The sequence below is a fragment of the Puma concolor genome, chromosome A3, assembly GCF_028749965.1.
Source record: "Puma concolor isolate L17-30 chromosome A3, mPumCon1.1.hap2, whole genome shotgun sequence".
Taxonomy (NCBI): domain Eukaryota; kingdom Metazoa; phylum Chordata; class Mammalia; order Carnivora; family Felidae; genus Puma; species Puma concolor.
The window spans coordinates 9048642-9120511 of NC_141669.1; the positions used below are offsets into that span (position 1 = coordinate 9048642).

The window sequence follows — 71870 nt, forward strand, 5'->3', positions numbered from 1 at the left end:
TCTAATAGCATCACACAAATTAAATGCCGAGTCAAACAAGCTAGGTACAGAGGATTCCATTCCCGTATAGTTCTACTTACATAGAGTTCCAACACAGGCAGAGTTAATCTATGGTGAAAGAAGTCAAGAAGGGGGGGCGGGGGGTGGGTGGCATCCTAAGGAGGCAGGAGGAGAGTTTCTGGGTGCTGGTCATATGCCATTTTTTTTTCTGGGTGCTAGTTACACAGACACGTTCATTTTGGTATATTCACTGAGCTGTCCACTTAAAAACTTGTGCGCTTTTCATATACATGGTATAACTCCATAAAAGTTAAGTTTTTGAACATCACTATCTGCTAAACCCTACAGCACGGTCTGCACAACCTAATGAGTTCACAACTATAATCTTGAGAGACTTTCCAAGTTGATCTAGTTTATAACTATTTAACGGATGTAGAAACCGAGGCTCAGAGTATAAATTCACCTGAGATCCCATAATGAATAAATGATAGAGCTGAGCTTACAAATCTAGGAGAACTGACTGCACAGCAGGCTGCCTTTCTATTTATGGCATGTTGAAATTGTTTAGCAGTCGTTTTGAGAAGCTTACCGTTGAAATTAGTGATACGTGCAAAAATCCGGGTGGACTAATTTTTTTTAAATGTTTATTTATTTTTGAGAGGGAGAGAGAGATAGAGAAAGCAGGGGAGGGGCAGAGAGAGACAGAGAGAGGGAGAGAGAAAATCCCAAGCAGATTCCGGACTGTCAGCACGGAGCCCAATGCAGGGCTTGAACTCATGCACCATGAGTTTATGACCTGAGCCAAAAGCGAGAGCTGGACGCTTAATGGACTGAGCCACCGAGATGCCCTTGAATGGCCAATGTTCTTTTCCCTGTGCTACGCTGCCTCTTTGTAAGTAAGAGCTTACTGTGTGGACGGCAGCCTTTTCCAGTTTTGAGCCGTGCACGCTGCCTGCTCATTAAACAGAAAGATTTCTCCTTGTAACTTCCAGCCTCTGGCCCTTCCTTGTGTCCTTCGGGGTCACCTGGAGAAGCACGATTAATAGCTATTATTTACACAGGACCAGCCATGTGCCAGGGACTTTACATATTTTCCCTTTGAATTCTCATTAGCATCCCTCGAATGAGGGGCTGTATTTTTCCCATTTATGGATAAAAAAGATTGAGGGTCAGAAAGGCTCAAGTTAGGTACCATTTTCTCCCTTCCAGTCTTCAAGAAAATTGAGCATCAGAGACGTTAATAACTCACCCGAGGTCACACAGCAAATAGGTGGCAGGTTTGCAACGCAGGTCCAAGTTCGAAGCTCATGGTTTTTGAATCTCTCCAGTGCGCCCCCTCTCTTGCCTTGGTCAGTCTGTTAAATGCCGGACCAGCTGCCAGCATGTCCTGACCCCCCACTACCATCCAAAGTTTTTACTTCCCAGCGCATTCTCCCGTGGACACCTTCCTGCTACCTGGCTCCCATGGGAGCTGCCATATTCGTACGTGACCCTGTCCCTGGTCACAGCCAATTGGTTCATGGGGGTTCCTGCTCCAAGCGGCTCCTGGCTCCACCAGGGGCGAGGTCAGAGGTCTGCACAGAGGAAGGACCTTCTGAGAATTCAAATCAAACATCGAAATACATGAATGGAAGCTAGACTTGCTTCAGAGTGTTTGGTAGTGACCGGAAATGCCCGGGTGAGAGGTTTCAGCTCAAAGGAAGCATTTTATCACAGCAAGAGAGACCCAATGCCCAGGAGAGGAGGGAGCTCCGGCATTCTGATGTTGGCTCAAAGGCGGGCGTCCCCTTGGATGCCTGCTAGACGGGACAGTCCAGCCAGCCAGGCGATGGGCTGAGCTGCTTTGCGGCTTCCAGGCTTCCTTGAACGTGGAGCACGTGAGTCCTTTATCACAGCTGTCCTAGCCTGCTCAGGCTGCCACAGCGAAATGTCACCGCTGCGGGGCTTGAACAGCGGAAATGTACGTGCTCCCAGTTGCAGAGGCTGGGAAGTCCAGGGTCAAGGTGCCAGCAGGCTGGTTTCTGGCGCAAGCTCTCTTCTTGGCGTGCAGACAGCTGCCTGCCCGCTGTGTCCTCACACGGTGGGGACAGAGTCTGGTCTCTCTGGTCTCTTTTTTTTTAAATTATTTTTTTATTATTAAAAAAAAATTTTTTTTAACGTTTATTTATTTTTGAGACAGAGAGAGACAGAGCATGAACAGGGGAGAGGCAGAGAGAGAAGGAGACACAGAATCTGAAACAGGCTCCAGGCTCTGAGCTGTCAGCACAGAGCCTGACACGGGGCTCGAACCCACCGACCGCGAGATCATGACCTGAGCCGAAGTCAGACGCTTAACCGACCAAGCCACCCAGGCACCCCTCTCTGGTCTCTTCTCATAGACACCACTTCTAGCAGATCAAGGTGCCACCCTTATGACATCATTTAACCTGAACTGTCTCCTAAAGGGTCACATCACCAAATAAAGCCCACCCTGGGGGTTAGGCTTCCGCGTCTGAATTCTGGGTGGGGGGCTGGTGGGACGCATTTCAGTCTGGAACAACGATCCTGTGGTCTCTCTGTTTACCAGACAACTGAAGCAAATGTTTCACAAACACACTTCTGTTTTGTTATGCCTTATTTTATAGTATTTTTAAAATTTTTTTTTAATGTTTTTATTTATTTTTGAGAGCTCAAGAGAGCAAGCAGGGGAGGGACAGAGAGAGAGGGAGACACAGAAACCGAAGCAGGCTCCAGGCTCTGAGCTGTCAGCACAGAGTCCGACATGGGGCTCGAACCCATGAGCCGTGAGACCATGACCTGAGCTGAAGTCGGACGCTTAACCAACTGAGCCACGCGGTGCCCCTGTTCTATAGTATTTTTAAAGTTTATTTATTTTGAGAGAGAGAGAGAGAGAGAGAGAGAGAGCGAGACTGCGTGCGTGAGTGCATGAGCAGAGGAGGAACAGAGAGAGGGAGAGACAGAATCCCAAGCAAGCTCCGAGCTATCAGCACAGAGCCCGACTCGGGGCTCGACCTCACGAACCATGAGGTTATGACCTGAGCCGAAACCCAGAGTTGGATGCTTAACCAACGGAGGCACCCAGGTGCCCCTATTTTATACTATTTAAAAACATTCTCACCATGACCATGAAACTGAGTTCACGTTTACTTTGAAAAATACCGTGTTAGCTGGTGATGGCAATGACGATGACGAGAGTCACAGTCACACAGCGGTAGTGGTTAATAGCAGCTACGGGCATTTTTTGCAGAAGCGAAGAGCTTCAAAACAAATGCCTCCCTTGTGCACAGTAGGTCTGCTTTCATCTTATGGACGCCATTAATCTTGTAACTGACCAGGTTTCTCTCTTTGCCTTGGCCACTAGGAAACTTAGAGCAAAGATCGCTCATCTGTGATCCAGGATCACATGGAATGCGGTCATACAGACTGGTCTTTCCCCCGCCTTTCCTCTTCTTATTCATGGTTTCTCCCCTGTATTTATTTTTTATTTAAAAAAAAATTTTTTTAACGTTCGTTCACTTTTTTTGAGAGACACAGAGAGACAGAGCGTGAATGGGGGAAGGGCAGAGAGAGAGGGAGGCACAGAATCCGAAGCAGGCTCCAGGCTCCGAGCTGGCAGCACAGAGCCCGACGTGGGGTTCAAACTCACGGACCTTGAGATCATGACCTGAGCTGAAGTCGGACGCTTAGCCGACGGAGCCGCCCAGGTGCCCCTCTCCCCTTTATTGTGTATTTAGTTTTCTTGCTGTCCCACTTCTGTTGATAAATGCTTGACAATTTTTATGGTGTGGCACCAACCGTGGTTAAAAAAAAAGAAAGATAAATAACCAGACATTCCCTAATGTAATTATCACAGCAGGATATGATGAATGTGTTATGACTCTCATTTTATGTATAAGATGATGAATTTCAGAGAGGTTGGGTGCCTCTCTCTAGTGGTACAGCTTGTATGGGGGAAATCTTGGTCTCAAAAACGACTGATATTTGCCTGGAACTATCCAGGGCTCCCCACATCCTCCTTGACGGTATCTTCTAGCTTTGAGAGGGTACTATTCTTGGTCTACCTTTAGAGGGTGGGTGGCAGGTCTGGGTCCGTATTTGCAGTCATCACTGAGCCCCCCACCCCCAAGCAGCCCCTTCACACCCCACCTGTTCCCTCTCCTTGCATGCAGGGACCCTGGGGCTTGTGTGTTTCCTCCAGCAGCAACCATGGGACTTTGGAGGCTAAAAGAGTGTGGGAGCAACCTACCCGCAGGTTAGGGTAGGGGCTCACATCTCTACCGTTGTTACCTCGTCTGGAGCTACTTGGATCAAAGCAGAATCTTCTCTACTTCGCTTGATCCCTGAGCAGACGGTGGGCAGCTCCCGGGCGGGAGAGTATCTCCACCTCTGGGGTCTAGTACAGACCGGGGGCAGGTCAGTCTTCAGGGAGAGCATCAGTAAGCAAACAAGGACACCTCTCGTCGTACTAATGCCAATAATGTTGACAACTAACCTCATCGCATAATTGCCGAACGCCAGCTCTGAGAGCTTCCTGGATTGCTTTCGTCTAATTTTCATGTTAATGTGATGATGCAGGTCTTATTTTGATCTCCATTACCAAGTTGTTTTTTTTTTATGTGTTTTATTTTTTATCTTTGAGAGAGAGAGACAGACAGACTGTGAGCAGGTGAGGGGCAGAGAGAGAGAGGGAGACACAGACTCCGAAGCAGGCTCCAGGCTCTGAGCTGTCAGCCCAGAGGCCGACGCGGGGCTCGAACCCACGGACTGTGAGATCATGACCTGAGCCGAAGCCGGCCGCCCAACTGACTGAGCCACCCAGGCGCCCCTTGATCTCCATTTTAGACACGGGAGTACTCGGTCACAGACGGGTTACATAACCCACATGCTCCCTTCCACACGGCTAATGAGCGGCACCCAGAAGGTAAATGCTGGCACCCTCGCTGTAGAACCCGAGATCCTCACTGCTGTGGACACAGCCTCCTCTTTCCCCCCCCAGGCTCCTATCCTGGGTCTCAGGACTGGGCTCAGGGACCTCGGCTGTGAGTCTAGTAGAGTTTACGTTGACCCCTCCGATACTCCGGCATTTCTTCCTGGGTATTGTATAGATTGGATGCAGTTCTGAGAGCCTCTCAGTGCTCTGATTACATTGTTGGTTTATGCTGCTTTGGTTTCAGGTCATGAGGCAAGAAGGAAACCGTCTCGAACTCCCGCCAAGCCGTTCTGCCCAGCGAGCCTCTTCCCACAAGCGTTGGGCTCCGGGCGCGCCCGAGGCCCCCGCCAGCCGAGGCGCTTTCCTGCCTTCAAAGGCCCACCTTGAGTGCATGCCAGAATCCGGCAACAGATTCTGGTCCAACTCATGCAAACCGCAGAACTCCAGGGCGGTTGAGGCCACGGAACACTGAGTTGAGATCAAGTGGCTTAATACCAAAAGAAAACATCTTCAAAGTTTTGTCGGAGGGAAAGCCAAACAGAGATAATGTTGAAGTCTCCAGCTTGCTAGTTCCTTTCTATTTGGTCAGCGCTTGATAGGATATGACGTCTGAGTGCCCCTGCCCACAGCTTTATCGTCGAAGAGGTGAGCGCGTTTACGTGGACCAAGCGGACCCCAGAAGGGGGGCTTGGACCGCTGGGGATCGCCAGAGGCGTTTTTCCATTCCAGGTCCGCGGGGCGCTGATTTTGCATTGTTACTCTTTGTCCCTCCTCAACACTGCTCTGTAGATTCCAATCTTTGGGGCCACATTTTATAGAGTTGGGAAGTGGAGTTCGCGGGAGAAGGAAGGAAAATAGCATTTCACTGATGGTGGTAGAAAGTGGCAGGGCTGGAGCCCAGATGGCACGTCCTGGTTCCAAGTCTGGAGCTTTGGAACCACGTCTCAGGGTCCGACACATTCCCCCCTTTGCCGTCGGGGAGCCTCGCACCCCCACGGGGCTCCACGTGGCGTGGGAGCGTGGGGTCAGGAGGAGCATGCCCATCGTGGACAGCACGAGCAGAGTGCTGTCTTGGCTCCTGGTGCCGGGCCACCCTCTCTGGGCTTCTTTGTCACCAGCCTCTGTTCGTGCCCACGCAGCGTGAGCAGACGTGACGTGAGCGTATGCATTTCGGGGGCCTGGGGGGCAGAGTCCGGCATAGAGATCAGCGTGGGGGAAGTTTATCCATGAGCCCTCTTTAGATTAAGAGCAATTGGAAAAAAAAAGAATGAAAAAAGAAAGGAGCAATCAAAAGGAAGGACAGGAGCAGGGCAGGCAGATGGGGAAGTTCGACCGTGTTAAGCTGCAGAGGTTTGGGATTTGTGACCCAAAGCAGTTAGCTCTTACCTTAGTGAGGGCAGGAAGACGAAGAGGTTGAGGGACACTGGGCAGAAGTGGGGCGTGCAGGGTTGCGGTGTAATTGCACAGATGGGGGGGGCCCGGGGACGACCCCCGAGGGCTCTGTGCAGTGGAGAAGATAATGAGGAAGCCGAGGTGGAAACCGAGCCCCTTCTCTTGCTAACCGGGTGGTCTGGGGCCGGTGTCGGGATGACCGATGGCTCTAGTTGAGGGGAGATGGCTCCCTGAGCAGCGCAGGGGGCCGGGCTCTACCCGGACCGACACCAGCTTTCCGGGGCAGGACCGAAGCCACAGAGTCTCAGTCGTCGGGGAGGGGGTCGCGAAACACCCCCAGTGGGTCACAGGGAGCCCTCCTAGAAGCCACGCTACGCTAAGTGGGCGGCTGAAGGTTAAGCTAATGCTTTTCCCTCCTTAGTGTTCAGAGTCCCAGCTTCCGAAGAGGAGCTGGAGGAAGGAATCCAAACGGGTCACTTGGCAGAAACAGCTCGTCTTCCCGGGTGCCCGCAGCATGGGGGTGCGCAGTGTGGACTGGCGGGAGACGAGGCGGGCGCACGCACCTCGGGGGGGCTCTGAATGCCGTGCCAGTGCATCTGGACTTGGGCGTCCAGCCGGCCTGCGCTGCCTCAGAGCCAGAAAGGTGGCGCGGGGGTGGCCTGTGACCTGAGACAGGCACATTTATAGAGGGCAGTGCCTCCAAGGTGGAGGCAACAAGGACGTAAAGCAAAGAGCAGCAGGGTGGCTTCGGTGCTGTTGGACACGGGACACATCGCAGGTGAGGGATGGTCAGGGCTTAGCAGCTGATTTCGGGGGTGCGAGGAGGTGTGGGGACGACACGGCCAGCGACTGAGGGTGAGTCCAGGGTAATTAGGGTGGGAAATTCCGCAGCGTCCTCCGGGCCCTCCCTCAGGACAGAGGCCGTGCCTCTCCTGGCTCCGCATTGGCAACGCCTTGCCGAGCACAAGCTGGCGGAATGCAGCGAACTTCAGGAACGCCATCGGCCCCCGTCTCTTGCTTCCCACGGCCTCGACTGGACCAGGTGGCTCCTTCCCTCTGCCCGAGCCTCGCGACCTGACTGTGCCTGCCCGAGGTTCCCGGACTCCTGGACTCCAGATGCCGAGGACTCCTTGGCTTCTGTCCGAGCGCAGCTCCCAGCGGCCTGGGCAGGTGGCCTGGGGACGCGACGAACAGCGAGCGTCCGGTGTTATCGGTTGGGGACGCGGGCCAGGTCGCGGGGGGCCGGAGTTAGCGAAGCAAAATACAGGGCCCCCGGTTCCGTTTGAACTTCGGACACAAAAGGAGTGCGTGTCAGGCAGTGCACGGGACACACTCCCTTGCCAACATCTGAGTTTCAGAGCTCCCTGGGTGTCCTGGGTTTTCCTGGCAAGCCCGCCTGTGTCCCCTCCCCACCCCCCGGCCTAGTTTGCATGCACGGAGGGGACTTTGCACCTCCCGGTCCCCAGGGGTAGCTCTACCGATGGCGCAAAAGGAGGCAGCAGACCCCCACCCTGGCCAGCCCCCGTCCTCGCTGCCAGCGGCCGTGTGCCTTCATTGGCAGCTGGGCGGGTGGCTGGGCCGTCATCCATCACGCCGCCACCAAGGCGTGCTAACAGACCGCTGCGGTTCCAGCACATTGATGACGGTTACCATCCTAATGAAGATTTGTGGCCCTGCCCGAGGAGTCCGTTTGTTGTCTCCAGCAGATGGGACGACGCCCTTGGGAGCGGCTGACGGGAGGGGAGGTTCCGGGCACGGGGGTGGGGGGGAAGGACACAGTGGCGAGACGAGCACCTCCGCTCAGGATCCTGGTCGTGTCTTCCGCTGTATCAGGATGCCAGGCAGGGAAGGTTCCTCCAAGGAGTCAGCTGGAACCCCCTGTCCCCACTTTCTCTGTCTTCCCTGCTGGGTTAACGCTTCGATGTTAAGACAGGGCAATTCACACACTCCTTCCGTTGAGGGAGGGAGACCGTGCCAGGCTGAGAGCGCCAGCCCTGCCTTTGACCCACTAGGTGGCCTTGTGGAGGTCGTGCCTCCTCCTTGGGCCTGTCTCGCCCGCTCCAAATGTGGGCGTTGGACCGCACAGCCACCAAGGGCCCCTCGAAGCCAGAGACTAGATGGTGAAGTTCAATCCCATCGCACACTGGGGCAACTAAGGGCCCCGGACATTGAGCCCCAGGGCTTTCGGTGTAATCGAAGCATAGAACCCAACTGTTGGCTGTGGTCCAGGGTGAAATTTTGGTCCGAGCCCACGGCTTGCTCTGAGCAGCTCTTTACCATTCAGAACGGAGGTCATGATTCAACCCACGACGACATTATGGCTAAGGACATTTTGCTGAAGCCGCGTCCTGACTTCATAGCACAGCAGAAACCCAGATCCACAGGGAAGCAGCTGGAGCACGATGAAATTAGACAAGTTCTGCTCCGTGTGACCTTGGGCATGCCATTGAACTTAATGAGATCTCAGTATCTGCATTTGGAAACTGGAGTTGTCAATTTGTGAGCATTAAGGATCCACAAATGCAAAATGCCCAGGAGAATGTTTGCTTTGTGGGAGAGGCTGGCTCAGCAGGTGACAACAGGCCCCCCCGCCCAAAGGTGTCTCCCATTACTCTACCCCCATTCTCTGGGTTCGGGCCCTCTGGCCTCACTTCTGGGCTCACTGCTGTTCCGGGACCGTGCTCGCCCTGAGTGCTGTCCTATCTCAGGACCTTGCACTTGGGTTGCTTCAGCCCAGAGCAGCCCTCTCCCAGATATGTGCATGGCTCATTCCTCACTTCCTGTAGGTGCTCACGGCCACACCACATCGTCCAACCTCTCTAACGTGTCATTCCCTTGTCACAGTGCAACTTACTGTACGTTTCACATACTTATCTATTTGCCTGGTTACTTCCCCTTGGGTAAAGTGTAAGCTTCAGGAAGTTGGGGTTCTGGATGATTAGAAAATTTTTTTTAATGTTTATTTATTTCTGAGAGAGAGAGAGAGTGAGACAGAGCATGAGCGGGGGAGGGCCAGAGAGAGGGAGACACGGAATCCGAAGCAGTCTCCGGGCTGTCAGCACAGAGCCCGACGTGGGGCTCGAACCACCAACCGTGAGAACATGACCTGAGCCGAAGTCAGCCCCTTCGGCTGAGCCACAGTGAGCTCACGGACTGAGCCACCCAGGTGCCCCTGTAGATTTTTTTTTTTTAATGTTTATTTATTTTTGAGAGAGAGAGAGAGAGTGCACATGTGTGAGGAGGGGAGGGGCAGAGAGAGAGGGAGACAGAGCACCTGAATCTCATGAACCCTGAGATCATAACCTGAGCCAAAGTCAGATGCTTAACCAACTGAGCCACCAGGCGCTCCCTCGCTTATTTTTATCACTAATGAATCTCCACTTAAAACAGTGCCCGGCACACAGAAAGCACTGGCAAATATTTGTTGAATGAGTGAATGAATGAAGGAATGCACGAGTGATGGGAGGGAAACGCTCTCGAAGCAGCCGCATGGAGGCCAGCATTGGGAGGTGATGACTAGGAGGCAGGAGGCCACAAGAGTCATGCTCTGCAGGACCCTCAGAGCAGGGAGGGGGCAGTGGGGTGACAGGGGGTGGGATGGGTGGGTGGCTTTCTGGACACGGAGGTGATAGGATAAGCTGAAGTGTCACTTGGAGGGGTGACAGACAGGGACGTGTCACAGAGGACTCCAATTGTGGGTAAATGCAGGTTCTGAGCTGGAGATCACCTTGGGGGGCAGGTTTGCAATGGCCACATCCGGGGGCCTTTCTGACAGGGGATACTGGAAGGAAAGTGAACTGTACCTCCCTCGGAGGAGCCGGGTTCTGCTTCAACCTTCAAGGTGGGGCCACCATTCGACCTGAAGCCATGCGGTTCATCTTCCAGGGCTGCGGATGGTTCCATCACAAAGGGACGGGGAAGGTGTGATAGAGCCCATCTGAGGTCCGTGGGTCCGTGTGGCACCCCGGGCAAAGCTAAGCTTTAAAGTTAGACCAATTTGGGGGCTCCTGGGTGGCTTAGTCGGTTAAGCGTCCGACTTCGGCTCAGGTCGTGATCTCATGGTTTGTGAGTTCGAGCCCCGCGTCGGGCTCTGTGCTGACAGCTCGGAGCCTGGAGCCTGCTTCCAATTCTGTGTCTCCTTCTCTCTCTGCCCTTCCCCAACTTGTGCTCTGTCTCTCTATGTCTCTCAAAAAATAAATAAAATGTAAAGTTAGACCAATTTGGTTTCAGAGCTTACCCTTGTCACTTACTAGTTAAATTTCACTGGACTCAGTTTCCTCATTCTCTAAAATGAGACAGTAATTCTGACCTCATAAAAATGCGAAGTTCACGTGATGCCATGTCTCAAACCCTGTGCCAGGCACACAGTGTAGAACGAATAATTCGCTCATTTCCTTCCTCCTGTTCCTGGCTTTCCATAGGACACCCAGATCCTGATTTCTCTGCCCGCACTGGCCACTCACCCCTATGAAGATGGAGTTGCATGATACAAAGCTTATAATGCTCTTAACCCGTTCACACCTAAGAAACTTAGTATTTCCATGCCAACGTGCCCCACGGATTATGGTGGAAGGCCGCTGAATATGTAAGAGGAAAAGCTATTGCTTTGCTCGGTGTTGCTTGACTGGATTACATAGAAAGGGTAAGAATTCTACCCTTCTTTCTCTGCCATCACCTTTCTGTTAGATTTTTCTCACACCAGGTGTCCAAATCCCAGAGAGAACACTTCTTCTTCCCCGTCTGACATTTTCAAATGTGTTGATCCTTACCCAACGGAGTGATTCTCCTGGAGACGGTGCCACTCAAAGCTCCAACCTGAATGAAGAAGCCCCCAGAATTCTATTTATGTCGTAAGGAACATGTTCCACCTCAGAGCGTCAAAGACTTTGCGAGCACACCTGCCGCAAAGAGCACAGTACGGCTCCAGAGTGATTCGAATTTTCCTTCCACCAAAAAAATAATTTTGGCAGCTTGGGATCAATATCTTCCCTCCCATATGTTTCATAGTCTCTGTAAAGTATAATTGAAGACACCCTTCTCAACAGCACTTTTCGGTGTGAATGCATTCCGAAATCCTAAAAAGGTAATTTGAAAAGGAAGGAAACTAACGTTTGGCTTGTACCTAGCGCACAGCGAGATAGTGTTATTATGCACCTTGCATTTGCGATCTCATTTAAGCTGCACAGCTGTGAGAGAAACATAGTATCAGGCTTCTCGTGCAGAAAGGGAGGCTGAGGCTCTGTCAGCTTAGGTTACTGGCCTGAGGTCCCACCGTCCGCGGTGGCGGGATCAGGATCCGAAGCCCGTGTTGCCTGACTCCAAAGCTCGCCCTCTCTGAACGTGGCCTTGGACTCTCCACACCGTGTTCCGAATTCTCCACCCTTCCTACCTTCAGGCCTTTTGTTTTCACCGAGAACAGAAACTGAATCAGTGGAGGGACCCGAAACCTTGAGACCAGATTTTGGAAGAACGTTCTTGGCCCACACTTCCAGGCGGACCACGTGCAGTTCGTCTTCACTTAGATGGCATTGGTGTCCTTATTTCCTGGCATGGAAACGGAAGCCAAGTTGGACAGGGGAGCCCACGACCTTGGACTGAAAGAGATTTGACTCTATTCTAGGAAATGCCTGCCTTTCTCCGGGAGGTGAGAGGGAAGCGGTCCCCGCCAGGGGAGACGGATTCTTTCCGCTGTGGCTCTGACAAGCCATCCTGGCAAATGTCCCAGCCAAACTTTCTGGGCTGCTTTCGTGCTCCCCTGCATGATTCCTTGGTCGGGTAGGATTTGGCTCCATGGCTCCCTCCGCCCATCAATCTTCATTTTCGTTTGTTGCTATAAAGATACATCTTGAAACATTCAAGAGGCGAAGGAGGAGTTCATCCGTGTCACAGACAGCATGCTTCAAGGGTTGCTGTTTTGTCAACCTGGCCAACTTGAATGTCAAAGAACGTGCTCTGGGAGGAAGTGGTCTTGGAAACCTTCCTTGCTTTGCATTCTGTCCCTGTCCCCACCTCCAAATTTATCCAGAGCAGCAATGACCCATTTTATTGTTGTGGCCGTGACCACGAGGACAGGAATGCCTTCTGTGGCCCTGGGAGCTGGGTGATCCTTTGACCCCGTGGTATTCCCAGTTGGCACGGCCCCAGAGCGTGGCCACCGTGTGACATCTGCTTCCTGGAATTCAGTGGACTTCTGTCGGCGGCTGGGGTATTTCTGCGCGACTTGGCAAACGCACTGGCAGTTCCCTCAGCGTCCACACAGTGATGATGTTAATTTCCTTAGTGCCAGGACCTGTGTGACTTCTAACTCTCACGCATTGGTGAAACTGATGAGTGCCACCAGTTGTTGACTGTCCCCTAATATGTCCTGCGTTTCTGGTCGTGAGGAACTCCAGATAGAGGAAATGTTCTGACAACTGGAAACTTAGTTGCATGCGTAAGCGCTTCCTAGGAAGTGGAGAACTTCTCACTCAGGAGAATGGGAGCCCCTGTGTGCTGTGCTCCTGAAGTTCGGCTTCCAGGGAAATGTCTTCATGGGGGCCCCGAAGAACAGGGGATTAACACTAACTGAGTTCCTGCAGTCGAGCTCCTATGTTTGTGACCTCTGCTACGTACTTTATTTACACGATCTTACTTTCTCGCAAGCAAATTCCTATTCTACGGAAAAGGAAACTCGTGCTCAAGGAAGGCAAGGGGGTGATAGTGTTGAACTTCCAAATGGGACCGTACGCGGAAAGACTGAGCAAAACCCCTTGTCAGTCTGCTAAGATGTTTCCCAGCGGGGTGAATCCTGAGGCTAAGTCTCCATCGTTTAAGGGAGGACCTTTAATCGTGTTTTAGTTCACCAAGATTGTGCTCTATCCCTCGGGACAGACTCGCATTAACCAAACTCATAAGGCTGATATAAAACACACGCCCATTGCCAATATATTAAATTACTACGGGAGGCATAACTACCACAGTGGCCAAGATGCTTGCAGTGGCCCAAATGGCACCTTCTCTTTTTGTGGGCAAGTTGCACGGGAAAGCAAATTACAATTGGAAAGATCCTTCGTAGAAATGCATTCAGGGTGTGCATTATATGCTATGCAATTTAAGTGTCCTGTGGCCTTAGACTCTAGAAGCTTCTTCCATCAGATTTCAAACTAGAGCCAAACTTGCCCCAGAGCCTAGACAGGCTGAATCCCTAGACCTGGATCCCTCTCCCTTGGCTACTGCTGGCGTGGGCACAGCTTGGTGACTGTCCCTTTCTCTACTTCCAGGAATGACCAAGCTCCTCCAGCTTAACTTTGTCAATGGCTCCAGCCACAATAGCTTGGCTTACAAGACATTCTGGTTTTTTATTTTTTCCGCTAAATTTTAATATCCCAGCTTTGATCTGGTGTCTGTGGTGCTATTATTAACTCTCTGTTATTAACTCGATTTTTTCTAATTTCCAAGTTGTTGGCCACCCCCATAGCTGTTTCCCTGCAGAGATAATATCAAAGCTGTAGGATTTGGGGAAGGCTGAATTAGACAGCATAGGGGAACGAGTCCAGCATGAGGCAGCTGGTTCATTAATTCCATGCCTTTTTTTTTTGCAAGAGGGTTAAAACTGACCAAAATCAGCTACCCAGATCTCTCTCTCTCTCATTGACCTCAGAAGACAGTATTAAATCATCATTTCTTTTTGCCATTCATCCCAAACTGGGGAGCAGGGGCAAGTTTTTCTTTAAAAAAATTTTTTTTAATGTTTATTTATTTTGAAGGAGAGAGAGAGAGAGAGAGAGAGAGAGAGAGAGAGAGAGAGGCAGGCAGAGGGAGACACAGAATCCGAAGCAGGTTCCAGGCTCTAAGCTGTCAGCACAGAGCCCCATGTGGGGCTCGAACCCACAAACCATGAGATCGTGACCTGAGCCGAAGTCGGACACTTAACCGACTGAGCCACCCAAGGTGTCCTGCAAGTTTTTCTTTTAAAAAAGACTTTTAGCGGCATCTGGGTGGCCCAGTCAGTTAAGCATCCAACTCTCGATTTTGGCTCAGGTCATGATCTCATGTTTCCTGGGATTGAGCCCCGTATCAGGCTCTGTGCTGACAGTGTGGAGCCTGCTTGAGATTCTCTGTCTCCCTCTCTCTCTGCCCCTCCCCTACTTGCTCTGTCTCTGTCTCTCTCAAAATAAATAAATAAACTTAAACAAAAAGACGTTTTGCTCATAATAATGGTCTATCTTTTCCACGAATGTGACTTTGGTTACATACCATAGAATCTTTGAGCTGGAAGCCATCTTTCTCGAACTCCTGTCGTCAAAGTTGGCTCCAATGTCATCGGAAGAATAGAAACCACATCCCTGGGGAAGGAGAACTTGGTACTTCCTTCTGCACACACAGTAGTTTTGAGAAACCCTTTACGGCTGTCGGACTTCAATCTCCATGGTGGTAACTTAAGTTTGGCTTCAGTGGGGGCAAGAGCAAGAATGATGCCATCCAATCGTCCATACAAGGCGTCTTGGTATTGGCCAAGATGGACAGCCAAGTTTTCTGTGCATCCTGGACTGTACTTGTCTCCTTAAAGGGTGAGAAAATGATTTCGTGATTAAGAACTAACATTTCAAAGTGTTTTGTTTTTGATCATCACATTTGACCCCTGATGAGGGGGTTATTGATGTGGTTCCCATTTTGTAAGTTCAAAAACTGACAGCACATAAATCGTTTGGCCAAGCATTTGGCATATAGTGCATGTCTCTATTGACTTGAAATTCAGGACTGTTAGCAGGATTCCATGATTCTTCCTAGTTTCTATGCTTGAGTTCACCTCTGGCCCTTAGAATGAGTTACACATCACAATTAGGAAAGAAATAACCATATGCCACTGTGGAGGTCAACTTAAAAAAATTTTTTTTTAATGTTTATTTGTTTTTTGAGAGAGACAGAGACAGAATGCGAGTGGGTTAGGGACAGAGAGAGAGGGAGACACAGAATCCGAAGCAGGCCCCAGGTTCCGAGCTGTCAGCGCAGAGCCCGACGCGGGGCTCGAACTCACGAGCTGTGAGATCACGACCTGAGCCGAAGTCGGACGCTCAACTGACTGAGCCACCCAGGCGCCCCTGTGAAGGTCAACTTTATGTGTCAACTTGGCTAAGCCACAGTACTTAGATTTGGTGGAATATTATTCTAGAGGCTCCTGTGAAGATATTTTCTATATGAGACTAACGCTTAAATCAATAGACTTTGGGTAAAGCAGATTGCTCTTCATAATATGGTGGACCTCATCCAATCAGTTGAAGGACTTAATAGAAGACTACTGACCTTCTCCTGAGAGGAAGGAGCCCTGACAGAGACCACATTTTAGACTCAAGCCGCAACTCTTTTTTTGGGTCACCAGGCTGCCAGCCTACCCTGTAGATTTTGGACCTGACAAGCCTCCACACGAGCCAATTCCTTAAACGAAATCTGTTTATGCACGCCCTCTCGGTTCTACTTCTCTGGAGAACCCTGGCTAATATCGATTTTGGTGCCGTGGAGTGGGGTGTTGTTAACAGGTACCTCAGATTACTCAAGTGGCTCTAGACCTGGGTCGTGGGGAGAGCTGGAAGAGTTTTGGAGGTGCCTGGCAGGAAAAGCCAAGGTTACCTTGAAGAGACTCTTGACAGAAACAAGAATGTCAGTGGTGCTTCTGGTGAGGTCTCAGGTGGGAATGAGGAACATGTTATTGGAAACTGGAGGAAAGGTGGTCCTCGTTACGAAGGGGCAAAACGCTTGGCGGAACTGGGTGTGGTGTTTTGTGGAAGGTAGAACTTGTAGGTGATTCACTGGGATATTTAGCGGAGGCGATTCCTTTTTTTTTTTTTTAAGTTTATTTATTTATTTATTTATTTATTTATTTTGAGAGAGAGAAAGCACCAGCAGGGGAAGGGCAGAGAGAGAGAGAGAGGGGGAGAGAATCCCAGACAGGCTCCGTGTGGTCAGCGCAGAGCCCGAGGCAGGGCTCAAGCCCACAAACAATGGGATCATGACCTGAACTGAAATCGAGAGTTGGACGCTTGACCAACTGAGCCCCCAGACATCCCTAGCTGAGGAGATTCCTACGTAGAGCATTGTGGCTGCTGCCTGGCTTCCCCTTGCTGCCTGATAACAAAATGTGACAGGAGAGACATAAATTGAAGAAAGAATTGTTAGGCCAAAGGGAACCAGTACTCGAAGATCTGGAATGTTTCAGCCTATCTGTATGGCCCCAGATGAGAACGCTCGGTCTGGAGAGAACACCGAGCATGTGGCTGGACAACCATTCGGCTATCAAGTGACTACAGGTATGACTCATGGATCCAATTAGCTGTCTCAGCAGAAGGGCTTGGACTGAAGGGCTTGGCCAGCTCGGACGGAAGGGGATGGAGACAGGACATGATGAAGGAACGCTGCTGGGCTTCTGAGATTTTGCAGGACGAGCCAATAGGGCTCTCTGGCTGTGAACGTGTGTTGTCCTTCCAAAAAACACGGAACTCCTGCCCAGGGCCTCAGGGCAGGGCTGCCTCCCTGGGGGACCAGAGGGCAGAAAAGGGAGCCAAAGAGGCTTATGACCTCAAGCCTTTCATCTTCTTGACTTTTCCCCTTTGAATAGTAATGTCTGCCCTATGCCTGCCCCGCCGTTGTGTTTTGGGAGCAGATCCCTTGTCTGGCTTCACAGAAGAATTTTGCCTCGGGACGCGTCATACCTTGAGTCTCACCCATATGTGACCCAGTTGGTATTTCGATGAGATCGTGAGCTTGGAGTTGGTGCTGGAGTGGGTTAAGGTTGGGGGGCTGTTGGGATGGGGAGAGTGTGTTTTACATTTTAGGGGGCCCAAGGGTGGCATGTTATGGGCTGCACTGTGTCTTCCCAAATCTACATGCTGAGGTCTTAACCACCGCCCCCTCCCCCCGCCAGTTACCTCACAATGTGGCCACGGTTGGAGATCAGGCCTTCCCAAAGGTGATGAGGTAAAATGATGGTAAAGTGAGGCACAACGAGGTTGTATGGTGGGCCTAATCCAATAGGACCAGCGTCCTTGCAGGAAGAGATTAGAACCCAGACACATAGACTGAGAGGCGACCACGTGACGACACAGGGAGAAGGCAGCCATCTGCGAGCCAAGGAGGGAGGCCTCAGAAGAAACCAAACTTCCCAACATCTTGATCTTGAACGTCCAGCCTCCAGAACTGTGAGAAAATAGACCTCTGTTGTTGAAGTCCCCCAGTCTGTGGTATTTTGTTATGGCGGCCCTAGTAGACTAAAATGGTCACCAGTATCAATTAGATAATTTAGTGGCGGGGTGGGGGGGGGGGGCGCAAGCCACACCATGTTGTTGGCGTTAAGAAGATAGATCTTGGTTATTTCACTGATCTTGTTATTTTAAAATTGATATTGTGTAGACTCGACTTTGATTACATGTTCCTTCATCTCTGATTTTTTTTTTTCCATGTAAAATTACTTTCTCTTTAGTCTATTGCCTTAATAGCCTGGGGGGAAATATTTGCTCCTGAGGGTCATGGTTCAAATCTGCTTCATTTTGGTCAGACTATCTTTCTTTCCTTGTAAACAAAATTACACTGTGATTTTAAGTACAGAAACTCTTAGAAGGAAAAGTCTGCTTTGGATTCCAAGAAAGTTTCCTCTTATTATATTATTATATTTCATCTTTATTGTAGACTTCAGGACTCCTATTTTGCTTCCAGACACTCCCTGGAACCAAGCTCTCCCAAACCAGTGTCTTCCCCCAGAAAGAATCATAGGACCAAGGACAGTCCTTGGTCCCCCCCCTCCGGCTTCTCCCCAGGAGCACTCTAAAGAATCCCACTTTCATTTGCCCAGATTCCAACATTTAAGCACACATACATATGAAAAAAATAACGAAAATTCCCAATTGGCATCTCATCTTCTGGCTGTAGTTACCAACCTGAAAGAAGAGAAATAGCCGTGAAAAGGTGAAAGAGAATCCCGCCAATATTTGTCGATAGACTCAACATCGTTTCTGCGCAGTAATGACACGAGTTCATGAACATCTCCTCTTCTTAATTTACTTGCCTGGTTAACCAGAAGATCTCTCTTGTTTCACCTCAAAAAAAACTGTCAATCTTGAAAAGTTCCCATACTAAGAAAACTCCGTGTTCAATAAAATTGATTTTTTCAAATGATTGTTCTCTTGGCTTTATATTCCTGTTAGAACGATAAAAGGTTGTCCAGAAGAGTGTAGGAGATTGAAATGCTCAGGCAGGAAATGGGGGGTATTTCCATTTGCCTGGGATGTTATTTTTTCTATCTTTAAAGTAGAATGTTCCCCCAAACTCCTCTTTTCCCCTGCAAAGAAAAAAACATAAACAAAACTAGACCGTTATAGATCCTGGTTAAGTGGGTTTCAGGAGATTTTGAACTTTCGGGATTTTTGAGCGTCGGTATAGCTCTGGTTGATGGTACATTTGATGGACAGGTTGCAGGTGAATGACGGAGCCTGACTCTGTCACATACTCGCTGTGCATCGAGGCCAAGTCATTCCGACTCCGAGCCCTGATGGGGGAACCATAATATCTGCCTCACAAATTTTCATGTGCATCAAATGAGATAATGGATGTGAATTTACTCTTGAAACCATAACGGGGCTGTGCAGATGTTAGTCATTATTTTCAAACAGCATCTGTGACCTAGTTTTGATTGTGGTTTACTTTTGGAAGGAAGAGCATTGTAACTGCAGCTTGGCTCTTCTGGAACGAAACTAATTCAGGGACCTTAACTACCAGTGATCACATTACAGGCAGATACCCTGCTGTCGAGGTAGACTGACCCCAAGGATGATTGTTCCTTGCTAATTAATGATCAGAAGCATCTCCATCAGCGTACTAAATTCTGAAAATCCGTTTAAATAAAAATCATACTCGTCCGCAGAGCATCGCCTCCAGATGTGGTTGCTGTGCTCCGTTTAGAGAAGGAAAATACTCGTTGGAGGTTTTCCATGTTCAAATATTTCCATCGTTTGTAAGAACTTGCTTTTGTCACTCGTGCATCCTTTCTCAAGCAAATTTTTTGATCGTTCTTTCATCAGGTACATTTTCCTATTAGATGGTTTTATAGAAGGGACTGTTTTTTTATTGCCTAATTGCCATATGGAAGAGATTAATCATTAAAACAAAAATAAGAGGGGCGTCTGGGTGGCTCAGGCAATGTCTCTATTGCTTTCCTGGCCCAGGGAGGATTTGGCCTTTCTGGCTTGCCCATCGAGTTGACCTTTGCTTTCTGGGCATAGTTTAATCCCGACACCTTTTATCCGTCATCAGGAAAGTTAGTTTCGAGTCCTTTACGGTCACATCGTTTTTGCTGCCCTCCCCAGATCTTATCCTACAAATCATCACTGCCTTTTCTTCTCTTGGCCACCTGGTGTGGGTGAACCTTCATGAAGCAATCCTTCCCGTGGGGTTTGTCGGCTTGAAGAGGACCTTGTGTGGTGAAGAGAAAGGGAGGGGGCTGGGCTCCGGGGGACCCGGGTTTCTGCCCCGGATTAACTCCAGAGTGTTGCCAATGTGGCTGGCACGCTCTGGGCCTCGGTTGATTCCTCTGAAAAATAAGCCATTTGGAGGAGCTGTCCTCCAAGATTTTCCCCCAAATTTAGCTTTTCCGTAGTTCTTGGGCATGTAGGATGTGGAAAGAATACGTGCTTCAGAGCCCGGCCGACCTGAGCTCCCAACGACTTTGAGAGAAGTTACTAAAGTTCGTTGAGCCTCAGTGTTCTTGTCTGTAAGATAGTGTTGATCACGCTCACCTCAAAATTATAAGCATTAAATGTACAGAAAATACTTCTGTATGGAAAATGCCACAATACGGAAAAGAGACAACTACCGTTTCCCTTCTCCTCTTCCCGTCGCCTCCTAAAAAATTAAAGAAAAGCGACACATGGAAAGGAAATCGGAAGCTATCGGCATATTTTGCTGCAGAGAAGGAATGTGCCCGAGGACTGGCCCTTGCCCCTCGCACGCTTTTGGAGAACGCGGGGCTGGGATGAGGCTCGCAGAAGCTTCTGGTCCACTGACCCTCTAAGAGACGCTGGGTGGAGCATCATTTGAAGCTTCTCTAGTAACCGTTGCAGAAGGAACGGGGGACACATGATCCGACAGAGGACACGGGGAACGTGGGTAGTGTGAAGACAGAGAGACGTGGGGAACGTAGCGACAACTGTGACTCCTAAGGACGTTTTTGGTGACTCTTGCAAGACAGCGGAGCAGAGAGAGGATCAGAAAACTGAGGCGGCTCCAGGAAGGGGCACCTGTAGCCATTGCGCCTCGGTGGCTTTCTCTCCTCCAGCGGAAATCACGATTAGGTTCCAGGGTAACACGAGAAGGTCAGAACTGACAGCGGCCTTTGGAAATCTGGTCTCACCTAAAGTCCACGTTTTATTTCCTCCCCCATCACCCGATGGCGTAGTGCAGAACCGCTCTGTCTGCCTTCCTCTCGAGGGGAAGCCGGGACACAGGAGTTCAGGGGTGGCGCCTGGAGCGTAAGCCTGGGGATGAAATGAACGTAGCGGTGGGAAACGCAAGCATCTAAATTTAAGTAAAATGGAAAATTAAGCCCATTGTGCTAGTGCAGTTTGGCAGACGTGGGGCTTAGCAGCGTAGCTGTGAAATAAACGTCTCAGTGCTTTGAGGTGCCCGTGCACTCTCTATAAACCAACCATGCGACACGGTTACCAGAAAAGTAAACTCAGGAGTAAAATGCATTATCAGAGGATTTATGATTTTTGGAGCAGACAGAAGGAGAGACAGAATTCCAAGCAGGCTCCATGCCAGCAGCGCAGAAACCCCATGCGGGGCTCGAACTTACCAAGCGCGAGACCATGACCTGAGCCGAGATCGAGAGCTGGACACTTAACCGACTGCACCACCCCGGTGTCCCTACGGTATTGTTTTCACCGTCAAGGTTACAGATGAAATGGAAATGGGGGTCATACTGGCCTAGGAGGATCACTGGGGGTTTGCCCACGCCGGTCACTTTGGAATGCCTCTCCCAGGCTGGTGCTCAGGGGGGCGTTGTTCCTCCTTCAAGACCCTCGCGGACATCTAGACCTTCTGTGCACCAGCCCATGCTGTACGGTAATCCACAGCGGTCATTCACACACAGCCCCTGTTCAAGCCAGGACTCCGGGGGGCACAGACCATTTGTCGTTAGCCTTGCATCCCTGTGGCCATTCGGGAATACCATTAGAGCTCTCTACCTGTTTGTCGAATACCCTGATTAATGAGAAGATTTTCATAAGCATTTAATGATTCATCTACCTGTTTAACAGTACTGATGGAGCTTCTACGAGGGTCATGAGGTGACTGCACCAGATTAGATCATGCACAGACCCTATCTCAAGGCGCCTTGGTCCAGCCGAGATCCGTCATACAAAGAGCGGCTGGAGGAATTGGGGATACTTAACGAGGGTACAAAGGTCTTAGGAAGAGCTCGGCAGGGCTTGCAATATTAAAGGGCTGGAAGGGAGAGCGTGTGCAGCCTGGGGGATTCCAGAGAGAAAAGTCGGTGGGAGTTTGAGGGAGGGAGATTCCAAATAGCAGGAGGAGTCCCAGGGGTCGATGGAATGGTTTGCCCTGCAAATGGCAAACTGCGCCAGAGTGGCACTGTTTGTGGCCGACACCTGTGATGCCCGCCTGACCGGAGGGGATGTCTGCTAGGAAAGAAGATGCACAGCCAAGCCCTGGGGGAGTCTCCTCTGGTCCCAGAGAGTCTTGTGTTTTCCCTGGAAGAGTGGTTTCACAGAGTAGATGTTTGGTCCCAAGCTCTTACCTTTTTCTGCTAAAAATAAAGCCCAAAGGCAAAAGGCAACAAAAGGTCTACATGTTGAGGAACATTTCCAGGGGCTGCTCCAGTAAGACCCAAGAGAGAGTTCAATGGCCTGCCTGACATAGACTCACAGGGTCTCCTCGTTTGTCTCTGCTTCTCCCGTAGCCGTCAATCTAATGGGTGTGAAGCTTTACATATGGACAGAGCATCCTTCACAGGGACCATGTTGCTGTGCAAACTGCAGTGGGTTTGTCACCTCTCTGGGCTTTAACGAAACAGCCCTCGAGGGCCCTGCTAGCTCTCACACGCCAGCCTTTGTGTTTTATTCCAAAATGTCTTCTCTACCGACAGGGAGGCCGCTGACTGAGTCAAATAATGCCCTCGTCTGTGTATTCATGAAGATAAATGCAATCCCTTGCTCACCCATGTAAATCGGGCTCCGGAAATAAATGAGTAAGACGGTTTTGATGGCTATTAATTCTTCTTCTTCAGGTACCTGCAGAATTATGGAGAGTTTTACATTTGCTGGAAGGGAGAGAGGTCATCATTTATTCTTTCTCGCCAGCCAGATCTACGAATTCTTTTCCTCTTCTCCCTGGATTGTTTTTCTGGCATTTCCCAACTCCAGGAAACACATGAAATATGTTATTTGAGAAATTTCGCAGGCGCGTTTCAAAATTGGGTGGACACAATGTAGAAAAAGATATCTTTGTTGATTCGGAAAAATTAGTGGGACTTGGAGAAGCAGAAGTTATTTCGGATTTAAGGGTTTGAATGACATTCCTGCGCAACAACCCGGCCAGCTCCTTTCTGTTTTTAAAATTTTTTTTGGCAAAGGTTAAGATTTTGAGCACGTAGACTTTGAATGCAAAAGTCGTCTCTTATTTTTGTCCCAGTTCAGATTATTGACTCTGATAGGCCCAGAAGAGATGGAATTGATAAAAATAGCAAATTGCTGTTGTTTTTACATCTCGGAAAGGACAACATCTATGACTTCTGACAACTATTTCCTAGAAGGAGCTGGAACGCCCTAGAGCAGCCTTGCAAAGAGCTGCGCCAACACCGTCAGGTTAACTGATGGCCGTTCGTGGACTTTGGAACCTAAGTCTGCTTGATGTCTGTGGCACCACATAGACATCTACACCATCTTAACAGCAATTCGAAGTACGTTCACGTCCATCATCTACTTTTCATTATGAAGGTGGCACCTGTTAATTGCATCAAATTTGGAAATATACTCAACATGATGCCCATAAGGCCGAGCAGCAGAGACTTAAAAACAACAACAGATGCAGCCATGTCAGACTACTTTATGACTTTATATGACTTTTGAGGGCTTTGAGACCAAGCCACATTGCGGGGGCAGAGTAGGGGGTTCCCCACTGAGGGAATGTTCCGGTGCTTAATTATTCTGGGATGATGTAAATCTTGGAGCAGGGAAGGAGATGGGCCTTGCTCATGGCTTACAAATTAATTCTTCTAGGACAAACTCTCTGGGGTCAGAGGTCAGCCTGGCCCAGTTTCTGAAGCACAGAGCAGCCTGGTGCGGGATAGTGGTCGGTGACCTGCCGTTGTCTTGGAGGGTCAGATTGGCAGCCAGTCACCTGGGAGATGGCCCGGGAAGGTGGGTGTGGACCCGGGACTGCAGACATAAATGCTTTTGTCCACACCAGTTCCCCTCCATTGTCCCTAATGCTCTGTATCTTGTTGTGCATAGCAATCTGGGCTTGGGGGTGATTGTCGTAGACGTGGGGGTAATACCAGCAGTCGTAGTAATGACAATGACAATTAGACTCCCCTATAGAGTGTGTTACATTCTAGGCACTATTCTGAATACTGGGCGTGAACTCACTTTGTCCCCACGGCACCGTTATGAATTAGGTACTGGTATTTTCCCAGTTTGGCAGATTAGGGAACTGAGGCACAGGCAGGCCCCGGCAGGGAGGGTCCCGGAGGTGAGCGCTACACCGTAGAGGCTCTGCGGGGACCGGACCCCAGGGAGCGTGCCGCAGTACCAGGAGGGCTAAGTGATGCGCTTCCCCCGGAGAAGAGCGGGGAGAGGTGGCAGATACAGGGGTGGGGGAAAGGGCGCAGCCAGCTGCCGCGGAGGCTGCCCAACAAGGGTGCGGGTGTCAAAACAGAGGGACCTGGCCCACCCACGGTCAAGGCAGCATCGGAAGCAAGCAGCGGCCGCTTCAGGAAGTTGAGATTCTCGCTAAAGAGTTGGGGGCAGGGTCACGGGGTGTGGGTAATATATCAAGTGTATAAAACAGAATGAAAAATCTGGGGCGCTTGGGGGGCTCAGTCGATTAAGCATCTTGACTCTTGATTTCGGTGCAGGTCATGATCTCACGGTCCATGAGTTCGAGCCCCACATCGGGCTCTGCATTGACGGCATGGAGCCTGCTTGGGATTCTCTGCCTCCCTTTCTCTCTGCCCCATGAGTGCGCTCTCTCTCTCTCTCTCTCTCTCTCTCTCTCTCTCTCAAAAGTAAATAAACCTCAAAAAATAACAATATGTAAAAATCACCCATAGAGTCACCCCTGAAAGGTAACGACTGCACATTTTGATATATATACACGTTTGTGTGGACATGTGCATAAAATGTGTCTCCCCTCGATTTCATATTGTAAAAAGTTTTCAAACATATTGCACAGTTGAGAGAATTATGGACGAACGATGCTTTTTCATGTGGTTTTACACGCTGAGCCTGTTTCTCACTGAAATTTGTTATGAACATGGTTTTTAGCGGCTGTGGAATACTTTATTGGGGAGCTCTCCCACAGATGGTCTTAGCAAAGGGAAGAAAACTTCCCAAGCTCCTCTCCCCACTACTCTTGCCCACCCTGGGACCCCTGTGCCCCTGCGCTCTCCCCTCTCTGTTGTAACCAGGAAAGAACTTCCCAGAATAACGGTTGACCTGAGCAGGTGGGCAATACATATTTATGGACTAAATGAATTTAACCAATGCCTGTTTTGGCAACATTCACCATCCCCGGTTCTGTCCATCATCTACGTAAGCGTGGAAAGAAACGTACTGATTTGCATTTTTACACTGTTTCATAAGAATGATCTTTCAGGGGCCCCTGGGTGTCTCAGTAAGCGGAGCATTAAACTCTAGACTTTGGCTCAGGTCGTGAGATTAAGACCTACGCTGGGTCTTATCTCTTAAGATTCTCTCTCTCCCTCTGTACCCCCCTTTCTCCCTCTCTCTCTGTCTCCAAAAAAAAATTATCGTTAAGAAGTCGTTAACTATTAAATCAAGGGTTAGGAGCACTTTAGAGACTTCTTGCTGTGTTTGGCAAACCGTTTGTAGAATGCCTTTGGGAGAGTGCTACTGTCCTGTATCTTTGCAAGATTTAGTTTTATCAGCGTGGAAGCACTCATCAACTCAGCTAGCCATATTATTCAAGATGTCATGTGAACTTAGCTGCAAAGAGCAATGCACTGAGTTGGGAGTAAGTGTAGATACTCGGCTGGATTTTGAAAAGTGGTTCTCCTGAGTGATTTCTCTCCTCTCCATTGCAAACCTGCTTCAAAAAGAGATGCTACCTCTCTCCTCGGTGGATTCTCGGTCTGGGCTCACATGAACTTGCCTGAGTGGGGCCCAGGGATTCCGACCTAGAATTCCTTGTAACCACTCTAATCTCTTCGCCCGCAGCCTCTGCTTTGCTGGGTCCAGGACGAGGGTCATTCCAGCTCAGCAGTGAGTGAATACTCTTGACCATAAAACTCTCTGCCAACGAAAGACATTGTAAATATAGAGCAACGCAGTCTGGTGGTCATGGCTAAGGTGAGTAGGAATGTTGATATGATTCTGAGCAACATTCTCAGTGCCTCAGTGTACAAATGAACGGGATATTGAATCCCTGAAGATCAGAAGGCTTCTTAAATGCAATGATCTATTCTCAATCACCTAGCAGTGGGAGGCCAGGTATTAGACAACTGAACTCTAAATATGATTTCACACACTCACGTCACTGCTCAGGTGTCATACCTCTCTCTTTACCAAACTTTTTTTTTTTTTTTTTTTTTTAAATCTTTCCTCCAAAGCTCTCAAACCACACAATTCAGCTACTAACCGAGGCTCACCTTTTTGGATTTCCCCTGCTGTACTGTGGTCGAGGTGCTAATTAGCAGGGAGAGGGCCAAATGGCAGGCGGCCAGAAGGAAAAGAGACGTCAAAAGACCCGCACAAACCACAAATGGGACAGCCTGTGCCCTTGTAAAGTTGAGACACGCTTCTTAGGAGCGAAGCATAAAAGTCCCCCCACCGCCCCCCGCCGCTTCCGAACATGGTCAGGTTCGGCAGCGGGCTCCAGCCTCCTCACCTGGTAATTGGGGATTGGAATAACACCTCTCCTGCGGCTTGCCAAGAGGAGTAAATAAAATCAGATAAGGGGCAGCAGGCTAGGAAGCGATCCCCTGTTGAGCACCCCCATTGTGCCAGACTGTTGGCAACGTTTTCCATTTAATTCTCCCACCGGCTCCGTAAGGCTTGATGGATGGGCCAACCATGGCGGGGTCACCTGCTGAATGTCACATACGAAGTGGCCTGACCTCACTGCAAAGCCTTTGCTCTTGCTGCTGAGCCATGGTGAGGTGCGTGGCATTTTGTGGACACTCGGTCATGTCTGTTATTATTGGAGAGGACGGGAAAACGATGATCTCCTTGTTATGAATGAAAACAACAGATATTTAAAGCTGTTGGGAGCCTTTGTGCTCCGGGTTTCAACATGGGATTTACCTGTCCTATTTTAACCAGTTCGCATGAGCATTTGTTGTATAACCAGCACATGCTGTTCCTGCATATAACTTCGGTTACATAAATCTAAAGCCTGCTGACTGCTGGTGATCTTTAAAATCTAATGAGCTGAAGGATTCGTTTTGAGCCTTGGGGCAGGATGGCTGTAACCATTCCCCGAGCTCAGCTTTTAGGAGGATAAGTTTGCTGCATCTTTGCCATAATCCAACTGAAGCCTGGATTCCAAGCAACAGTGGATGAGATTTAAGTCTCTAAGAACGATATAAACTTAAATAAAACAAGGCTTAAGCGTAAAGTCCCTGCAAAGTCCCTGTGTCCACATTCCATCAGGATGACGTAATAGAAGTTTGGAAGCAGGCAGCCTCTCCCTTCGGGTCCCCTGACCGCTCCGCAAGATGGAAGTCAACGGGGTGGTGATCCGTGACTCTCAGAAGCCACAGATCACGGTGGGCTTTCTGAAGCCGGGCGTACTTGGCTGTTGGCGGGTTTCTCAACTACAAAGAAGATCTCTGTTAAAAAGAAAAAAAGCGAACTAGGAAGAGTTTTGGGTAATTGAAATCAAATTTTGTGTCAAAAGAGGAGTGAAGTAGGAGTTAGCTTTCTTCTCATTGGAGAAAAATCTCTATGTGGATAAAAACATCCTGACATTTAGTCTCGTCTATTTTGCTGGTGAGTCGAAATCAGAGCAGTGAGATCCAAGGAAGGGAAAAGATTTGGGAGCTTTCTCCACCCCCCCCCCCCATCTCCCATGGGATTCTTTCTTCTCCATTGGAGCCAAAACGCAGCAGATCATGGCCATGTGGCCCCCAAGCTGAGGACAGATGTCACCTCAGCCTCCTGTTGTTCATTCATATGAAGAGATACAGGGTGCGACCTACACTGGGTCACTCAGCCCCTCCGTGTCTCACATTTTTCATCTGCAGAATGGATAATAAAAGTATCTACCTCAATGGGTTGCGTGCAGATCAAATGGGTTTTAAACATTAATTCAATGTGTAAGTTTAAATTAAATGGGCAAATCTCTCAGAACGGACCCAGGCACATTGTAGGAGCGAAGGGTTTGCGATTCTTCTGTCGTGAAGACGAGAGCGTGGTCCTGGGTATGTGTGAAGTCTTTGGAATCCACCTGACCTGCCTCCAAAACCCATTCTACCATATGCCTGACCTTGGTTGGCCAAGTCGCCTGAAGTCTCTGAGTCTCTTTCTTTCTCAAATTTAAAAATGGAGGTGTCAATTCCTAACACTAGTAGCATTTTGAGGAAGAGGAAAGGATTGCATTTGATGATACGTGATGAGCCTGGTATCTGGCCCATGGCTAATTCTCTTACGAAGTATTTGTGGAAGAAAGTACCCCTGTGGCTGTAAGCACGTATTCCCACACACATCCAAATACAATCATGTTGGACCACTTTCCCTTTTTCGTTTTTAACTTCTGGATACTTTGTAGAGAACCCAACTTAACATCCCCAACCAGGGGAAAACCTAGGTTTCCTTTTTTGGCAAATGACCTCAGAAAAGAAGTGTATTAAGTCAGCTCAGGCTGCTATAAAAAACACCAGAGACGGAGGGGGCTTAAACAACAGACATTTATTTCCTCAGCTCTGGAGACTGGAAGTGCAAGGTCAAGGTGTGTCCGGGCTGCCTTCTGCTGAGGCGTCCCTTCCCGGCTGGCAGATGGCCATCTTCTCCTGTGTCCTCACACAGTCTTTTCTCACTGGTGAGCCTCCCCAGTGTCTTCCTCTTCTCAAATGGACACCAGTGTCATTGGATTAGGGCCACATCCTTATAACCTCATTTAACCTTAATTACCTAAGTTAAGGTCCTATCCCCAAATATAGTTCCCCTGGAGGTTAGGGCTGCAACATGTGAATTTTGGGGTTCAGTCCATAATAGGAAGCTTTTATATCACTTTTTCTTTCCTCATTCACGCTGACTCACTCATTCAGAGAAGCATCGTGTTGTATTTAGCCATTTGGAAGCCAAGGAGATCGGCCTCGGAAATCCCATCAACCTTTTGGTTGAGGATCTCTGTCTTTGGCCCTGGGAGGAAATACATTTCTGTTGTTCAAGCCACTTGGTCTGTGGTTCTCTCTTGTGGCAGCCCTCACAAATGAATCCACGCCCTTACTGAACTAATATGTACTTTTAAAAATTAAGCACTTACTGCGTTCCAACATTGCTTACGATTCTGAATGTGTAGGTCCTGCTTCAGATTTGACAAATTGGAATTTGAACCCCAAAGACCTGCCCTGCCTGTTCTTCCACGTCTAACCTCTGATCGTCACATCACGAGTCTCAAAAATCGGCCATCAGATACTTCTGCCTTTTAGTGGCCCTCACGGCACCTCATCGGATCTTCTACCTAATTTCTCTAGTTAGCAACGGAGTCTGGAATCGGGATCCAGTAGTAAAAAGAGGAGGCTGTGTTTGAGCTAGGGTGAGCCTCCCCTGGGACCTACGACCTGTTTTGCCAGAGACATTCCAGACTTTCTCTTGTTCTGAAACATGCAACTTTTTTGTTGAACTTATGGAACTGTTTTACTCCTGAAAATGTCCTATAATAATTGGTCCCGTTGGCATTGGGAAAGCTTATTGGATGCAACAGAACTGACTCTTTCACCAAAAACTAAACATGCACTCGGTTCACTTTTGCTTGAGGAATGAATATCTCACCCAGCTTAGACTTGTGTGAATCAGTCTTTTCTTGTATGGGTTTCTGTGGTTGAGCTCCTGGTGAATGTTTAGCTCATCTCCTTCCAGACCCTCCCTGACACCTCTAGGTTTACCGTACCCTTGGCTTGGATGTCAGGCGAGTCACTAGGTTTTTCTTACTCTGTGTAGGTCGCTGGGCTGGGTGAGGTTCAGGCGAGCTCATGACCATGAAAGCATTTTGAAATCTGAGATGTGGTACCGATTGTTACTATGATACTATCTGGAAGGGTACAGTTTGTTATTTTCCCTAAGAAGCCATTTCTTCACTTCTATCATTATCTATAAATATCTCCTATTTACACTGTAGCTTCTGACCGTGTCTTTATAACTAACTGTTAGATCAAAAAAGACTCCTGAGGCTGGATCTTATTTAATTATCCTTGATTTCCAGCAAGGCGGGCCTAGGCTAGGGGATAGAGAAGCTTCTTAACAATTTTTTTTTTTTTTCTGATACAGGGACTTCCAGGCCATGGTGGTGGATGGAGTGCAGGATTTCCATCTCTCGAGGGCCAACCCGAAGAACAAAATTGCAAAAGCCGAGAAAGAGTCCCAGCGGCAAAGTAATCAAGCATGAGAAGTTGCAAAATGTGATGTTGTATCCCGTCAGAGGCAGGGGTAAGGAAGGATACAAAGTTCTTGGCACATCTAAGTATTGCTCTGCCCCATGCCCTCATGTTATACACAAAGACAGGAATTTAGAAGACTATGTGCTTTCCCCATCAGTACCCCTAAACTTAGAGAAAGCGTGAGAAGGTCTTGAATAACATAAATCCCACCCCACGGGAGATGCTGGAGGCTTGTCTCCTCCAGAGGCTCTGAGCCAGAGACAGAGGAGTTTTCTGGGAGAAATCCTGTGGCGTGCTCAGACGGGGCAGCCGAATGCTTAGTTAGCACCTGCGTGTTATGGGAATCCCAAGCTGGAAAAAAAATGACCCAGAACTGGGGGGTCTGTCTTTTAAAACTTTTGGGGAGAACACATCAGAAGCAGGTGGAAAACTGCTCTGTGGGGCCTCTTCCACCCAGTGTTCGAAATCAGCTCATTTGGAATTTGTTGAGTCTTGGTTTACGGCTTAGTAGATGGTTAAGTTCTTGCGACCATCCTCCCTACGGAAGAGAACAAGTGTATTTTGCATCGTCTTCTCCTACTTTTGCTCAGTTGGGCGCTTTCCGTGTCTAGCTACTACCTGTCCTGGTTTCTACTTTCTCCCAACTTCAGAGGTTCACACTTGTGAATGTGTGCGTGTGGGACTGAAGGGAAGTTTCTGTCTGTTCTCTATTAGGACTCTCCTCCGTGACTCATTACCTTCAGCCGAAAAGTTCTTCTAAGCAGATTCAAGGGATTGTCAGAGAAAGTACAGTTTGAGGTTATTTTCAGTGTTTGGGTGTCTCCACGTCCAGTCGAAGGCCTCTGAAACCTGCCAGCAGTCCATCCCACTTCCTCTGCATTAGATCTATTTTTATTTATTTATTTTTATTAAAAAAAATTTTTTTTAACATTTATTTATTTTTGAGACAGAGAGAGACAGAGCATGAACAGGGGAGGGTCAGAGAGAGGGAGACACAGAATCTGAAACAGGCTTCAGGCTCTGAGCTGTCAGCACAGAGCCCGACGCGGGGCTCGAACTCATGGACCGCGAGATCATGACCTGAGCCGAAGTCAGCCGCTTAACCGACTGAGCCACCCAGGCGCCCCTAGATCTATTTTTATTGTGATTCTTGCTCTTATCACCGGAAGACTGGACAACTCTCTGGTGAAGGAGGAGGATTCTGGAAGATGAGAACTGTTTGTTCTCAGATTTCCCCCCTTGTTTTAGGGCCAAGTGCAACTCACCCAGCCTGTTTGTGATTGCCAGGGGCCTCCCCGGGGCCATCGGAATCTCAGGGTCAAAGACCTCCCCCGCTCCCCCACCCCCCATGCCAAGGATGCTGCCGCTTGGGGTTCAGAGTCTAGGCTGCTGGCTCAATCATCTCTCCTCACGCAGGAGTTCTTGTTTAGGGTCCAGGTTCAGTGTCTCTGGAATTGGTTTCAATAGGGGATTTCTTCTCTGTCTAGATTACATGTCCCTCGAGGGTATGATCTTGAACTTCTGTTATGGCGAGGAGTCAACTGACATCCGCTGGATGTTTCCTTTGCTTTAGACATGTTCAGTAGCTCCCCAAGTCCTCAGGACAGTGAGCGGAAATGATCACAGAGGGATGAAGAAACTTGCCCGTGGTCACACGGTTGTTAGAAGAAGCACCGGAAACCGAACCCCCCGGCTTGCGTTCTTTCCACCTTGTTGTCTGTTCTGCAGGCTGCCATTGAGGTTGACCGTCTCCACAAGTGTTCACCGGATGGTCCATGACGACGATGGTCACAGGGTAGAAAGGATGGAATTCTATGAATTTCTTGGTAAGTGAGGATGAATAGCTTTGCTCACCAAATCTCAGGATGTGTCACGGGGGACAAGCCCTTGGGCGCAGAGGACCGGAGAAAGGGGTGTCCTCTCTGCCAGGTAGAAATCTTCAAGAAGGAGGTCTCAGAAGGAATTTGGGGGGATAAGGTGGCTCTGCAGGCCAGATCTCAGAGCTTCAAAGTCAAAGATGCGTTACTTACAGGATAAAGTCCCTGTCAGTTAGTGCGACACATCCTGCTCACAATTGGACCGTTGTCTGTGGGTCCGGCCGCCGTTTCCACGACCCCCACCCTGCCCCACATGGACAGCCTGCTATTGACCGCTGCCCATGCTTCCCCTGCCTAGAATGTTCCTGTTCCCTCTGTATCTCTCCGCACTTTGAATGAGGTCTACTCTTCCTTTAAGTCTGAACTCTGCTGTTTCATCAAAAGCCTTTTCTGGGCACAGTCCTGATAGAAGCTTTTCAAGGGTACAGATGACACTCCGTTTCTTTGCCCTCGGGACTTAGCACTATGGATAATGCACAGGAGACCCTACACTGAGTGTTTCTTGTGAGGATGAATGGATAAATTCCTGAGAGGCCGTGTGGGGCTGAGATATCCTGCTGATCAGGAGACCTGAGCTCCCATCCTCACTCAGCCCCCTATAGGCTTTGTGCCCTCAGGCAAATGACTTACCTCCAATACTGAGATTTCCCGTCTATGAAATGATGTTAAAGCCTTGCTCACCAGGTTTATGAGATGAAAAAATAAGACAAGAAATGAACACTTTATACTGTGATGCAAGATTGGCTATGGGTTAAAAATCCCATCCACCCACACGAAATTAGAAACTGATAAATTACACTGCATTCAAATTAAGAGGTTCTGATCCCCAAAGGACACCATAAAGGAAGTGAAAAGACAAGCTACAAACTAGGGGGTCCTAAATGTGACGTCAGTAACTGCCCACCTCTAGGAGTAAGAACCCCTCGAGCCAATATAAAAAAATCTCCCCAGTAAATACGGACAAACGCACAAGCAGGCCTTTTGCAGAAGAGGAGACACATCGGATGAATAAACGTATGGAAAGGGAGATCGAGAGCACACTGAGATGGCTTTGGGATCCATTTGACTGGCAAAATTGACATTTCTGTGTTTTGCAAGGAATTTGGGTCAGTGGTGTTCCTGCTACTTTGCAGTGGAAACGCAGTCATTTTGAAAAGCAACTCGTGATTGAACAAATGGGGAGACTATAGATGCTGACGAGGATGTGGAGACACGGGAACCCTCTTGCACGGTTGGTGGGAATGCAAACTGCTGCAGCCGCTCTGGAAAACAGCGTGGAGGTTCCTCAAAAAATTAAAAATAGATCTACCCTATGACCCAGCAACAGCACTGCTAGGGATTTACCCAAGGGATACAGGAGTACTGATGCATAGGGGCACTTGTACCCTAATGTTTATAGCAGCACTTTCAACAATAGCCAAATTATGGAAAGCGCCTACATGTCCATCAACTGACGAATGGATACAGAAGATGTGGTTTATATACACAATGGAATACCACGTGGCGATGAGAAAGAATGAAATCTGGCCCTTTGTAGCAACGTGGGTGGAGCTGGAGAGTGTTATGCTAAGTGAAATAAGTCCTACAGAGAAAGACAACCTCTGGTGGGGGAGGGGAGACAGACGCTGGTATATGGGAGAAGCACAAGATAAATGTTAATTAGAAGTGTCTAGTTCTGGGCTTGGATGGTAGGGTCAGGGAGTTCTTTCTGCTTTTTTTTTTTTAATTTAATTTTATTTTTTTCAAATTTTTATTGAACTTCTATTTAGCTACCATAATATTGGTTTCAAGAGTACAATTTAGGGATTCGTCACTTACATATCACACCTAGTGCTCATTTTATTTATTTTTAAAAATATTTACTTATTTATTTTGAGAGAGAGAGAGAGAGCACGAGCACAGGCAGGGGAAGATCCGAAAGAGAGGGAGAGAGATTGAATCCCAAGCCGGCTCCGTGCTGTCAGCGCAGAACCGGACATGGGGCTCGAACTCAGGAACGGTGAGATCGTGACCTGAGCCGCCATCAAGAGTCAGATGCCTGACCGACCCAGGGGCCCCTCCAGGGCTCATTTTAAACAAATAAGCCCAGACAACGCAAGGTCATGCAAAGCTCCATGATGACGGGTCGGTGTGCCATCGCTGACTCAATTCAGTTCAGCTCAGTATATCTTTTCCTCAAATACCTTCGTTATGTTTTCTACTGTGTGTGCACGTGGGTCCATGTTCCAAGTGTTTGGGTGGTAGGAAGGGGAATAAGAAAGGTGGAGTGACTCTGGGTCAGTTTGTAATTGACCACAAACGTAGAATGATCACTGTAAACAACGTATGATCTCGGGAAGAGTCACTGCCCTTCCGTGCCTCAATTTCCCTGTCTCTGAAGAGAAGAATGGACCCAGTGGCCTGGAATTGCCGAGTTTCTGCGGCCCCTCCCTCCATCCCTCCTCACTGTGCTCACCTTTTCCTCCGCCTTCTCCTCGCTCCGGGATGTTCTCCCCAGTCACTCTCTCGGGGAGCCTGGGGACGACCAGCGGAGGGCCACGTGCTGAAATCTGGCCGCACATCCCTGCTGGCATCTAGCTTCCTGCTCTGTCCGTCCAATCGCGTTTGTTAATCACACAATTTAGTGCCCTGTAAACACGGCCACTGCTTCATTTCCCCGCAAGCGTCCTTGGCACCGGTGGCCGGGGAAGATTTGTTTCCAGTCATGAACCAAATATGAAGGTCACATGATTTCGTGATTTTTTTCCTTTCCAAAGAAATATGGGAGGCTTACGCAGGCCAACCTTCCAATTAATCCTGAGAACAGCTGCCTTCGAGGTGGGTGAGCCTGAATATTATTCACTCTCGCGGTCATTTATCAAAGAAAAGGAACTGTCTGCCGGCCTCCGATCGCTTTGATTCACTGGAGTCTGGAATGTGGTGCAGCTGGAAGATCCCTGTTTCACGGATACGATCCAGGTCGTTACTTGGACCTGCGTGGGCTCTCGAGTAGCCAGGACGGTGAACCTTCTGTGCCCGTGGTGCGGACTGCCCTGCGTATTCACACACGGTGCCTGAGTCGGCATCCACCTGCTGGTCACGGGGCTTTGGGACACCCAGGAATCCCCCAGTGGCCCTGCAGGTGCCTGTTTACGCCCGGTGGCTCTTACATCGCTTGCCTCCTTAGCTCCGGTGAGCAGGGGCTCTGTGCGTCGTAAGTGCCACCGGACAGACGGTGGGCGACCTCCCATAAGAAGAGCACAGGAGGAAAGCATCAGTGAGAACCTGTCGCATCAGAAACAAAACCAGCAGGGGCCCCTGGGTGGCTCAGTTGGTTGAGCGTCCGAACTTCGGCTCAGGTCATGGTCTCGCGGTTTGTTGAGTTCGAGCCCCAGGCCAGTCTCTCTGCTGTCAGCGTGGAGCCCCCTTCGGATCTTCCGTCCCCCTTTCTCTCTGCCACTCCCCCGCCCGCACGCTCTCAAAAATAAATAAACGTTTAAAAACAAAGCAAAACAAAACAAAACAGTATGTCTATTGCAAACAGCTGTATTCAGGATCCTAGGAGGATTTCACTTGCCCCTAAATCTATATAGGCAAGGAGATCTCTTTCAGTGCAGGTTCCCCCAAATTCCGCTTCGTCCTGTCTGATGGATGGATTCCCCGTGATCAGAATGGGCCGAAACACAGAAGTCCTCCATGGTCGCAGGAGATAAATCCATTAGGAATGGGGTGGTGAATTATGTTCCGGAACGGCAGGGACCGGGGAAATTAGGTGGTAGCATATTGAGGGAGCACAAAATGAAGCAGAGAGAGAGAGAGAGAGCGAGCGAGTGAGCGAGCGAGCCTGAAAGTGCTGAGCAGATCCTGAACAATGGTCAGGGCTCCAGGTAAGAGGGCAGCGCTCTTACATGGATGTGATTAACTTTTTGTGGGTGGGGCCATCTCATAGAATCTCTCTCTGGAAGGTGACGTAGGAATTTTCATCCCGTTCCCAGGCAGGGAAATGGAGAAACGTCTTCTGTGCTTGGAGGGGATACATCCAGGGTCACATTCCTCAGGGCGTGTGTCATTGGCTTCTGACCTAAGCAGACTGCTCGGTCCTTGACCGTCTTCCTGGGGTATCCAGCCCATGCCCTCAACTGTCACACACTTGCTTGGGTCCTCACGTCTCCGGTCTCAGCCCTGATCTCACTCCTGGGGGTTTGACTCACACATCCAACTCTCTCCTAGCTCTTACCTGCCTCGGATTTCATGTCTGAACTTAATCCACTTGCCCCAAAACCTGCTCTGATTTCGGGACTATCACCAATTCCCCTCACTGAGGCTGGAATTCTGATGTCATCGTGTATTAGCCCGGGCCTTCAGAATCTACAGAACAGGATGTGTACGTATAGAAAGAGATTTATTATGAGGAATCGACTCATGCAACTATGGGAGCTGAGGAGTTTCAAGATCTTCAGGTTTGATCAGCAGGCTCGAGCCCCAGGAAAAGCCAGTGTTTTGGTTTGAACCCAAAGGCAGGAAAAGGCGCAAACTCCAATTCGAAGGTGGGTCAGGCTGCAAAAATCCTCTCTTATGCAGGACTGTCAGCCTTTATGGTCTACTCAGACCTTCAACTGATTGTGTAAGGCCCACCCAGACTAGGGAGGACAACGTCCCTTACTCAGTCCACACACAAACAGTTAATCACATCCCAAACACCCTCACAGAACCACCCAGAATTGTGTTCGACCATATATCTGCGCACCTGGTGGCCCAGTCAGGGGCCACATAATAGGCTAACTTGTCATTTCGCTGCACAGGTGCTCAGTTTCAACTCAGCAGGCAAGTCATCTTCTTTCAGATGCTCCCATCCCTCCGCTCCGTGGCATGGCCATATTCTCGAGAGCGCTCGTGGTTCATTCTGCACCTTCAAGGGCTGATAAGCAACCTGCCGGACCTCTCTGCTCCCAGAGTCAAATAGGCCACTCACACATCTTTGCATTTTGACCCAGTGGTCTCTTGGCTGTGTCCCCAGCGTGCTCTCTTGCAAATGTGTGCACATGCCTCATTCTAGAAGATATGATTACGATGTGGGACCCTGTGTCTCTGTGCAGCTTGATGCATCTCCCAGCCAAGAATGGGCATGAGAAGCCGGGAAGACCCGAGTCTGAATCCTGACTATATTAATTTCTAGCTGTGTGATCTGGATGGAGCTACTTAATTTCTCCAAACAGCAGATTCCTTTATCTGGACAGCGGTGCTAAAACCCTTTCTTCCAGCGCAGGGGACTGTTAAAGAAGATGCTCAAACGGTGTCTGGGTCCTAGTACATGTCAAAAACTTTTGTCTGAACCAAGAAGTGGACTTATAACCTTTCTCTCCTAACATTTCATGAAGTCATCACATGCTGGATGTGCAGTCCTCAGGTATGATTTTCTCCCCATTTTAGTGGGGCTTTCCCCCAACGCACTCTATTTTCTACATAATTTTTGGAAGCATTCGAATATATGTTCAGTGTTAGTAGTCTCTTTCTCTCTCCCCTTTCTCTTATGGCTGATGACCTGGCCCGAGTCTTCACTTGGGAGTAAGGACCAGTGGTAAAGTTCTAAGCTACAGAAGTCTGCAATCTGCAGTCGCCAGGCACGACCTAGCGCCATTCTACTGTTGGCGTGACCCCCGTAAGACCAGAGGATGCTGCGCTCTGGGCCTCGAAGGCACCAACGTGAATCCCTACCCTGATTCTTCCCAGGAGAAGCGAAGCGTTGGAAATTATATTCAGCTGCAGGAGTTTTCAGCCTCACATTCGGAAAGAGCAGAAGTTGCTAGAGGCTATTTTCAGAGAACTCCTAATAAGTACAGAACCCAAATACAGACATGGTTGTTAACACCCTGGGAAATGCCAAATCCAAGCTGGATCGCAGCCAGCAGAGAAATGGAAAGTCCTAGATAGCTTATCTCAGAGCCAATCTGTATTATGCGGGAGGCGCAAGAGGCAATTGCACGGGAGGACACGAGCTCTCCTTCTAGGCTCTACATCAGCGCCTTGGACCGACAACATCAAGGTGCATCGGGCATTTTCTGAATCTGCGAGTAGGTCCCTTGTCCTGCTCTGGGTTCTATCCTGTGCTTCCAGCCTTCTTCTCCTTCAACCCACCCATTCTTCCTGACCCGTTTCATTCATTCCTGGGGCTTCCGGAACCTTCTCTCCCTCAACAAATGACTCCTTGTGATAGATCTCCAGGCTTGAGTTTTTAAACAAGTTTATTCTATTTATTTGTTTGTTTGTTTATTTATTTATTTAGAGAGAGAGAGAGAGAGGAGAGAGAGAGAGAGAGCACATGGGGGAGAGGCAGAGAGAGGCAGAGAGAGAATCCCAAGCAGGCTCCACGCTGTCTGCATAGCCTGACGCGGGGCTCGATCCCACGAACCGGGAGATCATGACGTGAGCTGAAATCAAGAGTTGGATGCTCAATCACCTGAGCCACCCAGGCCCCCCGGCCTTGACTTTTTGTCTGCATGTCAGGCACCTGTTTAAGCCCACGACAGACACCCAAACTCAGCATGCTTTTCTCCAGCTCTGTTACTCAGCGCTGGGACACAGGTTCTTTGACTACAAGCCAAGAGCTTTCTGCTCTCCACAAAGATGCCTTGGGTAGTTGACGTGGTGGCTAATTGAAGTTAAAGCACCCATTTAGAATGGTTTTGGGGGAAGGTGACAGAAAGTCTGACTGTGGCAATGATTAGAATTTGGATTCTGAAGATTTGGGTTCAAACCTCAAGATGCAACCTTCATACCTTTCAGGCAGCATGGCTTCAATAAATCATTTCCATTTGCAAACAGAGCAGGAGAAGACACAATTAGTATAATTAGGTTAATAGCCTATATACGTATTATCTATATACAGGTTAATTATATGTATATATTGTAATTATGATTATATATGACGTATAACATGTATCTTATATATGGATGTTGTATATTTATACATGTTACACGCAAACATGTATTATATGTATATATTATCTGTACATACAACCTACTAATATATAATTAGTGTAAGTAGGATAATAAAAGTTAGTTGTGATGTTGTGTTTACCTCGTGCTAGTCACTGATCTAAGTGCTTCTATATATTAGCTCATTTAATTCTCAAAACAATTCTGTTAAGGATCATACTATTATGGTTCAAACTTTTAAAAAATGTTTACATAGTTATTGTGAGAAACAGAGCGAGAGAGAGAGAGAGAGAGAGAGAGAGAGAGAGCAAGAGGGGGCGGGGGAGGGGCAGAGAGAGAGGGAGCCAGAGAATCCCAAGCAGGTTCCATGCTGACAGCGCAGAGCCCCATGGGGGGCTGAAACTCACGAACTGTGAGATCATGACGTGCCCCGAAATCAAGAGTCGGACGCTTAACCGACTGAGCCACCCGGGCCCCCCTCAAACTTTTCAGAGTAGGGAAGGGAGTCAGAGTTATGTGGTCCGTTTCCGCTCGTGTTTGCAGGGGGGTCGGCGTGAGGCACTGTGCACAATGCTTCTGCCTGGTGCCCGCCACGGCAGGTTGGTGTCCTTACCCTTTCCCTCCTCCTTCCCCTGCCCACCAAAATGCTGTCACCTTTACTTGACGTCTTCTGTAGCTTAAATATGTGCATTTTTAGTTTTGCAATGTAGACACGTTTGTATTAAACGGTGAATGAATACCTTTCTCCAAATGTCTCCCTACATGTCCGTGTCCCTAAAGCTTCCCACTTAACCCTCCCAGGAAGGTGAGCACCTCTCTAGGTCGAGACTCACCTGCGAAGGAGGTGATAAATCACAGGCACTGTCAACTTTTAACATGTGGTACTCTCTTTTTTCTGAAACCCTTTTCAGTGGCTGTGAGGGCACAGAGATGACCTTCAGAGGTCAGTGCTTCCAGGATACATTCCAGGGCTGAAATCCAGGTCCCCCATTGGGATGTGATGGCCTGGATGCATCAGGGGCAGAGGGATGGCCCTGATTTTCAGCTGACCCAGGCTCACTGGCCTGCGGGTACTCTCCAGCCCGGTCCTGGCACTGCTTAAACGGGCAACGCGTCCACACGGGGCCAACGTGATAGTCTTGGTTTTAAATACAAAATCATGGTGCCAACAGAAGAGGCTACCTAGCCAGTGTAGGTCAATGGCTCTATTGATTCTGTGAGTTGTATCAACCCTCTGGGTATGATCTATTAATAAGGATTTAAAAAGGAAGGGGTACTCACAGAGAAGGAAGCAGAGGTGTAGGCTTGATGGTAGAACTTACATAAGACGTGTTGCACCCCAAAGCGTAGGGAGAGACAGAGCAGCAGTCTTGCCTTGGGCCACGGATGAGGGTGTAGCAATGGGTAGCTGGGGTGCCCTGGAAACTGGGGAAGAGTGGCCCACGGGCATCATCTTCTGGCTGGTGGTGTAAGAAGGAACAAAAAGGTTGTATCTTGTGTTTTGGAAAGAAGAACAGGAAAATTCCAGTGGGGTAGTGTTTGAGATTCCAACTTCAATGGAATCAATGGGCAGAAACCAAGGGACCGAGATGCAAAAGTATAAAACAACATTTGTATCCTTTCCTTGCTGAATCCAATCTACCTTTGGTGGCTTTGTTTTGATGACCAGGAAAATAAGTGAACAGGAGACTTGAAAGAAGCCGAATGCTCCAAATTTTTCCATAAAAGGAAAACAGATGGGAGATCCAAGTGGTCTGGGGGTCTCAATGAAAATTTAGAAACGCATCAGGCGACCACTAATTTGGGGATAATAAAGTGTTCAAGATTTTTTTCTGCGTGCTTCAGAATGTAATTTCCCCTTTGGCACCTTTGAGAAAAATCCATTCAACATTAATAGACTTTTCAAAGCTTTTACTCTTCCTCTTTGGGATCAGGGATGTCTCTTGAATTCAAGGTGGCGTAGTAGAGTGGTTTCAAGCACAGGTTTTGTAACCATACCTCCAGAGTTCATGTTCTAGCTCCACCACTCATAGCTGTGTGATCTTGGGCAGGCATGGAACTTCTCTGTGCCTTGGTTCTGTCGTTTATGGAATCTGATCGTTGTAGTGTCTACTTGATAGGGTTGTTGAGAGGAGGAGACAAGGGGGCTACTGTAAAGCTTGGGACACGGTGCTGGGACACAGCGCGTGCTAGTCAGTGGGGCTGTTGAGTTACCATGTGGCACCTTGTTGGCGTTAACTGCAGTGTGGATTCTAACTCTGTGTGGGAAGTGATTATTTTGGATTTTCGACTCACACCGAGTGATGTTGTTTATAAATTATTACCATAGAATGAAGTCAAGAATGCATCTTCAACATTTCTTTTCTTTTTCTTTTTTTTTAAATTTAAATTCAAGTTAGTTAACATACGGTGTGGTCGTGGCTTCAGGAGTAGAAGCCAGTGATTTGTCTCCCACTTACGACACCCAGCGCTCATCCCAACAAGTGCCCTCCTTAATGCCCATCAACCATCTAGCCCATTCCCCCCCACCTCCCCGCCAGCAGCCCTCAGTTTGTTCTCTGTATTTAAGAGTCTCTTATGGTTTGCCTCCCGCTCTGTTTTTATCTTAGTTTTCCTTCCCTTTCCCTATGTTCATCTGTTGTGTTTCTCAGAGTCCACATAGAAGTGAAATCATATGATATCTGTCTTTCTCTGGCTGACTTTATTTCACTTAGCACAATACCCTCTAGTTCCATGTATGTTGTTGCCAATGGCAGGATTTCATTCTTTCTCATCGCTGAGTAGTATTTCACTGTGTGTCCATACCACAACTTCTTTATCCATTCGTCAGTCGATGGACGTTGGGCTCTTCCCATAATGTGGCTATTGTCGATAGTGCTGCTATAAATGTTGGGATACACGTGCCCCTTTGAATCAGCATTTTTGTATCCTTTGGATAAATTCCTAATAGTGCACCTTCAACATTTCTGTTGGCTCTAGGGAGCAAGGAGGTGGGAACTGACCCAATAATGAGCCGTGACGGCCCTCAAAATCCCTCCCCAAAGAGAAAGAGTATCTGGAGAGGATGTTGAGATAGAAAGCAGAAGTTTTTTGTTTTGTTTTGTTTTGTTTTGCTTTACGAAGGTAATCATGATAATCAAGACCTGGCATTTCATATGAAGAGCTTCACTTATGTAGCATGATGTTAATTCACTTGCATAAGAAAACCAAAGAAATCACGTTACAAGATGGATGCCCACCTTGTTGGCCAAGCTGAAGGCCCTCTGGAAGGGGAGGGGTTCGGTGGCCCATGAACTTGGACTGAGTCAAGGGTTGCTCTGCTGTGCCCGCTGACAAGGGGGCCCTCTGGAGCTGGAGCTCTGAGCTCACTGCTGATGGGAGACGTGGAGGAACACAGCCAGGTGTGGATGAGCAGAACTCAAGCCCCTGGTAGGAATGCAGCGGAGGGCTGCCGATGGCAGATGACGCAGGTAGAGAAGCAGCGGAGGCTGTGGGAGTATCTAGGGGACCTGCCTTTCTGACGTTCTATGTAGCAAGGCCACCAGGGCCTCTGAGTCCGTGGCACACTCTCTGAACCCTTGAGGCAGAGTGGACAAGCGTGCTGACCACTGTCAGGGTGCCTGGGCACTTCATGGCCACATGCGGGCAGGAGGCAGAGAAGGTCCTTCTCTCAATACGTGTTTCAGTAAACGCTTCCACAGTAGGTCACCCGGCAGGTCCCTGGAGGAAGTTTGGAGAATCTGGATAAGCCTGGGTCAGGGGAGTGCAGGACTGACTGAGAGCCAAACCTTCCTGAAGGAACCGATTTCCCCAGAGACTCAGGCGGCCCTGGATGTCCCAGCCAGTGGAGCTGATCAGAGGAAGGGAAGAGAAAGAATGGCGTTTCCTGGAGAGAGAGCTGCAAGAGACACAGCTGCCCTCTCAGGTACCGGAGCCGACTTAGGCAACTGGAATGTGGACACAGTGCCCAAGGGAAGTGGTGGCAAGGCCAGATAGATCACTGACCCCCACCGGGGGAGCCTCAGAATCAAAGCCCCTGTTCTGTCTCTGGCCTCCAATTGGTGAGGGCTGGGTACAAACAGGGTTCCTTCCTGATTCCTGGAACCCACGGGACCAGCGTGGGGTGGCCCATTGCTGCAAACACTGCCCTGCCCAGGCCTTCTGTGTGTGTAGACGCCCTTGCATTCGCTCTGCGTGTGGCACGAAAGGAGAAATAGGACAGCCAGTGGCCAACAGCATCCAGAATGGAGGGTTGGAGACACCTCGTCGTTCTTTCCTTTCTATAGAAAGAACACACCTCCTCTTTGTGAAGGTCTGTAGAGTTTATCAGCGTTGAGCCCAGAAGGGACAAAGATGATCTCTGTAGGTGGCCCCCACCTCTTGTCCCAAGTCTCTCAAAAAATACTGAGAAGTGAAAAGGTCCGGAGTAACTTTTGGATGCGTTTTGTGTGCTCCCTCCCATGAATCTACCTCAGGAGGCCTCAGTCAATGTTTGCTTTCAGGGCTTTCTTTGGCTGGGTATTTCCCTTGCCACCATGGTCACAGAGATTGGCCTGGTAGAACCTAGGGAAAGGGGACATCCTAGGCCAAATCAGGAAATGAAAGTCAAATTGTCTATCTTCGATTCAGTTGATGCCCAAGCTTATGTGACCATGTGACCCTGAAACTTTTCTCACCGAAGAGCTGTGCACACTTGGGTTCCTCTGCACCCGGAGAGCGGAGAGTGCCTGAGGTCATACAAAACGAGCATCGTGGCCAGCGCTCAGCACAGCCAGGTGCTCTCTGTGTTTGGGTGCTAAGGGAGGAGTCTGCACCTGAAGGTGGGGCCCCGGCTGGGGACAGATGAGAGGAAAGACACCAAGAAAACAAGGGACGAGCCAATGGTCAGGAACTGAGTGGTGGTGAAGGGACCATTCACTTTCGGGAAAACAAGGGCTTTCTATTGTCTTGAGTTATTATCAGTTTGTTCTGGTTCCGACTTCTAAGTGACATTTTGACCCAGAATTTGACTTAGAATTGGAAGGCACCCCAGACTGTCTGACTGTAGAAACACTTCATTCTTGACAGGCAAGGAAATGGTGGCCCAGAGAATGCTTATAACTGGTTGAGGCTTACAAAGATTGGGCCAGAACTTTGATCCACTAGATTGAATGATATCAAGGTTTTGTTTTTTTTTTTTAAACATTTATTTATTTTTGAGACAGAGAGAGACAGAGCATGAACGGGGGAGGGGCAGAGAGAGAGGGAGACACAGAATTGGAAGCAGGCTCCAGGCTCTGAGCCATCAGCCCAGAGCCTGACGCGGGGCTCGAACTCACGGACCGTGAGATCGTGACCTGAGCTGAAGTCGGACGCTCAACCGACTGAGCCACCCAGGCGCCCCTCAAGGTTTTTTTTTTTTTAATGTTTATTTATTTATTTTTGAGAGAGAGAGAGTGAGCGTGAGCAGGGAAGGGACAGAGAGAGAGAAAGAGAGGGAAACAGAGAATCCCAAGCAGGCTCCACACTGTCTGCATGGAGCCCGGTGCAGGACTCTTAACCCTGAGATCATGACCTGAGCTGAAACCAAGAGTTGGACACGCAGCTGACCGAGCCACCCAGGTGCCCTGAATTATATCAGGGTTTATTTGGAAAATAGATATGAATTTCTTACTCTGCTCTAGGCGTATTTAGGCTCATGTTAAGAAGTAAAGAGTCTAGTTGGAAACCTTCACCCATGCTACATCAACCAAGAAAAATCAATTTTATGGTCATAATATTCCTATTTTATAATGTATCAAAAATTTTCAAGTGTTTGAGCTCTATACTTGTGAAGATAGATATTATTTCCCTTTTATTTTTTTTTCAACGTTTATTTATTTTTGGGACAGAGAGAGACAGAGCATGAATGGGGGAGGGGCAGAGAGAGAGGGAGACACAGAATCGGAAACAGGCTCCAGGCTCTGAGCCATCAGCCCAGAGCCCGACGCGGGGCTCGAACTCACGGACCGCGAGATCGTGACCTGGCTGAAGTCGGACGCTTAACCGACTGCGCCACCCAGGCGCCCCTATTTCCCTTTTAGAAAGAAGGACACAGATATGCTCAGTGTAGCTGAGTGACTTGGCAATGAGCTTCCCATCAGGAAAGAATGGGGGCAGGATTAGACACCTGTGTGAGCTTGACTCACTGGGCCTGCCCTCATCTCCCAGTAACAGACTTCAGTGGCTTTCTGCTTTCCAACTTGATACTTCTCCTGGATGATGGGGCATTTATCCATGGACTGGTACATGCAGAGGGAAGAAAAGACAATTTTTCTTGAGTCTTTCTCTGAGCTATCTCTCTGTGCTATTTTCTGATTTTTTTCCTCTGCTCACTCATATTCCTTTTTTTATCACTTATTCCTTTGTATGTTTCCCATTACTTTTATTAAATACAGCAAAACCTTGGTTGACGAGCACAATTCATTCCAGAAACGTGCTTGTAATCCAAAGCACTCGTGTATCAAAGTGAACTTCAAGAACCATTGGCTCAGTTGCGATCATGTGACATTTGGCCTCATGTACTACTCGTATTGTAAGACAGTGCTTGTTGATCAAGTTAAAAGTTATTAAAAATGTTTGCTCATCTTGTGGAACACTCACAGAACAAGTTCCTCGCGATCTGAGGTTTTACTGTATTTCAAAAGTGCAAAATGTTGAAAGACTAACACCGAAGCTGGCAGACGATTTCCCACTGCCTGTTTTTTTAAAACAAAGTTAAAAAAAGAACTTTATTGAGTTACAACTTATAGACCATAAAATCCACTCCCATACAATATACAGTTCAGGGGAATTTACTGTGTTCACAGTTGTGCAACCATGACCGCTGTCTAATTTTAGAGCAATCTTATCACCCCGCCAAAGAAACCCTATACTCATTAGCAGTCACTTCCCATTAGCCATGTCTTGAGCACCCAGCCCTAAGCAACCACCAGGTTCCTTTCCCTTTCCATGAATTTGTGTATTCTGTACATTTCAAATAAATGAAATCATGCAATGCGTGGTCTTTTGTGACTGGCCTTTTTCAAAAATCATGATGTTATCAAGGTTCATCTGTGTTGTAACATGAGTACTGCTTTTTTTTTTTAACTGCTGAGTAATATTCCATTGTATGAATATGCCACATTTTGTTTGTATGTTCATCAGCTGATAGACATTTGGGTTATTTTCATCTTTTGACTCTTATGGATAACGCCACCATGAACATTCACATACCAGTTTTCGCGTGACACATGTTTTCGTTTGTCTTGGGCATCTACCTTGCAGTGGAACTGCTGACTCACACGCTAACTTTATGTCTAGTATTTTGAGGAACGGCCAAGCTATTTTGCAAAGTGGCTGTTCCATTGAACAACTCCACCACCGGTGACTGGAAAATTCCAGTTTCTCCACATCCTTGCCCAAACTTGTTATTTTTCATTTTGTTCGTCAGTGCTTTTGTGGGCTGGTATTTTGTCTGCCTTTTTTAACTTTAGTCATTCTGGTGGGTGTGAAATAGTATCTTCCTGTTACACATTTCTTATCGATGCGTGATTTGCAAGTAATTTCCCTTATTCTGTGGGTTATACGTTCACTTTTATGATGTTTTTTGAAACACAAAAGTTTTTAATTTGTATGAATTCCAATTTATCTTTTTTTTTTTTTTTTTTTTTTTTTGGTCACCTGTGCTATTCTTTTGTCTCTTGTGCTTTGGTGTCATAGCTAAAAAACTACTGCCTAACCCCAGGGCACCAAGATTTATTCCTATGTTTTCTTCTGGCAGTTTTATAGTTTTAGCTATTATATGTAGGTCTATGGGCCATTTTGAGTGGATTTTTTTCATATGGTGTGAGGAAGGGATCCAACTTCACTTTTTGTATGTGGCTATCCAGTTGTCCCAGTACCACTTGTTGAAAATGGTATTCTCCCATTGCATTGTTTTGGCAGGCATGTTAAAAATCAATTGGCCTAAGGTCAGTTGTGTCACTTCCGTTTCAGTAGCTCAACATTCTCATTCACTATTTTTATACACTAAAACCTTGGATTGCAAGTAACTTGTTCTGTGAGTGTTTTGCAGATGAGCAAGCATTTCTAATACACTTTAACTTGATAAATGAATGATGTCACAATATGAGTAGTACATGGGGCCAAATGTCACGTGATCACAACTGAGCCAATGGTTCTTGAAATTCGCTTTGATATGTGAGTGCTTTAGATTATCAGCTTGTTTCTGGAATGAATTATGGTCGCAAACCAAGGTTCGACTGTATTTTGTTCCACTCAAGGCAACACTACTGGCACACTATTGAATTAACAGAGCAAAGATAGTCTAAAAGTTTGAATGAATTTGTTTTTAGAGTTGGAAGAGGAAAAACCTCTCTGAGTAGGATAGAAAACCCAGAAGCTATAAAAGAAAAGACACATACAGAGAAATAAAAATTCCGAATTTGTGTTGGACACAGAGGAGCTAACACATGGTAAAACAAACAAATCTGGGGCACCTATCTGCAACACATGTGATGCATGAAAGGTTAATTTCCTTAACTTTTAAGTCTTTAAAGCTCATATAAATCAATAAGACAAAGTAGGAAAAAAGCCAATAAAGAATATGCACAAGTAAAAACACAAAAGGGGCAAAATGGACAAGAATCCCATTAAAAGCTGCTCAGCACATCCCTTAGTTAAGGAAGTTCTCATACACATTGAAATGCCACATTGCTTCATTAGCGAGGCAAACATTAAAGTGCTGGTTCCTGCAAAGTGCTGCTCATACTGGGGCAATAGTGCGAGGAAAGGCACTCTCACGCGTTCAGAGACTGTAGGTAGGCTTAAAATACCCACATCTTGTACCTTAGCAACTTCACTCTCAAGTGTCTAAAGATGGCTGGGTGATGGGGCTATTGGAAGCCAGATGCTTACTAGAGAATGTTGTTAGCTATTGACACGCATCTGCTCATTCATCTGAAAATTGTGGTCAGATATTCATAACACGAGCTTTCTCATTTTAACTACTCGTAAGCGTCTAGTTCGGTGGCCTTAAGTACACTCACATTGTTGTGAAACCATTACTACGGCCCGTCTCCAGAACTTTCCACGATCCCAAACTGAAACTCTGAACCCATGAAACCCTCACTCCTTATTTCTTCCTCCTCCCAGCCCTTGGTAACCTCTATTCTACTTTCTGACTCTATGAATTGGATTATGTGAGATACCTCTTATAAGTGGAACCATACAATATTTGTCCTTTTGTATCTGGCTTATTTCATTTAGCATGATGTCCTTAAGCTTCGCCCATGTTGTAGTGTGTATAGGAGTTTCCTTTATTATCAAGGTCAAATAATACTCCATTATATACATACACCGCATATTGCTTAGACATGCATCCCTTGATGGACACTTGGGTTGCTTCTACCTTTTGGCTTTTGTGAATAATCCTTCCGTGAACATGGATATATAGGAGTCTGCTTAGGTTGCTGCTTTCAATTCTTTTGGGTGTGGACCCAGAAGTAGAACTTCTGTATCATACGGAAACTCTACGTTGCATTTTTTGAGGCACCGCCATACTCTTCTCCACAGTGGTTGTGCCATCTTGCCTTCCCACCAGCAACATACAAGGGTTCTAATTTCTCCACATCCTTGCCAACACTTGTCTTATGTTTTGTTTGTTTATCTTATTATTATTATTATTATAGGCATCCTTATTGCTCGTTCTTACAGCAAGCATTTACTGCAAGCTCCCAGGGGCCAAGTCTTGGGCGAAGCAGAGACTCTAGAGCTGTATAGTCCATGATATGCAGGGAGACGTGAGATTACAGTGGCGAGAAAGACACACAGATGCAGACTGGCCTTACCCCCATCAGCATGAAGTGGGCTAGCGGCACGCGCCCAGTCCGACGGGAACGGTGCGGTAATATGGCTTGCCCGTTTGCTCTGTCATCTCTGGTAGTTACCAGCAAGCTAAAGGTAGTGAGTGCCACACGTGGACAAAGAAAATTACGGAATAAAACTTAACGTTGAGAAATTTGTCCTCGTTTGCATATTTTTCTCCCTGCGAATTGGGAAGACGAGCTTTCTTTGATTTTAGTATTGGAACCCCGGGGTTCTTTGGAGTGTATGCTGAGCACCGCAGACTTAAATAAACTATGGATTTCCAGGGAGATGAGAGAAAATGGAGGGGAAAATACCCCTTTGTAATTGTTTTATGTGCAACCTTGGCCGTGATGAGGAACAGTGAAGGCGGTAATAATACCACCACCTGGCAATTGTGGAGGGCGTGTAACTCTTCAAAGCACTGCCACATAATCGGAGGAGGGGTGTCCATGCTGCAAAAAGTACTTTCTTTTTTTTCCTAATCTATAATCACTCATGTGCTTCATGCACCTGGTGGAAATTATATTTAACAGCACATGCAAATGCTTATTGCCCGAACAGGCTTATATTTTGCCTTGTTACTGTCTACGGTTTTCTTAATTTGGACTTTGTCAGCCACTTTTTGTACATTGCTGTCAATATCATCCTCTTGGGTAGTACATCCTCCTTGATGGATATCTTGGAGGTACTGCATAAAATGTATGTTTTGCGAATATCATCAAATGCTTCAAAGATCAGCTTTTAAACAAACAAACAAACAAACAAACAAAGATTTTACAGTCAGAATAGGAGAAGTCTAAGCTGGTATTTCTTTGTGATATCACGGGTTGATAGGCAACACAAAAGTAATTGGTGCATTTAAAAATGTGATATTTGGGGTGCGTGGGTGGCTCAGTTGGTTAAGCATCTGACTTCGACTCAGGTCATGATCTTGTGGTTTGTGAGTTGGAGCCCCGCAAGTTTGAGCCTCGCGTGGGGCTCTGTGCTGACAGCTCAGAGCCTGGATCCTGCTTCGGATTCTGTGTCTCCTCCTCTCTCTGCCCATGCTCATGCGTGCTCTCTCTCTGTCTCTCAATAATAAATAAACGTTAAAAAAATTTTTTTTTAAAATGTGGTATTTTTCACGATAATAAGAATTCTTCCCAGTGGTCAAGGAGGGGCTCTTAGATTTGTGTTCTTAATCCTTTTTAAATGACATCCAGAGCTCTCAATCTTCTTTATAGAGCTGTAAAAACTGCTCTGGGTTTTTTTTGGAGGAAAGGAAGTGGGATTTGATAGCTAATAAAAGAAGAGGTTTTTTTTTCTCACTTTCTCTACTTGGACAAGTAGAACTTGGTCATACGGTAATTCTACATCTTTAATTTTTCAAGGCACTGCCATGCTGTTTTCCTCAGTGGTGGCACCATTTTACATTTCCAGTATGGCGGAAGCTTGGGCAAATCTGACTGACTTCCTCAGGCTGTGGGAGGAAGGCGGAATGGTGGTACTTCGGGATCTAAAGTGTCCAGAGATGAGTTCATGGGGGATTACGTCAGAAGTCCCGGGAGGATCCATTTGGTCCTTGATTCATTCAAGAAATATGAGTTTATTATCTCTGTCACGAGTTGAATGTGTGGTCCCAAAAGATATGGTGGAGTCCTAATCCCTGTACCCGTGAATATGATCTTATTTGGAAATTGGGTCTTTACACATATAATCAAGTTAAGACGAGGCCATTCTGCATTGGGGTGGGCCCTAATCCAATATGAATGCTGTCCTTAGTAGAAGAGATACAGACAGCCCCCCTCGTGTGGAGATGAAGGCAGAGATTGGAGCGGGGCATTTCGAAGCCCAGGATTTCGGGTGAACCCTCAGAAGCTAGGAGAGAGTCAGTAACAGTTTCTCCCTCAAAACCCCCAGTAGTGCCAACCCTGAAGACTTCCCACCTCTAGAACTGGGAGGAAATAGATGTCTGTTGTTTTAAGCCACCTGGCTTGTGGCGCATTGTCACGGGTAGGAAACACCCTAGAAAACGGCATACAACTTCAAAGGTAACACAGGTCTCCACGTACTGGGGAGTACCAGGTGGATGGGACAGTTCCATGCCACTGCCCTTGGAGAGGTCACACACTGATGGGGAAACAGGTGCTCTGGGAGCAGTGGGTCTTGTGGAAGACAGTGGGCTTTGGGGTCAGACAGTCGTGACTTCCAACCCTGAGCTGGTTTCTTAAATCTGTCCGGACCTTTTGGTTCCTCATCTGTACAGTGCAGGGACCTGATACTTTCTTATCAGATTTTCGGTGGGCGCTTTCCATCTGCTGATGGATTTGAATCCTCTTGTTCGGCACCCTGAGGTCCTCAGCTGGCATTTGTTGCTAAAGGCCTGGACGTGTTTTCTCTCCTTAGTCGGGTCATCCGTTGAGAGTCAGTCTCTGTTCTTTGGATTCCATCTTGGTCATTTCTGTCCTTGCACTGTGTTTATTTAAGGAACCGTTCTGTTGGGTGAAACCTCACAGCATTCAGGTTTTGGCTCAGTGCATTGGAACAATCTAAAGGGTATTTATAGCTAAAAACGTTTGTGCCCCCAAACCACATGATTTTCATCTCCTGACACCAAAGCAAGTCTTGGGTTGGGTGGGATCATTAAGCCTTCCCTGGGTGTGGAGGACAGCGGGTTGTTCAACAGCTGTCACTCGTCTGGGTAAATATCTTGGTCCTACCCTATCTGGTCAGTCCACACCGTGGACTTTATTCGGTGATGTACATGGCGCCCCCAATTATCATAATGTGGGCCGATGCTTTGTGAGGAACTCTTTGGCCATTGTTGGCAGATATCAGGCAAGATATTTTCACAGCTCATGGCTTGCTTTCTCTGGACTCACTTGGGGTGTCTTAAAAGATACCTTCTGTAAAAAAAGAAGTCATTTGGGGTCTCACATGTTTTTCATATTCAGGTCTTGGCCAGACTTGAAAACACACAGGCGATTTTCTTCTGTTTGGTCTATACACCTGTGTAGGAACGAGCCAGGATGGATGAAGTTTGTCCTCTTTGAGAAATCATTTTATTCCAAGCCAATACCATGACCTTCAGGCGCATTCCAGCAATATCTCCAAAGGCAGTTCGGAAAATAGGCCACAAAAACATCAGGGCTTCCTAATCGAGAACTGAAGTTAGACCAGGGTAGACTGTGGAGCAGGAAATATTTGAAGAAACAAGAGCTGCGTTTTTCTTCTTTCGTTGCCAGAAAGCCAAAGCCAAAGCTGGAATTTTGTGGTTCCGGCGCTTTGAGTGCCTCCCAGTCATTTTACACAGATGGTTCTGGTTTAAGGGTGAGACACTTCACCCACCAGAGGGAAAGAGGCCCCGTTAACGTGCCTGAGTGGCCCAGTCTCCTGCCAAAGTACACTCTGCAGCCAGAGAAAATAAGGACTAAGAGAAGATGGTTCTAAAGCCACCAATTAGGATGCAAAATTGAATGAGAAAATTACTCGGCAACACTGAAACTTGACCTTCCCTTCAGATTATGTCACCTTGGGAATACTGACTACGGCCTCTCGACTACACAGTCAGTCACCGGTTTACCAGAGACCCGCCACCTATAATGATGGTGGTGACATTTCAAAGGTGCTTGCTTTTCCTTTGTCATTTGAGGAAACAGAGGCCCCGAAAAGCTTCACGACTCGGCATTTGCCAAGGACTGTGGGAAATGCCAAAGTGGGATCCGCCTCAACTCTTTCCTTCCCTACGGATGGTGAAAACCTTTCCTGACCGTGTGCACCTTCCACACTCAACCGTCCTCCTCTCTGCTCCTCTCGCCACCCTCCCCACCTCCTCTCAGCCCTCCCTTGAGGCTCTCGGCCCCTTTCCACTCACCAAGGGTGAGTGGGGGCCGCCCACATCACGTCCCCACGTCTTTTCCCTCCCCACCAAGCTGGCACTGCCCGAGAAAGTCCACATCTCCTTCAGCGCCCTCCTCTGAAAGGCCTTGCTGTGTATTCCTACAGTGACTGGATTGTGGGGGGAGCACATTTTTCCTTACCTGTCGACAGCCGGCTCTGTTGTCCCCTCCAGTGTGGAGCACGTCTCGGGTCTCACAGCACACAAGCCATTTCTCAACGATCGCTTTCACACTTTTGCTTTCCAAATATTCACTTAATGTTCGAACTGTGGGTTCCTCATAGAGCGGGTCTACACTGTCAAGCACTGCGTTCTTAGCGTCCTGGAGTATCGGGGGCATTGAAGGGGGTCGATAATTTAGGTTCTTGTAGCCTTACGGCGTGGCCCAGCGGTTAGGGGCTTTCCTCTGACATACTCAGTTTATCCACATGGCTGGAACTTTCCTCCAGGCCTGTGTCACCCGGTCCAATGTATACACGGTCGTTGGGTTCAAATTTCAAATTCGAAAAAAACCCAAACGGGGGCATGTTACATTTATAGAGCGCTTTGCTATTTGCCCTGTACTTTCATGAACGTTTTGATTTTGGCTTTGTAGCATTCAAGAGAGGCAGGGAGGGCAGGCGTTCAACCCATGGTTGTCGTCCCCGTTTTGCAGATGAGAACATGGAGGCTTGGAGAGTTTTGTTGATCTCCCCCTGGTGACAAAGCTAAGTAAATGGCAGAGCTGGGTTTTGTACCCAGGGCTTCTGAATCCCAGCTCAACATTTTCTAGCAACGTGGAATTGTTGTTCGAAAAGCATAACAATAATTTTGTGGGCTTCAGAAAACAAAAGAAAACCACAACCCGCCACGATAGCAGCCGTAACAAAGCTCTTGAACCCTTCAGGGTAGATGCTATCTCTGTTTGTTGGCATGTCATGTGCTGAGATGCCACTGGCGTGTGAGCAGTGCCCAAAACCCAAGCGCGTAGGATGGGCCGTGATGGGCAAACATCGTCACAGCTCAGCGAGCTCAAAGATTTGCAAGCATAAAACATTTACCAAGACTTGGCCCCGCGAAGGAGTGAGCCAAGCCCCTGGGATGTGGCCATGTTACTCCATCAATAAAAAGCTGAAAGAGACCTTGGCAGGGTTTCAGGGTTCACATCTGGGAAGAAAGGTATGATTCATCATTATTTTGTTCCTGTTTGCAAGTGTAGCCCAGGCCTTCCTTCGGAGCCAAGTTGGATTGATTTACTCTGGCATTTCCTTTTCTGTGGGCCCTCGGAATGGCATTTCCAGGTTCCCCTTGGGAAAAGATGTAGGGGAAGCTAAAATATAAATATAAATATAAATATAAATATAAATATATAAATTAAATAGAAATATAAATTAAATATAAATAGAAATATAAATTAAATATACATAGAAATATAAATTAAATATAAATATAAATGTAAATTATATATAACTATAAATGTAAATATTTAAAACCAAATTACCAGGGCGCCTGGATGGCTTTGTCGGTTAAATGTCCGACTTTAGCTCAGGTGATGATCTCACGGTTTGTGAGTTCGAGCCCCGAGTCGGGCTCTGTGCTGACAGCTCAGAGCCCGGAGCCTGCTTCAGATTCTGTGTCTCCCTCTCTCTCTGTCCCTCCCCCGCTTGCGCTCTGTCTCTCTCTCTCTCTCTCTCTCTCTCTCTTTCTTTCAAAAATAAATAAACCTTAAAAAAAATTTTAAGACCAAATTTCCCATTCCAGTCTATGACCAGTTAAGTGAGTTTAGGTGATGTCTCAACATTTGGAGATGAAGTCTGTCCCATCCCGAGGCTATCCCAGTTATTCGAGGTAAAGGAGATCTTGGAACCTTTTCGGGTCTTTTAGGATGAGGCCCAGGGAAGGTCACTGTATGGCTAATTGAGCCACTGAACCAAGAGCAACGTGGTTTCACTGGAGAAACTTCTCAGAGGCACCCCATACCTGGCCCCTGCTCAGGTCTGGGGCACCCAGCCCTCCTCTCTCTCCCCTCTTCTTCCTGAGTCATGTAGTTTTTCCTTGGACAAGCCTCCATGACTGGCTTACTGGACACAAACTTTTCACTGGCTTCCCACTCTGCTGAGTGATCTGAGTCGGGCCCCAGATGCAGTTTATCCTTGTCACGCTCTGGGAGCCATCACCTTGCCCAAGACCCTCTTTGAGTAGGGAGACAGCAGAGCGTGTAGGACAGAGCATCACTCCTGGGATCTGAGCCCCGGATCAGCTCAGGACAAAGCATGAGACTCGATGGGACCATCGCAAGCCTATGTCTCAGTTTCTCATGGTGTGGTGTGAACGGAGGGCACGTATGGGGTTAGTTTCCCGGCTTCTGTCCCTACTCCACATTCCTCAGCTTCCCTGTGTGTCAGTTTCCTGATTAATGAAATGGCGATTATAGTACCTAACCCAGGGCCATAACGTATGCCTTTTATAATACCGCAGGTATAGCGGGGATTAGTCAAAATCATGGCTATAAAGCATTTTCTACCATACCTGTCTCATGGTAAGAGCTCAATAAATGTCAGTTATTTTTATTCCCCTTATTAGAAAAGTGGCAGGACCTCTGGGAGTACCAAAGACGAGTGGTTCAGTTTAGTCGTGATAGAGACACCGGGGCCATCAGGGCCCACAGAAGAGAAGGAGGGTCCAGATCAGGTGCCTCAGATGCCGTGCAGGTGAGGTTGTGAGAAGGCGTCACCTACGCACTTGAATCAGAGGCTGCAGGGCTCTAAGCCTTGGGTTGGGACCAAGCCAGACCCCAGGTCTGGGAAGGAAACGGACTTCCCCCCTCGTTGAGGGTTTGGGAACCAACCTGGGAGGTGGCCCTGGACCTCGGAAGCCTCAGGCAGGGAGACCTGGATTCAGCAAATATTTAGGGCACCCTCCGAGGGCCAGGTACCGTATGGATGTGGGGCGCAGAAGAGAACAGTCTCCGTCCAAGACGATTCTGGCTCTGGCGGTTGGCCCCAGAGTCAGCCTCCGCCTGAATATCAGAAAGCACACACCTCCAGAGGTGCTATTAATTAAACAATCGTTCGATGCTGTTCTCTTTAAAGATTGTAAGCGCAAGTATCTTGCAACCACATGTACGAGGGGCTACACGTGCAAGTGTATTACTACGAGGACAAGTAAAAGAGCGTGCGTTCAAAGGGTCGAGGTGCACGGTGTTACCGCCTGTGTGGACTCAGGTCTGCTCTCTCATCTGCTTAATCGCAAGATCATCATTTTGTCAGGTCGTGAGGAACATCGCAGGAGATAGAGAAAGTGACTTTGCACGCTGGACCGGCCGACGTTCACTGTCACTGCATCTTAAAATACCCTTTCCCCCCGAGAAATGAATAATCCATGTTTTTAACCTCTACCCACCCTTTGCCTTTTAAAGCTCTTGGGCAGAGACTGCCATCTGCTTCTCTCTCATTTCGATGATTATAAGATAACTCGAGAAGCTAAAAGGTCTGTAATTTCCCTCAGAATTTCCTTGGTCACCCACTGCCCTGGGAGCTGGGCCTTTGAGAGAATCTTCCAGAAATTGCTGTGCTTTTCTGTAGTTGTCCCTTTGAGGTGGGCCCATTTCTGGCTGTCCGAGTCCTTCCTTTCCGGAGGCTCAGGGAGGGAGAGCGGTGACAGGTGCTGGGCACCGTCCCGTGTGGTAGCTCATTGCACATGGCATCTCATATACGTTGACTAAATCAGCCAGAGACCCACAGAGGGAGCGAGTGACTCAAGGCTCAAGCACAGAGTCTACTGTGAAGGGAACTTGCCAAGATGAGACTTGTGTCGGGAGCACTCCTCCCTGCCTCTATGGAGACCCTGATCTCACTCTGGCGGCATCTCTCTCTCTCTCTCTCTCTCTGGTCTTCGCCTCCCCCAAGCCCATCCTGGTGGTGCCCCGAGCAGCCACGATAGTGTTGGCCCATCATGCATTTACGGTGTGGGGCAGGGCAGGGGCAGGAGGCTTGACGCTTTCACATTTTGGGTGACTCTTTGAGAAAGAATACGCGTGTGTTTGCCAGGAAGCACAGACCGGGAGCCTTAAACAAGAGTTTGCTTCCTCACAGTTCTGGAGGCTGGAAGTTAGAGATCAAGGCATTGGTAGGGTTAGATTCTTCTGAGGCCTCTGTCCTGGGCTTGCAGGAGCCCTCCTTCCCTTCACATGGTCTTGTGTGTGTGTGTGTGTGTGTGTGTGTGTGTGTCCCCACCTCTTCTTACAAGAATGCCAGTCCTCTTGGATTCGTGTCCACTCTAGCGACCTCGTTTTAACTGAATTACCTCTTTAAAGACCTGATCTCCAGGCACAGGCATGTTCTGAGGCCCTAGGGGGTCGAGGGCTATGGCATGCGCATGTCAGGCGGGCACAATTCTGTCTCTCACAGGAACACAAAGTTAGGATGACACATGAAGTTCAGGGCTCTGGAAGGGGTTCGTACAAGTGAGGGTCCCTGACTCCTAAGCGTTCTCAGCTTCCTGGTGCATTGGCTTCTGCGTCGGCAGCTTCCCTGTAGCTATTATGGTGCTGGCACCTGCAGAGAGAGGAAGGAGGCCACTCTGCCCCGAGGAGGGGCGGAGGGGCGGGGGCAGCAGGTTCCTGGATGAGTTACTTGTGGGGAAGGGGAATCTGAGGGAGTGGAGGAAGGGCCTAGATGTTGGCAGCCTGCCATGGGCTGACCCTGCAAGACCCAAAGGGCCCAAGTAGAAGATGATTAATTAAGGAAGCGGGTTGAATTCCTGCAAGAGTAAACCGATCCAGAGCAACACAACACAATACAACACAGCACATCACAACATAACACAGCACAACACACAGTACAATCCAACCCACCCCAACCCACCCCAACCCAACAGCGACACCAGTGAGCATGATGCCAGATTATCCAGCATGGGATATGGTTCTTCCTGATGGACTCCATCCTTTCTTTCCTACTCCCAGTATCTTCCAGGCCCTGCAGAGTAAGCACAGTCATGTTCCACAGAAGATGTGCACCCTCACGTCCGCTCCCTGCTCACCGTCCGGGGCAGGTGCTGGCTGTCACCTGTACCCCGGGGGAAGCCCAAGGTCTGCAGATGAAGGCGACCTCCCCGAGATCCCCAGTGGTCAAGAACTGGGCCTTGCCTTCCAGCCAAGCCCTTTTCACTCCATTTCCCTTTGTGTGCCAGAAGCAACATCTTTAAAAAATAAATATTCATGCTAATGGGCCTCTCATGACAAGGCAGAAAACACTGGCGCCTTCGAGCCTGGGATACTGGCCATGCGATAAACCTGGAGGAGGGGACCGTACAGTTGAGAGGGGGACGGGAGGGTCAGAGAGCTGACCGGCAGATGGAAGCTGTGGAAAGGACCTTGCCACTTTGATGTTCTCCCAGAGTAATGTTGCCCAGTACGGGAAGGTGTGGCCTCGTCAAGACAATTCGAATGTTGTAGCAAACTGGGTGGGTCCGGCCTGGGAAACCAACCAAAGGAAGTCCAAGTGAGGAAATAGGGTGTGATTTCCTTCATGTCTGCTTGGTTCATGTTCACTATACTTTGTAGTAATTACTCTAATTAGTGGTTTGAGCATGATGAAAGAAAATAATTATGAGTATTTAGAGCTGGTCAGTGGGTTACAGATTGGACAACCAAGCATAAGTTTGGCTGAATTTACTCGACGTCATAGTGAAAATTCACTACATTCCTTGTTACATTCATCTGGCAATAGTACCCCATGTGACACGAGTTTGGAACCACGTAAGAGCAGTTTTGGAGGCAGGGTCCCTGGCGTGATTGATCTTCGTGTCCCAGCATCTGTGACCGGCGCCATACCATGGGGGCTGGTTGAGGGAATGAAACGAATTCGCATAGAGCTCCACCATATTGCATTCAGAAAGGTCGAGCACCTTTGTTCTGTATGTGAAGCCTACCTCTCAGGCACGTGAGAACAAAATGAAATGCTGAAAATGCACTATGCTCTTGGGGTGAGGGCGACCTGGTCACTTTTCCTTCGTGAGTCCTGGTAAAGACAGACTTCCGGGTGATGTACTAAAGTGAGACCATTCCTTGGGCGTGCCCTGTCCATTACTACCTCTGTTTCACTACTTATTATTTATATGATTACGCTTCCTCCCTTGCAAGATGGGATCAAAACTACTTAGCTGATCACTCTGTCAGGATTCGATGTATGTATTCTGTCCAGCACGGGGCAGGGGCACAGGAGACGCTCAGTAAATATCCGACGTCACTCCGCAGCATTATCGCCCCATTCTTGTCTCCTCCTTCCAGGGCTCCTGACAAGCCCCTGCTTGTTCTCCACTCCTTCAGGTCAGCTCGCCCACTCTACCCTGAAGTCTCCCGGTCCCTCCAGCGTGCAATCAGATCTCAGTTCTTCACAGTCTTGTAGCACTGCCTCTTGCTTGGTGCACTTGACCGTCTCTCTAAGCACCCCTGTGGGAGACCAGGGATCACATCATCTGCTTCTCTCTTCTGCTTCTCTTTCACCCAAGTCTTAGAGGATGATTACAACGAGTGACAGTACTGACGATCTAACCAGACGCTTGCAAATGATGTTTCTTATCCACCGTGTCTTAACCGGGATGAATTCAGCTATAAGGAATTCTGAACTTTGCAATAATCTTACGAGAAAGATGAGGGAACATGGTAGGAACAAATCATCTTGGAGGACTACCTGGGTGCCGGCTGTCTTATCGCTGCATGAAAGTCAACCACTGAAGCCACAAAACCAGCGATAATAACTAATTCGCCCAAGATGGCACACCTAGAAGGGAGCACAGAGCCAGGAGTTTAGCTCAGGTTCTCCCGATCTCAAAGCTCAGGTTCTTTTGTGGTCGGCTGTGGAAACAAGGAGCGACTCTAGGAGAGCAGAGCGGGCTTCAGTGCCCACCTATGAAGTGTGGGGTTACAGCCCTCTCACAGTGTCCTAGGGACATGGTCCAATTGGAGTTGGCTCAGGCTGTGTGAATATTTGGCAAAATGTCAGTGCTGGGGAACGAGGGAAGACCCTACGAGGCTGAACTGATGTTATAACACTGGAGTGTGAAAAGCTCGGGGCTCCAGAGGCTTGGTGCCTTGCAGAAGCTTCTCTCCTTCAGGGCTCTGTAGACACACGGAGCCGTGGGCCAAACTCTGTTCCAAAGAACGCAGCACACGGGAAAGTCCCGGGGGATGAGGTACGGTCCATGGCCCGAGCGCAGTGATAAATGCCAAAGCTCCCTTTCTTAGCGAAAGCCAGTTGTCTTCTTCAGGATCTTCTTAGGAACAGGTCAGGGTTAGACTTAGGGGGCATCGTCCTCGGACCTGAAGCTCATAGAGTGGGAGGTCACATAATTCATACAGAAACCCCGGAAGGTTGTAGCATCGCTTAGTTTGGAGGATCGCAGAAGCGACACAATTTTCCCAAGGTTCTACAGCTCCTAAGTGTTAGAGCAGGGGGTTGAACGGATGTTCTTTGCTTTTGTTGCTTGAGGTATTTGCCCTATTCCAGAGATGGGAGAGGAAATTCCAGGAGACCGGCAGGGATGCGGAAGGGAGGACGGTCACAATGTTTATTTGACACAATCGGGTGAGCGGATCGTCAGGTGGAAAGCTGAACGCCAAGCCCTGATGTTCCTGAAGAACTTCTCCGAGTGCTTTAAAACTGGACGTGTGTCTCGTCCTTTAGGACCACGCACGTGATGTCTGAACTCTGATCTCTCCTCATTGAAAGTAACGGAGTTTCGGGAAGGCTGGTCTTTGGAGCCAGATGAAATTGGTTCCAAACTCTAGTTCCACTATTGACTCACCTCTCTAGACTCAAGTCCTCCATTGAAAATGGGTATAACAAAGTCTGCCTCGTAGGATCACCACGCGGGGTGGGGTCCAGGGTAAAGAAATCGCCTCGCCCTTCTTGCCGTTGCTGCTGTCATGACCCTCTTAGCGCTCTGCCGTCTGGGAGGCTGCATTCAGCAAGGACTTCAAAAGGAGAGAGAGATGGAGACGGAATAGGGGAGAGAGAAGTAGGACAGAAGAAGACAAGAGGAACTGCTTTCTCGGGGATGTGGGAGGGAGCTCACTGTCCGGAAACCAGCTTCTTTTCCTTTGCGCTGTCCTTCAAGCTGTAGGGCGTGCTCTGCGTGCACAAAGTGTGTTTGCAACTCAGCTCTTCGACCAGCCTCTCCCACAGACGGAGGGGCAGCCTCCAGCCTCGTGCCTGGTGTCCAGTCCCTGGCGACCCGTGACTTCAAGGGCTCGGAGAGACTTGTGGGAAAATTCCAGTGCCGGCTCGACACACGGCGGCTACCACTACGGTTTCAGCCCGGAACCTGGGGTCCGTCGGGGTCGCTGGGCCCCCTTTCTCCAGGGAGAGAATTTTCCAGGGCCCGTCACCTGCCTACTTCACAGCTGAGTCTGGAGAATACATGCCCTGATCTGCCAATGAGTTTGTGGCCAAATGCCTCCACCTACTATTCAGTCAGGCATTTGAGAGACGTTTATCAAGCACCTACTATGTCAGGTCCTGAGCCAAGTAGCCACGGTGCAACTACTGTGCTAATAATTAGTAAGGATCTAGTTGCCACTTTTTGAAGATGCAGCCAGGCCGCAAGCATATGAAGCGAGACGCAACAGCGGCCATGACGACGTTCACGGTGTTTTAGTTCCGTTTTAGGCTGGATACTGGTACTTCTGTTCCTGTGTCTACACCTCTTGTAACAGGGAGATCAGTCAGGAACTGATACAGTTGCTATCTCTCTCTGTCTTTTAAAACATTTTTGAAGTGCTTATTTATTTTTGAGAGAGAGAGAGAGAGAGAGACAGAGAGAGACAGAGGGTGGGGGGGAAAGGGGCAGAGAGAGGGAGAGACCCAGAATTGGAATCAGGCTCCAGGTTCTGAGCCGTTAGCACAGAGCCTGACGCGGGGCCTGAACTCACACACCGTGAGATCATGACCTGAGCCGAAGTCAGACACACAACTGACTGAGCCACCCAGGTGCCCCTCCCACCTATTCTTAAGTGTATTTATTTATTTGATTTATTTATTTAGAGAAAGCAAGTGAGCACGAGCAGGGGAGGGGCAGAGAGGGGAGAGAGAGAATCCCAAGTGGGCTCCACCCTGCCAGCATAGAGCCTGAGGTGGGGCTCAAACTTATAATCCATGAGATCATGACCTGAGCCAAGATCACGAGTCGGTCGCTTAACTGACCAAGGCATCAGGTGCCCCACGTTTTCTATCTCTTAAACATTTCATCGCTCGTCACCTCCCCAGGAAAGAAAATGCTTAGAAAGAAATATTTATTTCAAATGATAAGTATTCCTCACGTGCCACGAACCTACTGCTTCTCTTCCTGGACGTCTCCTGGCTGAGGGAGCTTTGAGCAGTCGTCTGGGATCCTCATGCCAGCTTGGTATCGGCCATGTGTCCGTGAGGCAGACGCAGATGATTTTCCGGTCAGGTGTAACCGAAATGTATTTTCTCAACAAAGTCTGGCAGGCAATCCCATCTCCGCAAACGCGTATCACATCTCATAAAGAAACCATGCATATTGCATGAGCCTCCAAATGTAGAAACAGATACTCATAAAATACAAGTCTCAAAATAAAACCGAAACATTTCAAAACAACAGCAGTGGCAACGCCACTAATTTATTTATTTATTTAATCTTGTTTTTTTTTTTTTTTTTCATCGGGATCAAGGGGGGAAAAAAGGAAAAAAAAACCTTCCCACAGTCCTCGGGCAGAACCTGAAAATCCCAGCAGCCGCGGTGAGAGCTTGAGATGGGTCCTTAATACAGGTGTGGGAAATCAAGAGACAGGCAGCCTCATGAACGAACAATGTCACTGAGCAAAAAGTTCTCCTCCTGCTCTGGAAGTCGGCAAAGGGAACAGCAAAATTAAGGCAGCCGTTTTTTTCACAACAGGGTGAGAAGATCTCATTTCGAAATGATTTGAGGTCCTGGTGCCTGTGGGTGGGGGGTCGGGTTCCACCCGGGTCTGGTCGTTTTCACTCCCTGGTCCTGTCGTTTTCGCTCTTGCTTGTGCGGTGGTCCCTGGCAGGTGCTGGGCTGCTTTCCTGCTTCTTGTTTTAGCCGGGTGCCTAGTGCTGTGCCTGAAGAAACATGATCGTCGACTGGGGACATTTCTCAGACCCTGTCCCAAGTAGTTCGCTCTAATTCCACAGCTGTCTCACTGCAGAACACGTTAGTATCTGTGTTAGGGAGATATGTGAGAGATAACCTTGAATGTGCTCCAATCTACGAAAATTAGTAGCATTTTAGAACTTGGTACTTTATTATTAGTGCCCTGGACATCTGCTGATTTTAGGTTTCTAGAATCTCTTTCTCCTTCTTATAGTAACCACTACATCCCTTCTTTTGGGAAATTGACCTTCCTTTCTTCTTTCCTTGAGGTTCTGGGATGTCCAGTCACAATGGTGGTAGGTAGTAGGAATTAAAAGCAAAGACTGATTTGAGAAGCATGTAGCCGAAAAGGTCAGCCGGACTTGGTAGCTGTTTGCACGTGAGAGGTGAGGACAGGACGGGGAGTCTGGAGGGACTCCCAGGTTTCTGGCTTGGGTGACCATTGGGGCCAGAGAAACAGGGTGAGAAGCAGGTCACTGAGGGGACCCTGAGTGTGAGGGGTCTGTGGACTCTCCGCCCGAACTTCTCCCCAGCACTGCGCACCTCGCACCCCTGCATTTTTGCTCAGGCTTCCCCCTCGCTCAGGCTCGCCTTGTGAAGTCTCTCCCCAGCGAGCATTGATCGCTTCTCCCCTCCGTGTTCTCTGCATCCCACACAGATTTAGGCAGAGTTTCTAGAAGCCAGTACTCGTTGACTTGTCGGCCTTCCTTTCTTCTCCCCTAGACTACGTGCTCCCAGCACCCGGTGAAGGACGTTTAGGTATCGTGGAGGCTCTGGGCGGAAACCTACGAATGTCATGCCTCCGTATTTTCACGGGCAAGAGTGACACCAACGACTTTGCACTCATTAGACAACCACCTTGAGGGATTTCCTGGCTGTGGGGTGGGTCTGTGTGAAGTCGCCCTCGCGCCCGCTTCTGATCCTCATTTATGTCCTGCAGCTGTCTCTGTAGTTCTGTGGTCACAGACCAGAGCAGGACCTCGTGGCTTCTGGTCGAGAAGCCCTGACACCTTGGGTTTATGATCACAGGGCTGTAACGAGTGAAGCCAATACTTACAGGAACCCCATGGGGGGACCTGTGTCCCCCTACCTTGACCACCCTGGCCTGCTGGTGTCAGCAAAGGCCACATTTCAGCTAGCTTTGCTCAGGTACAGAAGCCAGGAAAAAAGAAATCTGTCATAAGAGCATAAGGGTGGGCGCACACACACACACACACACACACACACACACACACACACACACCACGCCATTACGTTCACTTCAGCAACCGACAAACATCCATTTCTTTGGAGGAAAAGAGGGATCATCCCCATTCCTGTTTCCAGGTACCTGTGGTGTTTGACATTAGGATTGCCATTAGATTTTTTTTTTTCTTTTCTTGTTAAGCTGTTTTGGGTGCATAGAATCAGATGGGGAGAGGGGAAGACAGAAGTTGCAAATCCTTTTTTTGTAGTGCTGGGGGCGGGGGGGGGGGGGGGGGGAAGAGCACACCCAGCAAGTTTGTGGATTGATAGCACACCTTGGCCCTGATCCCAAGTCAGCCTCAATTTCGGGGTCAGCACTCCGTGTTCCCTGTGCTCCCTCAAGGCGCCGGTCTTGTGAATTGCAGAACTTTTGGATTGACCCTGGTAAACAAGCAATTAACAACGGTTTCTGTCTGTTTCTGTCTGTTTCAAAGTCTAGTACCTTGAATAGCAATTAAAAGCTATGCATACCTGGTCACATGGAATTCACAGTCGGACTAATTACTACCCTCTGGGCATTTGATAGTTTTGAATGCATTCTACCATCAGAATCTGAATCCAATAAAGTGGAGATAAAAGGTGGGGGAAACAACTTGTTTCCTATCTTTTGCCCGTTTCTTTCTGTGCAGCGGTCTTCTACTAACGCCAACCCCCCACCCCGGTTCCTCTTTTCCAGGGAAATCCTTTCGTTTTTCCGGCTGCTGCTTTTGGTGCTTGTGTTGCTGCTGCGGGGTTTTCCAAGCCCACAATGCTGAGGGCCACTCTGCGTTTGCAGCCCAAAGCACCCCTCCTGCTCCACACACACTCTGCCTCCGCCACAGATGTGTTGGTGCAGATGTGAATCCTCTCTGAAAACAAACTGAAGATTATTTCAAGAGTCAGTCTAATGAGTAGTGAATATGAGCTGATTACTGTATTTGCAGAGAACCTTATTTTCCCCCAACATTATACGAAAGAGCCGCCTCGTGTTTCCTCGTAGGCTTGTAAATGTAAGCAATCAGTGTGTTTATATAAACATTTAATGATGTCCACACTCGTGTTTATGAATCAACGGGCTATCATAATTGCTTCTGTGTGAACCGGTAGACACACGCATAAACAGGACCCACGATTTCTTAGGAGGCCTCCTCGTGGAATTCAGAAAAATATGGTGATCAAACAAACATTTATACCACATGGAAAAATCCTCTAGGAAGAATGATAGGATTCATGGTTGTCTACGATATAGTCAATGATACATATTTTTATTTGTGACAATTTCTTTGTGATTGAGGTGTGTTTTTTTTGAACTGTGGTGAGAACACTTAACTGAGATCTACCCTCCTGAATTTTAAAGTACAACAGTAGAGCAATGTTACCTATAGGCAAAATGTTGTACAGCAGGGCTCTAGAACTTACTCATCTTGTGTCACTGAAACTTTATAACCATTGGACTGTTTTCTTCTCCTAGTGACTTGGGTTCTCGGGCTCTCAAAACTGCTTTCGATCTTGATTTTCTGATTCCACCAGGCATTGGATTATTTGCTCACGACCTCACAAACGTTCACAGAACAGACACTTCTTGATTTTGGGCTGTGCCATGTGGTTCAAAGTGTGGAATCACTGACAGAGACCTGGCTTTGGTTTCTGACGGTCTTGGGTACAAATCAGAGTTTCTCCATTTGTTCGTTGGCTCTGGGCAGGTCAACGAGTCTCTTGAGTTACAGCTTCTTCAGCTCTAGGATGGGGAGATTTATTTACCGGATAGGGCTGGTGAAGATTTTTTTCTTAGCATACCTTAAAGTTTCTGGCGGATTGTAGGTGCACAACAAATGGTCATTTCTTCCCATCCCCCTTTCTCTACCTGGAGGCCTGTTCTAGAGCAGATATGAAAGAGAACGAGAAGAGCATTCCCTGAAATATTTCTGGCTTAAGTAGCTGGCAAAGCCAAGTAACGTATGGAGACAAGGGAGAGAAGAAGGCACGCCGTGATGGTAATTTTGGCGTATACACCTAGTGTTTTTGTTTTTTTTTTTTAACACCTGGGCCAATTGATATTCCTTCAACCTGAAATGCTTTTTCTGGCCTATTCCTTCAAGTAGCACATGTCCTGCCCCAAGCTTTTCTTTATGACTTCCCCTGCCAGAGTCGCATATGAGCCCACGCGCCTCTGGACTTGTACGATCCCTCTCATGTTTGTCTTTGTATCTTTTTATAGCTGTTGTAGATTTGGGTTATAGTCTCCACTGGAATTTACTGAGAGAAAAGCCACCTTTTGCTTCATCATTGTGTGTGGGCACCGAGGAGACCTGGCGAAGGGCTGTGTGTGGTAAGTTGTGATGGAGAGAGAGGTGTGAGTCTGGAGGTTGGAAAACCTGGGTTTTGATTCTAGATTTGTTGTTTATTGTGTGATGTTGGGTGAATCCCATAGACTTTCTTAGACGGTGTTTCCTCATTTATGCAATGGTTGCAATAATCCTATTGGTCATTCTTTTTTATAAGTGTCCCCAAATCCCATTCAAAAGGGGTGCAACACACAGGTGTCTGGGTGGCTCGGTCAGTTGAGCATTTGACTTCTGATTTTTGGCTCAGGTCATGATCCCAAGGTCATGGGATCAAGCCCCACATCGGGCTCCACACTGAGCGTGAGATCTGCTTGTGATTCTCTCCCTCTCTCCCTCTCTCCCTCTGCCCCTCTCTCCTATTTGTGCGTTCTCTCTCTCTGATAATAATAATACTGATGATTATATTAAAAGGGGATACAGTACAAACAAGATGAATGGAATGGTTTCTACTCTACCTTCATTATGGGACTGTTGGACAGCCATGGGAGACCACAGTTGTGGAAGTATTTGATAAATAATAAATGTTGTACACATGCTATTTAGAATCATTAGAAGCTCATTAAATATTTCCTGGATCAATGCTTAATGAAAATAAGATCCCTTCCCCTTTCTCTTCTATTGGCCTGGGAAGGAGGGTGGCAGGTTGAACATACACCTGTGGGGACAGGAGAAGCATCTCTCATTGGAAGGGGACAGTCGAAGGAAGACAGCATCTGACGCAGAGTAGGTGCTAAATAAATATGTGTTGAATACGGTTGATTGAGTTAACATGGTAGTGGTTGGAAACCTATGTCTTAATGCAGGAAAATGCCGAGAGACCACAACGAACCAATGGAACGTTGATTAGACATGTTCCTCTGGCTCTGACATTTCCCATTTCCTTTCCATGCATTATTATTATGGTTTATTTTTTAGAGCACTTTACGCTTACGTATTTGCTAATGTCTTCACGTGTTTGTTTATTTATCTGATTAATTAGTGTCTCTCTCCCTTTGCTAGATGATAGGCAATCTCCGTGAGGCAGCGATCTTTGGCTGTTTTACTCACCCCTGTATCCGCAGTGCCCAGAAAGGTGCTGGCACAGAATAGGCACTTCACAGATACTTGTGCAATTGATAAGTGATGCATTTTATTGTCTTCCTTACACAAGGAAGATATTTAGAAGAAACATCTTTCTGGCCCCAGGATTTAAAAAAATTTTTTTCCCTGCACGTGGTCACTCTTATGAACCACCCAGTAGGGGAGACATGATTATGGAGGGCAGGATGGGGTACAGGGGTGGGGGTGTTTTTAACTTTCTTTGCTTTGATCAGCCTCACTTGTGAAGTGTCCGTTCCTCCTATTATTTACTATTAAATTTCTGGTTTCCTGCTTATCCCCGTCTTGGATTATCTTGTCTATTTATTGGTTAACTTGTTTGCCATTTGTCCCTTCCACTCAAAGCCAAGTAGTGATCTGAATCCAGACCGCTTGGGGTTGAATTCTGGTGCCATCACTGACCAACCGTATGGTTCTAGACAACTTGCATAACCCCTCAAAGTCGTATTTTCCTCAGCTGTAAAATGGGCATAATTGCAGTATTTGTCTCCCAAAGTTGTTGAATTTCTGAAAGCACATAGGGCACTGAGAATAACACCAGGCACATAGTAAATGCTCAATGAAGTGCTGTTATTGTTTGAATGTAAGTTACAAGACGACAGGGGCGTTAGTGTTCTAATTTGTTATCTTGTGCCCAGTGTCTGGGATAGAGTAGTTACTAAATATTGAGAAGCCAGTGAATAAATATGTCAGAACAACTAGTTGTCATGTAGACATTTGTCTTAACATCCTAGGCACAAGGAATTTTATGGAATAAACATTTTTAGGGAGCACCTGCTATATTCTAGACAGACTCTATTCATTCTCGGGGGAAATCTATCCATTTCTTTAGCTTTAGCAAATGGTTACTGATCACTTGCTATGTGCAAGGGGCTGTTATAGGTGCTGTGGACGGTGGGGACGAGTCAGACACAAGCCCTGCCCCCAAGGAGCCCGTAGGGTGCAGAGGAAACAGTCCTGGGAGGTGAGGCCAGATTTCTGTCTTCAGGAAGCTTCTAGCTGAGCCTGGAAGTGATCAGGCCAGAATGCCACTGTGCTCAGTGGAGCTGCACCAAGGGCTGGGGACCCCGAATGGCTGGTTCCCGGGCAGTTGGGGACTATAACAAAAATTTTACAAATTTTTTTGTTAAAAATTTAAAAAATTTTAACAAAATGTTTAACAAAATTCTTGTGTGGTCTGCATGCCCAGTAAAGTTACTGACTAAACAGGAAAGGCCTGATGCCTCTCTCACAGGCAGGAAATGGGCACCTGTCATTTTGGGGGCACATGTAGGAAACTACAGAACTGAGCTAAGCGGAAGTTGATGTTGGTGAAGTGTGGAGCTGTAACAGACCTCAAATTTCCATATGTTCCTTTAAAATGGGAGAACAGACCAACACAATATCTTCTAGATCCATCTGTGTTGCTGTAAATGGCAAGATCTCATCCCTTTTTATGGCTGAGTAATATTCCATTGTATGTAAATTACCACATCTTCTTTATCCATTCATCAGCCAATGGATACTTGGGCTGTATTCATGTCTTGACTATTGTGAATAATGCTGGAATAAACATGGGGGTGCATGTATCTTTTCAAATTAAGTGTTTTCATCTTCTTTGGGTAAATAACCAGTAGTGGAATTACTGGTGCTTTTACCTTTAATTTTTTGAGATTGAATCCCTGTGTACGCCCGGAACTGATGGTGGGTCGACTACACTCACATGAAAATAAAGTGGGAATATAGATTTAAAGGATCATTTGCTAAAGGACATTTAAGTAGATAAAAAGTCTTGTTAGAGACAAGTTATGAACTTAGCTTGGTACTATGAAAAGAAATCCAGGCCATACAGAGAACTTTGTGGCTCTAAGCTCAAATTAATAAGGGGGTGGCAAAAGTCTTGGGAAAAGTGGGGTGTCTTCTAGGGCTGACCCAGATCCGAGTCCTGGCTCTATCCTTCGCTGGCTGTGTGCTCTTACTCAACGATTTACATTTCTGAGCCTCAGCTTTTTTATTGGAAAAAAAAAGGAATGCAATATAGCTCCTTTATGGGATGTTTTTGAGAATTAAATGTTATAACATATATAAAAAGAGTGCTGCGTATTCTAAAAGCATAATGGAGTTATTGCTATTGTTCTTACTAAGCTTTGTGCAGAAAGCAAAATACGTTTCAGAATATTGCGTCAAGAAACTTTGTTCCTGGTCCCAGCTCTGCCACTGAGTAGTTGTGTGGCTTTGATGATGGCGGTGGGAGCTGAGATTTGCTGAAGTCTCACTACGCCCGAGGTTCTCAGCTTACGGCTTTCACGCGCCACCCCAGTCAGTCATCGTAAGCCCTGTTGGCTCGTGGATATTTTCCTGCTGCAAATAAAGTCAGTGAGGCTCAGGGAGAGTGAGTAACATCCCCATATCTAGGACGAGCTGCGTGTCTGTCTGGCTCCCGAGCTCTCTTGGCTTCAATGTTTCTTCCTGTAACATGGAAGGAGATTGAATCAGCTTTCTCTCCAAGTTTTTTTTTTTTTTTTTGACGAGATATTCTGTGATCTAATTAGGTATGGAAACATACATAAATGAAGACAGCAAGCATGGCTTTCTGTCCATACTCCCTTGTCTGGCATGGAACCCAGGCAGAGTAGACAATCGAATGGTGATTATTGAAATAGCCCAGATAAATCTCTGAAATCAAGTAATCACACTCTGAGCATGCCTGCATCACTATTTTTTATTTAAAAACACTTTATTATTTCTTTATTTCTTGTTTATTTTATTTTTTTATTTGGAGAGACAGAATAAGTGGGGGAGAGGCAGAGAGAGAATCCCAAGCTGACAGCACGGAGCCCGTTACGAGGCTCGAAGTCACAAACTGTGAGATCATGACCTGAACCGAAACTAAGAGCCGGGTGCTCGACCCCCTGAGCCACCCAGGCGGCCACGCATCACAATTTAGATGCATGCATCTAAGATCTGCCTTCATGGCCTCAAAATCCCAAGGACTTACGCATTCTGGTGAGAAACAGTGATTTGGACCAGTCTGGGATGGGGCCTCTTGGCTAATCCCCTTGATGAATGTTTCCTGAACATTCCCCGTGCCAGGTTCTGGATGGGCGGCAGGGGTACAGGGTTGGGAAAAGGCCAGTCCCTGTAACAAAGAGCCCATGGTGTGTGACAGTGATGGTCACGGTGTGCTGGGCTGTGGCATCTAGGGTAGCACAGACTCGAGCGTTCAGACGTTGAGCTACAGCCCAGGGAGCCTCAGGCACAGACAACTGAGCCAATGTCAGCAACGGTGGAAGGCCACTGCGCATCAGTAAACAGGAACTAATTAAGGGACTTTTTAAAGGTATATAATAATTTTGAAATCCCAGCTGCAGCGATCGTTCATGCTTTAACAAGCTGATGAGTCATCTCAATGCAACAGGGACCAGAGTTCTTTGAACTGTATTTCTTAGATCGCTTTATACTTTCAGCTTCTATTTCCTTTAATTCTATTCACACTTTTCATTGGCTGAGCACATCCTTTCTTCATAACCGTGAAGAGTCACTGTTGGCCTTGAAGATGACTGTAAATCCAGAATTTATAGCCCCCAGGTTATTTACATTTTGCCTGAGGAGTAAGATTTGAGCCGTCAGCCCTCAGACAAGCCTTTCTTGAAGACCTCGCCCTCGTCATTAGTTGTATTGTCTTCTAAAAATACACGGTCATTGCCCTCTTCATAAGGGGTTGCGATTGTCCATTTATCTGTTTTGTCCCCACTACACAGGGCTCAGCGAATATGTGTTGAACTGACTTGATCCACATTTCCAGGTGTATTCGTTTCTGATGGCGGGTGTAACAAAGTCCCATAAACTGGGTGGCTTAGAACAGCATGACTGTACTCTTTCATTTCTGGAGGCTAGAAGGCCAAAGTCAAGGTGTCGGCAGGGCCCTGTTCCCTCTAAAACTCTGGGTAGAATTCTTCCTTGACTCTTTTTAGCTTCTGATGGTTGGCTGGCAATCTTCAGTGTTCCTTGGCTTGTAAACGCCTCACCCACCCATCTGCCTTCCCGTGGCTTTCTTTCTGTGTCTTCCCATCGTCTTCCCTCTGTGCAAGTCTGGCTCTATGTCCGCATTTCTTTTTATTGTAAGGACATCAGTCATTTGGATTAGGGCCCACCCTTAATGACCTCATTTTAACCTGGTTAAATTTGCAAAGACCCTATTTCCAAATAAGGTGACATGTCAAGGTACTGAAGGGTTAGGACTTCAACATATTTTAGGTGGATGCAATTCAACTCTTTTTTTTTTTTAATTTTTTTAATGTTTATTTATTTTTGAGACAGAGATAGACAGAGCATGAACGGGGGAGGTTCCGAGAGAGAGGGAGACACAGAATCTGAAACAGGCTCCAGGCTCTGAGCTGTCAGCACAGAGCCCGACGCGGGGCTCGAA

At 47.9% G+C, this 71870-nt stretch overlaps 1 long non-coding RNA gene across 2 annotated transcripts; it reads left to right on the plus strand.

Annotated features, from left to right (window-relative positions):
• The first annotated feature begins 4533 nt into the window (after nucleotides 1-4533).
• On the plus strand, nucleotides 4534-39065 carry LOC147582238 (uncharacterized). Of its 2 annotated transcripts, XR_015248879.1 has the most exons (7): nucleotides 4534-4921; nucleotides 5175-5575; nucleotides 25762-25893; nucleotides 30034-30192; nucleotides 31872-31969; nucleotides 36802-37406; nucleotides 37566-39065. It is a non-coding gene; the product is annotated as an uncharacterized LOC147582238 (long non-coding RNA). The 2 variants fall into 2 exon arrangements; XR_015248878.1 differs by having other exon boundaries at nucleotides 36802-39065.
• The last annotated feature ends 32805 nt before the right edge of the window (nucleotides 39066-71870 follow it).